The following is a 58,143-nucleotide window of genomic DNA, read 5'->3' as shown; positions in this document are numbered from 1 at the left end:
GACCCAGAGCTGACACAGATGTTAGAATCACCAGAGAAGGACAATTAAAACATTTATTCCAACTGTATTCCGTAACTTCCAACAGTTAAATGTACACACGGGAACCATTTAAAAAAGACCCACTCTAACGTAAAGAGGTGAAAACTACACTGGCTGAAAGGGAATGTACTGCAAGGGATTAACAGCGAGCAATTCGAAAACGCAGAAGAAAGAATTTTGAATAGGAATTGCATTGACTCTGCAGATCACTTTGAGTAGAAAGCGGCAGTCCCAAATGCAAGGGCTGAGGCGTCCTGAGATGGGGCGGTGGATACTCCGCGCGGGTGGTGCCATGGAGCTTGATTGCCGACGTCGCAGCTTGAGTAAGGGATTGCCGCCACCCGTGTGCGTGTGCCTTCATCCTCTGGCAGTTGTCCTGGAACGTACAAGGCAGATGACTTAGTGAGGGCAGCCCTCCACGTGGTGCAGAGAGACCAGGGGCACCAGGTAAAAACCGGGAGCAGGCCGAGATCAGCTGGGTGGAGATTCCGGGAGAGGGGCGCTGGGGAGGAACTGAAAGGGCAGACGCATAAAAGCGACAGCTGAGATCTCGCTCCTCAGATCCCAAGAACCAAGTTCGTCCCTGGGTGGGCTCGAACCACCAACCTTTCGGTTAACAGCCGAACGCGCTAACCGATTGCGCCACAGAGACGAGCCGCTGCGAAGCTTTCTTGTAACATCCTGGAATCAGAATGTATTCCCCGTCCCCTCCAACCCCAGCGGAAAGGAGATTCAAATGTCTCTATCTTGTCCAACCTCGCCGGCGCCGGAGACACTGAGTCTCGTGGACCGTGGACACCGAGCCCGAGTGAGCTGGGGGCTCCGACGAAACAAGGCCGGGCCCACGACCATCCTCGCCTGCTCCTGGCCGCCTCGAAAGCGGCCCCTCTACACGAGACGACTGCCGCCTCTCTCGGGCTCAAGTCCTCCATTTCCCACTCGTGATCGGCCTCACCCGTCGCGCTCACCGCAAGTCCCCCTCCAGGCCCGGCGGGTCGTACGGGGGAAGGACAGCAACCGGCTGTGTCCCCACCGTTCTGCCCCCTCTGGGCGCCTCCGGAGAAGGGCTCCACGAGGCACGACCCGGAGTTTGCTCACCAGGCAGCCCCTCGCCCGGAGTAGGGCCTGGCATCCAGCAGGCGCCCAATAAATGCCTCGCGGAGGATGCATTCCGCCGCCGGGGCCAGGGGTGGGGGGTAGACCAAGAATTCTTATGCCACCTGTAAGGCTTTAGTCCTCGAGGAACCTAGGCTTTTTCAGGTCAGGTGTTCTTCAAAACCTTTCTCTTCCAGCAGCTGATTTAGAACCAGATAAAAGTCCTAGAAGGGCCAGGAGGGCACCACCACGACCGGCTCTGAACTCCCCACCCGAGACGGTGCGGCGGCCTCAGCCTGCGGGCGCAGGTGTCGGGTCTGAGAGGCGTGAAGGAGGAAAGCTGCAAAGGAGAAAGACGGCTGGGCTAACGTGGATCCAACCACAGCTCCGTAGGTCCCCGGTGGAGCACAGTGGTCGTGGTGTGATTGGTGCGGTGATGGGAGCCTGCCTGCTTGGGTCTGAATTCGAATCCTAACAGAAAATGGGCTTCCCGTGCCTGATCACCCCCGGCAACACCGTATGGTTCTACCTTTTGGACTTGGTGCCTTGCCCCCTACTGGCCACAGAGCAGGCGGGCGAGGTGGCGAGGCGCACACCTCACCGGAGGACTCCGCGTTCTGAGGACGCCCAGACTCCGCCCGAGACCCCCAAGGCCTGGAGTCAGCATTCCCTCCAGCTGCGCCCTCGCTGACGCTCCCGGTGCCGCCCACCCTGAGGAGAGTGCCTGCGGTTCCAAGAACAACCTTCTCCTCTGTCTGGGAGCATTTGTCTGGGATGATTGGAATCTGCCCTTTTCGGGCCTCACACGTCCCGGAAAGTCCTAGGGCCTAGCGCCGGCCCTGCATGGGCCTGGAGGGGTCACTGTGCTCCTGCCGGTTGGAGCTTGTCTTGCAAAGAAAGGCTCCCGCCGATTTCGATTTCCCTGGCCTAGGCTGTGCATGCTGATCCAAGACTCAGGGGCTGCAGCGACCCAAAACAGGGAACCTCTCCTGTCGTTGTTTTTGCGAATGGCGTGCTCCTATACATAGAAAAATTCTCAATAACCCACACAAAACTACCAGAGTCAACAAACGAATTCTGTATAATGGCAGGGTACAAGATAGACAAAAATCAGTTGTGTTTCTATACACTAGCAGTGAACAATCGTAAAAGAAATTAAGAGAACAATTCAATTTACGATAGCACCCAAAACGAATAAAATATCTACGAATTAACTTATCCAAGGAGGTGAAAGACTTGTAGACTGAAAACTACAAAACAGCTGCAGGTGATTAAAGAATACCGAAGGCAATGGAAAGACAGCCTCTACCTATCTCTTTCTCTCTTTCTCCCTCATACTCCCAGGTTACCTAGCGCAGCCGTCTTTCTCCTTTGCAGCTTTCCTCCTTCACGCCTCTCAGACCCGACACCTGCGCCCGCAGGCTGAGGCCGCCGCACCGTCTCGGGTGGGGAGTTCAGAGCCGGTCGTGGTGGTGCCCTCCTGGCCCTTCTAGGACTTTTATCTGGTTCTAAATCAGCTGCTGGAAGAGAAAGGTTTTGAAGAACACCTGACCTGAAAAAGCCTAGGTTCCTCGAGGACTAAAGCCTTACAGGTGGCATAAGAATTCTTGGTCTACCCCCCACCCCTGGCCCCGGCGGCGGAATGCATCCTCCGCGAGGCATTTATTGGGCGCCTGCTGGATGCCAGGCCCTACTCCGGGCGAGGGGCTGCCTGGTGAGCAAACTCCGGGTCGTGCCTCGTGGAGCCCTTCTCCGGAGGCGCCCAGAGGGGGCAGAACGGTGGGGACACAGCCGGTTGCTGTCCTTCCCCCGTACGACCCGCCGGGCCTGGAGGGGGACTTGCGGTGAGCGCGACGGGTGAGGCCGATCACGAGTGGGAAATGGAGGACTTGAGCCCGAGAGAGGCGGCAGTCGTCTCGTGTAGAGGGGCCGCTTTCGAGGCGGCCAGGAGCAGGCGAGGATGGTCGTGGGCCCGGCCTTGTTTCGTCGGAGCCCCCAGCTCACTCGGGCTCGGTGTCCACGGTCCACGAGACTCAGTGTCTCCGGCGCCGGCGAGGTTGGACAAGATAGAGACATTTGAATCTCCTTTCCGCTGGGGTTGGAGGGGACGGGGAATACATTCTGATTCCAGGATGTTACAAGAAAGCTTCGCAGCGGCTCGTCTCTGTGGCGCAATCGGTTAGCGCGTTCGGCTGTTAACCGAAAGGTTGGTGGTTCGAGCCCACCCAGGGACGAACTTGGTTCTTGGGATCTGAGGAGCGAGATCTCAGCTGTCGCTTTTATGCGTCTGCCCTTTCAGTTCCTCCCCAGCGCCCCTCTCCCGGAATCTCCACCCAGCTGATCTCGGCCTGCTCCCGGTTTTTACCTGGTGCCCCTGGTCTCTCTGCACCACGTGGAGGGCTGCCCTCACTAAGTCATCTGCCTTGTACGTTCCAGGACAACTGCCAGAGGATGAAGGCACACGCACACGGGTGGCGGCAATCCCTTACTCAAGCTGCGACGTCGGCAATCAAGCTCCATGGCACCACCCGCGCGGAGTATCCACCGCCCCATCTCAGGACGCCTCAGCCCTTGCATTTGGGACTGCCGCTTTCTACTCAAAGTGATCTGCAGAGTCAATGCAATTCCTATTCAAAATTCTTTCTTCTGCGTTTTCGAATTGCTCGCTGTTAATTCCTTGCAGTACATTCCCTTTCAGACAGTGTAGTTTTCACCTCTTTACGTTAGAGTGGGTCTTTTTTAAATGGTTCCCGTGTGTACATTTAACTGTTGGAAGTTACGGAATACAGTTGGAATAAATGTTTTAATTGTCCTTCTCTGGTGATTCTAACATCTGTGTCAGCTCTGGGTCATTGGCAAATGACCGATGTGTCTCTGCATGATGGAGGGGGGGGGGGGCATTGGATGCCCCAAAATCTCTGATGGAAGGCCAGGCATGGTGAATGGTGCCTTGCTGGAAAGGTGTGTGTTCCTGTAACTGCTCAACTTTGTTCATGGATGCATTTAAGTTACTTGCAAACAGTTCGGTCGTTTCCGCTCTTGCTTCTATGATTTGCGAAGTGGTTCCGAGCAGCGATGAGTCTGGGGCTAACTAGCTTCCGCTACTGAGGCAAGACATTCCTGAGTACTCCACCCTATGCCCTCCTGAATTACGATGTTTTCTGGTTGCGGTTGTTTTTTTTGTTTGTTTTTGTTTTTTTCCTTCTAGCCTATCTGCTGGGGAGGAGCATTATCTGTGCGAGTCTCCGAGGCTGTCAAAAATTTCCCCCGACCTCGGGGAGTTTCCTCCCAGAGCTGCACGGGTCAGGCCGGTGCTGCATTCCTCGCTGCTTTACTTTTAGCATTTCTCTCTTCTCCCTGGGAGTCTGTCCTGTGGACGCGAAGTCGTTCGGCCTTCCTGGACTCTTAGCTCAACAAGGTCCACTCCGTTGACCCCCGTGTGCCTTGGTTGGAAAACTCTCCCGGCCTTAGATTGGAGCCATTGCTTCCCCGCCCTCGGGGACCACTCGCTGCCCTCGTTCACCGGAGGCCCCCTCTCTCTTCCTTTTTTTTTTTTTTTTCTTTTAACAAATTGATTCTATTCATTTTTGGGTGCATTGCGGCGAGGTTGCTGCTCCCGGGTTATCCCCTGATTGCCGAAAGCGGGAGGGGTGGCCTTCCTCGTTGCGGGGCGCGGGCTCCCGGCGCGCAGGCTTGAGGCGTCGTCAGAGGAGGGCCTCACTTGCGCTGTAGCGTATGGGATCTTCGCGGATCAGGGCTTGAAGCCGTGAACCCGTGTTCCTTGCCTTGGCAGGCTAATTGCTATCCACTGCATTACGAGGGAGACCGAGACGGCCAGTCCCCGGGAAAACGTTTTTGCACGTTGCCCGCATGGTACTGTGATTGTTGTTTGAAGCAGGGGAACAAATGCAGTTGCCGTGCCTGCGTGTGGCGTGACCCCCGCCCCGGCTTCAAGGTTCAAAGCTGGGCCGCAACCTGTGGAGCCTCTCGAAAGAGTCCTGCAAGGAACCGACTAAGGAAGGCCGATTTCTTAAGTAGTAAGACAAACTCTCGGCGCTTGCGCAGAACGCTAATACTCAACTCACACGAAAAGGAAAAAAAAAAAAAAAAGGAACTAACACGCACCCTCACACGTACCGGGGTCCGGGGGGGTGCTGGGGTATTTCCTACGCCTGGGAACACACAAAAAAACGAACACACACAACAACCCAAGACAGCACGCAAGGAAACCGGATATTATCTTTAATTAAGCGATCTTTAGTAGGCACGGGGCCCAGCCGGGGATTTTAATTCTGTCGTTAGCACACTCATTGCCAGGGGAGAGCGCGCACGCAGTCCCCCACTACCACAAATTACGCAGTCGAGTTTCCCCCATTTGAGGAAATCGCAGGGGTCAGCACACTCGCAGTGCAATGAGTGAGCCTCACCCTGGGAAAACCACCTTCATGATCATGGTATCTCCCCTGCCAGGTAAGTATGAACCGCTCTGCCCCCGCCCCCCGTACAGCCTTAGTCTCCTACACTGTACACACACGCTCCCTACCCACCCTCCGCGCCCCCTCCTCTTCCACGCCTCTCAGCCCTTCCAAACGACTCTGCTAATAAAATCCAAGCAACTTCTCTGGAAAACTTCCACAGCCCGGGAAGTGGCTCGCGGGGAATTGTACCCCTGCGCTGCAAGATTTACATAAGCCAAGCCCCATTCCTGACCTCTAAGGCGGCGCCTCTTCTCTAGCCCCCGCCCTGTCCCCGCCCTGCCGAGATGACCAATGGGCGGGCCGGCTGCTGAGGGGGGAAGTGATGTCATCACGCCCGCCCACTTCGGGAGCCCACCAAGCCGAGGTAACACGCCTCTTACCCTTTATCTGAGATACCGGCGGATTTTGCCCGCCTCCTCGAATTCTTCTTACCTTTTGTCCTGCGTTACACGCCGGGGAAAGGAATTCTGGGATCGTGTGTTATGCTGATGCAAAGTGTTTTTAAGAAGTAAAGAAGTTGTAAAACAATGGATACAAGTGTATATTTATGTATGTGTCTTGTGTGTAGACATGTAGATTCAGGGTTACATCTCAGAGTGCTACTCGGTGTATTTTCTGTGCACGTCCTTCCTACCTCAATCTCGTGGTATCCCAGGGACCGTGTTTTTCCTTTCCTCACCATACAGAATACAAGAAATGACGATTCTGAAAAAGAAGCTGATGACCAGAATAAGGGATAGGAAGATGACCTGTTTGCTTGAAGAGCGAGGTTGGTTTGTTCGTTTGTCTTCTCTTCCTGGGTGAGACTGGGTTAGACCTGAGGGCGGGGCGAGGGGAGGCTGAAGAAGGCAGCCAACTTGTGTTTTCAGACCAGAGAGCAAGGAGCGGAGTAACTTGATCCTTGAGGGTGCCTTTGGCTTAAGGGGGAAGCTGACTCTTCCGGAGAATCCTGGAGCCGACAACAAAGGAACTCAGCACCCAGCTAACTTCCAGGAAGAAGCTTCCTTTCCTCCCCCTGCTTTTCCCCTTTCCCCTCCTTTCTCTCTCTGCAGCCATCAGAAATAAACTCTGGCTCATTTCATCTGAAATATGCTTTATTCCAGGGAGAGTAATAGCTCAGAGAATCTCTGAAAAAGATCTCTAGAAAAATCTCTAGAAAAGACAAGGAAACAGATTATCCCCTAGAGCCTCCAGAAGGTAAGGCAGCCCTATTGACCCCTTGATTTTAGTCCACTGAGACCTTTGTTGGACTCCTAACCTACAGAACTGTAATATAATAAATGTGTGTTCTTTTAAGCCACTAAACTCATGGTCACTTATTACGGCAGACATAGAACACCAATTCACTAAGTGTCTAGCACATTCACCTTAGCAGTAATAAGATGGGGGACCTAATGAACCCTATATAAATCTGCAGGTTGTCTGTCTGTCCTAGGTTGACAGGTCAAGAGATATTGGTACATGTTTAAAGCATTACATTAGGTATCTTTTTTCCTTTCCGTTTTTTCCCTAAAGGACTCTCGCCCTATTTCCAGCACGGGTGTACCCAACATGGTTCTCACTGGAATTACAGCAAATTGGAAGACAGTGGTGGTGACACAGGTTGATTTCATTTGCTTTTAAGAATGGGTTCTAACACGTAGAGGGAAAGAATATAATTTATGGAAAGTTAAATAGCGTAGAATCCTCCATTCCAAAGATACATTTTTTGCAACTTTTTTTTTTTTTTCTTCTTTTTTTTAGGGTGAAGAACTACTTTTCAGAGGGTGAAACACAAGACTGGCTTTTAGGAATTTTCCCCCAAAGTAATTTGTGACTGGATCCTGTTGCCGAAACTTGGCCTCTGTTCACCGGTGCCGAAGAGGAACGCGGAGACAGAGTTTTGGGTGAAGTAGAAAAGAGTAGCTTTTATTGCTTTGCCAGGCAGAGGGGGCCACGGCGGGCTAATGCCCTCAAGACTGTGTGACCCACCCTGGAGGGCGTAGTGAGGAGTCTTACAGCGTCCGAGGAGCAGGGCGTGATCAGCTCGCGGACAGTTCTCAGACTGGCTGGCATCAAGGGGAAGTTTCAAGCGTCATCAACTTTCTGGTTTCTGGTTTCAGCCAGTCCAGGGTCTATGTGCTTGTGGGCAGCACTTTCCATCTGGAGGGGGTCTGCTCCCTGTAAAACCACTTAGGAGTGTGTGTCAGGCCTTTATCTGTAGCTTCAGTGAACTGGGAGTTCGGTGATTCTGCCATGTGGCGGATTTAGAGTCTAAATTGTTGCCCGTTCCCCAGCCCAACAGCTGTTCTTTGTTTCTACACCTTCACATTCCCTAATCATTAACTCTTGAGGCAGCACTTTACTTCAAAAGACAAGGACACGGGGGCTCGTACACGGTTTCAACCCTGACCAGGTCTGAGACTTACACGATGCATATGCTGTTGTTTTCATAAACGTTAACGTCCGTAAAATGAAGTTCTTAAAAGCATTATTTGAGTTCTCCATTGATTACTGGTTATATCATCAATACCTTCCAGCCCTGGCAGCACAGGGAGGAAGGAAGAATTGCTGGGATGCTTGCATCACCACAGGGCAAGAGGTCCTCAAATTTTACTGCTTTATCTTTAAGTAATACTTCATAGTTCGGCTGACTTTTCATCCATTCTGCTGATTCTGCCAGTGAGTTCCTCTGTAGTGACAGCCAAAGGCACTTACGGAAAATACTTAAACAACCAAGTGTAAAAGCAGAAGTCGAGGTCACTTCATCTACTACGGAAGTGGGGCATGTGTCTACCTCAGGCCTGAGTCTTTTGATGGGTCTTTTGGTAACTGGTGGCGGCGGTGGTGACAATGTTTGAGTTGTTTTATTTTTTATTTTATTTTTTATCTTTATTTTATTTATTTATTTTTTTGGCCACGCCGGCGGGGCCTGCGGGATCTTAGTTCCCCGACCACGGATCGAACCCGTGCGCCCTGCAGTGGAAGCTCACAGTCTAAACCCTGGACCGCCAGGGAAGTCCGTGAGTTTTTTTTGTTCATGTTGTTGTTTGTTTTAATTTTTCAACTGTTACTAGGAAATAATTGTGGAGCAAGTGCTTGGTTTTAATGCTGGAAAGCAAAAGAACGTAACTAAGGACTTTTCCCAAGGAATGCTTTGAGATCTTTATGTCAATTTGTGGTGTGACTTATCCACTTTTTCAATTAAGGATTCTTAATTAAAGGAAAACAAACTTATTTATAGGTTCGAATCAGTCTTACAGAGCAACAGGTTTTCAACTGGGATCCGCAGCCCACCCGCATCTGAAACATGTGGTTTGTGTGTACGTGAAAAATGCAGACTCTAGGGCCCCACACCAACGAAACCTCTGGGGGTTGGAGCCCAGGAAGGAGCTTCTGTAATCTCCACAGCTGATTCTGAGGCACTCTAATTGTAAGAACTGCCCTTTAATATTTTTAGATAAGGGGATTGTTACAAAATGACAAGAGGGTAAATAATCATTCTTTTAAAGTTAGACTTCAAGCGTTGGACAGCGAGGTGAGCTCTTCCTGACAGTTTGTCTTTCCTGTTCTCCCCCACTCAGCCTAGGGACGCGTGCAGAAATTAGAAACAAAGTAGGGGAAGAAAACCTTATTTCTTTACACACATTTTGCTTTAATAGCCTCCGAAAAGATTGTTTCATTTCCTCTCACTGACCCTGTCCACCAGTTATGTTGGCCTTTAACGTATCGCTATAGCAGCATGTATAAATATATATCATACATTTATTCACACATACACACATTCGAAAGCACTGTGAAGACACAGACTAGGCTTTGGCACAACTGGGGGCCGCTCACATGTCACTTAAAAATGGTCACTGGTTCATTTACACAAGACTTTCAACAGGCTTGGTGTGGCCAGTGGCCCCCAAGTCCCAGAGAGAAGTTAGGATGACAAAATCGGACAGTGTATTTAGAGTGAGGTCAGTACACTTCTTGGAGATCATAAAAGCATAGAAATAGGAGGTCTAGGCTAAGCACGAGACGGCATCTGGGGATCACTGCTCTCACCACGTGGGTTCAAAGAACTCAGGTGCTGCAGTGTAGACCGACGCCCAGCCTGACTGTGACCCAGCCGCGCTGGCCCCGGGTCAGGTCGTCGGGCCCCTGCCGACACTGTCCTGCGGGGCACCGCTGCTCAGTCCTGAGCTTTTCGATCTGCCGTGGAGCTCCAGCGTGGGGACCACATGCTCCATTGCTAGGAAGCAGGTCCCGTTTCCCCCGAGTTGACCCTCGGAGGATGAGGCGAGAAATGTGCTGTTGCTGGTTCCCAAGCCCCTGGGGCGTTCAGAAGCAGTGCCACAAGGTCCTCTACCAACGGTGCCTGTTTTGCTTAGTGCTGGGCCCGGTGGACCTTGGCTGGTTGTTCCTCAACAACTGCAGGAGAGGCCCTCTGCCTTTCGCCCTGCCCCACCAGGCCACATCTCTGACTCCTTCCAGACCCTCCAGCAGGGTCGAAGAACTTCATGACAGTCTATAAGTTTGAGGTCTCTCACTTGTGGAAAAGCCTTAAGATCTGTTTAAAGAGAAGGTGGGGTGACTTCATGATAGCCCTACAGAAATTAAGACCTGTTGAGAAACTATTTCTCCTGTGAATTTTTTTATACACAAAAGAATGAACAATGAGAACTCCGCTTAGATATTTTTTGGAAGGAGATAGGTAAGTGGTATCAGGACATGTGTAGACAACTTAAGAGTGACTGCTGAGGGGTTGGTTGCTATCAGTGGTGACCTTCACAAGCCCCCAGGCAGCCTTGTGTATTAGCATGGCCTAGGCAACTGGAAGGCAGGTGCCCCCAAGGTTCCATGACCGCCCCCACACCTACCAGTTCTGTTATTGCAACTCCAAACGGTAACCTAGCATGCTGGGTCCCCCTCTGTCATTCCTGTCTGAGTGTGAGCTACAGACGGTGCCTTTGGCTCTGAGCGCTGGCATAATGAACCTTGTTTTTGCAGTTGCAAACCCTCAAGTTTCTCCCAACAGTAAGTTAAGAATTCCAGTTTCTGTCATCCCTCAGTCCTGATTAAACTTATGTGATTTCACATGTTTTTAATCCATCATATGTTTGGGTTTCTTCTCCCCAGTCCCTGGCTCTACCTTTTCTCCCACATGTCACCATGGCAGTATCTCTTGGCCCTTTATCTGATCCAAGGGTAGAATTTACACTCACGGAAATCAACCAGGAGCTTCAGTTGTAGCTGGCAAAGAACAAGCAGAACTTCCAAGACCTCCCAGAGAAATTCCTTGTATCCCAAGCTACTGCCTACTCCCTGGCCAACCAGCTGCAGAAATACAGTTAAGTCCTAGGGGTCGTGGTCACCAAAGTGATGAATGGTCACTGTCTTCCCTCTGAGAAACAAAAACTCTCCAGACTTTGTCTCCTAATCCCTTTGTCATTTTGAATTTCATTCTGACCACAATCCAGGAAAGGTGGAAGTGGCTATTTTACCCTCAGTTCCCTGAGGATGGGAAAACCCAGGCACAAAGAGTTGAGCCACTTTTCCAGGTTTGCGGTGAGTTGTAGGGTGAGATTAGAGTTAAAATCCCAGATATTGATTCTTGGTTCAGGCACTGAACTGCCTGTTTCTCTCAGGAACAAAGCTAAACTGTGTCAATTGGAATCTGTTCTGTTCTGTATCTGATCCTGCATCAGATGTTGGCTAAACGACTGGAAATTGGATGGAGTTCATCAGTCCAAGTTTCCCTGAGGTCCCATTGGCAAAGCCCTGTGCTAGCTACACTGGGCTGACGTGGTGGTTACACATGGGATAGCAGGGGATAGTACCTGCTCAAAAGGAGCTTAAGGGTGAGACTGCCCCTCACTGAAACCATGGCTACCTGTTTGAGTCGTAATGAATAATGAGTCACTTCTGACAAAGCTCTGACAGTAGTCCCTGGCACAGTGTAACACAGTAAGTTCAAGTTCTACTATGTCTAATAACACAAACTTTCATAGTATTTGGGCACATTGTTTTCCAGGTCCTTATGGTTTCATGTATTCTCTTTCACACAAGTGTATCCAGGTGAGTTTTTTACCTTTGAGATACTTGTTCATTACTGAAATCCCAGCACAAGGGAACCATCCGTCCTATGGTCCTAGGGGGTCTTCCCAACCACACAGGAATCACCAGGAATGCCCCTGCTCAGCGTTTCACCTAAGAGGCTGCAAATATTGGTAAGTGGCCCAGGATTCAGTGTCAGTTTGCCAAACACCAGTTCTTCTTGTCTAGTTACTTTCTGTGCCTTGGAGCTTCTGTTTCCTCAGCTCTAAAACAGGGAGTAACCGAATGCCATGCAGGTGGGAGGCTGAGGAATCAGATGTGGAAATCCCTGCGTGGAGCCTGGCACCGAGGTTACATCTGTCCCCGGGATGGACCCTGCCTCCTCCCTTGAAGGCGGTGACCGCAGCAGCCTGTCCAGCTTTCCCCTGAGGCAGCGTCTCTGTTTCCCCAGAGTGTGAAGCATTTAAGGACATCACTGAATCTGTGCTGGGGGAGAAGCTGCTGTTTGAGGCGCTGAGGCTAGCAGAGAAGCTGGCAGAGAAGCCCACGCAAGCTGAGAGGTGAGGTAAGGAGGGCAGAGATGTTCATGGCAGGCACATGGCACAATATTTATAAACCAGCAGGAGAACACCAATTGGTGAATTACAGACTCCAGTTGTTATTCAGAGCCTCATTTACTCCGCTTTTAGAAACACTATTGACTTAAAATCACATATCATGAAATTCACCAAATTCAAGTGAACAACTCAGTGGCATTTGGTACCATCACAATGTTGTGCAATCAATACCTCATTTACCTTTACATCACAACCCCCTCCTGACTGACTACACCTTATCATCTATTCTTGACCGTGTCATTCTCATGCTTTTTTTCCAATTCACACCAGCTGTATCTGTCCACACTCCTTGGGGATGTTCTCACAGAAATCCCTAATAGTCTGTCATCTTTGCATTTTAAAATTGTATCTTCTGTCCCACCTTGGGACATGTGATATCCTAACTCGAAGTCAGGCACGAGAGCTGACCCAGTTATGGCGGACATTATGGGAAGTGAAAGATGACTGTCCTACTCCAGCAGCACCTCAAGGACTTCCTCATCCACGACGACCTTGACAACCACCAGGGGCAGGGCTTCCAAGAGCGGCTGATGGAGGGACACAGGCTGGCAGAGCACCTTGCCCACAAGCTCAGCCCAGGTAAGGGGGCCACAGTACTTGATAGCACTGAGCTGCTCCAAGGTCCCCTGCTCACAAGAGACTCCACACCTGCACTAGGAATATTTTTTATCAGCCTTCCTGTTTCATGTCCCGTTTGGGGCTATGATAGGAGCAGGACTGCCTGAGTGGGAGAACAGAGGAGAAATGCGCAGGGTGGAGGGCATAGTATTCCAACTGTCTGATTCCTCCCTGATAGACCATGGCCTTTGGGGCAGAGGGCAGCATCCACCCAGTGTTAAAGCACATGAGGGACGATGTGACAGGAGGCAGCTTGTTAGAGTGAAAAGAGCCCTGCACTAAGCATGAAAGTTCCCAGGGTCCAGCCTGAGGGCTGTCTTTAGTAACAGTGAGTGAGTGAGTGAGTGATTTTTTTCCTATCCCAGTATCTGTTTCCTCTTCTGTAAAATGGATCAAATAATCTGTTGATGGTAGCTATAGTGATGAAATGGGGAAATATTTACGAATGCACTGCAGAAAAAAGAAAGCCCTTCACTGTGTGGTGCCAGATAAGGTACTTGATGTAGTCAGACTCGGTGTTGGGAAAGTTGTTTAGAATGGACCACTTTCCATAGAGAGACTTTCCCTTGATAACCAAGAGAAGCCACCTTGAAGAGCCCAGGGATGTGGGACATGGTTCTTCTCCTTAGAGAAAGGAGGGGATCTTGTGAGAGCTGTGAAGATGTATAGAGCCTGTGTCTTTGGCAGAATTTGTGGCAGGATGGATGATCCAGTTGTAGAAGTCAAGATGGAAGGTGGACAAGTATGCAGTGATATAAGGAAGAAAGGACACTTTAAATGTTTGTCCAGCTTCAGGCAGAAGGTGTCATGATGGTGATCCTCTGGTTTAGAGTCAGACTGCCTGATGGATCAGAAATCCATGCTCGGGCAATTGTTTAAAGACAATGCATTAGAACTTCCATACGGTACTAATTCATGCACAGGTATTTATGACGCTATGACCATGTGAGTTGCTGTGTTTGTAGTGAGTGAAGTGGCAAGAAGCTGACTGGATATTTCTGAATTTGTCTGCAGGAATTCATGAAGATGAGGAGGATGAACAAGCACAAGAGACACTCACACCCAGGTAACAGTGAACTATCAGGAGCTGGTAATGGGTAATGCGTAGGTAAATTATGGACAGGGTCAGAGAGAGTCAAGATACCAGATGCAAGGATAAGCAAAACTGCAGATTGTATTGATTTACTTTACTCAACCCACATGGAAATGGCCCTGTTAACTTGGTTGTCTGTTGTCTCCGTGCTACTTGTATGTATGACCCAAGGTGAATGCACCACCCTTAGGATTTTCTGCACACACAGAGAATATCTATTCTCTCCTAAAGGAACTCCAAAGTGAGATAAATATCTACTCCTACACAGTTGTTTTAGGTCCTTGGGAGGAAATACCTAGCAAAGGAATTAGTAGAGAAGTAACCAGAAAAATTAAGCATCAGGACAACTATCTAGAAAAGAGATTGGTTGTCATGTGACAGTAGTAAGTTCTATTCCTAAAAAGAAGGCATAATATCTCTGGGAGTCTATAATGCCTTAATAGCCATATTCACTTGACTACTTTATCTTAAATTGAACATGACTTAGGACCCCGGGGGTAGCATCTGGTATGGAAGTTCATGTGTGTTTCATGTTCCTGAAGGTACCATACTGGGATGGTTGAGTCTCACGCCTCATCAGACGTTGTGTGGCCAGTGCACGGAGCACCTGCTGGCCTCCCTCTCCTGCCCCGTGGCAGCCACACTCCACTTCACATACGGGAGGATAGTTCCTTCCCTCTTTAGGGGACTGCCCTTTTGGTTTCTCTGACACTCCCGATGCCTCCCATCAAAACCAGCCAGGGCAGCTTGGGGTCGGATCCCCTTCGTTTAATTTTCTGTCATCCCTCTCCCACCTGGCACAGTGTGGAGCTGCAGGAGGTTGAAAAGAAGGAAGTGCCTCAGGAATCCCAGGATGAATGTGTTTTGACTCCTTCAATTCTCCAAGGAAGTTCTGACTGCAACCAGCCTTACAGTGATGGCAAATTTGCATTTGATGAATCAGAAGTGGGCCCTGCTCCGGATGGAGCCTGTGGTTGCTCCCATGCTAAAGAGGATGAAATTCCAACCGATCTCCCAGGTAGCCTCCATATTCTTTGTTCCCCACACCTGTGTAGACTGAGGAAGGTCATCTCTGAAGATAGTCCCTATAGACACATCTTGGTTAAATCAGGGAAAAGGATCTATTATGAAACACAGACATCAGGTGGCTCAGGGAGCCTTTATCCCTTTCTAGGCCCCAGTCATGCCTTTGTCACCCTGGCACCAGTGTCAGGCATTTGGACCCAAATCAGGTGTGACAAACTCTCATCCACCTTGGGTGGAAATCCACAGGAGGTGTTTGTCAGACCTAGTTTGGATCAAATGTGTCTTGTCACCTGCAATGATCTAATTTTTGTTTTTTTGTACAATGTCCCTGGCCTTTCTCTCCCTATCCAGACACAGTGGCAGACTTGCATATACATTAGGAGAGGTTGTTTCCCTGCTCTCAGTCCCAGTCTCCATCTTCTCTATGTTGGCTTCTGTTAACTAAGCAGTCATCCGAAAACCAGGACAGACACAGCTGTACCACTGCCTTGTTTGGATGTTTCCATGAAGCAAGGCTGGGCTCTGGCAGTCCCTTCAGCCTTGAATGGCCATGGTTTCTGTGTCGCACCAAAGATTCTTTTTGGTTTGAGGGTTTATACAATTCATCCATCACTCTAGTCTCAAGTATAAATTCCTCTAAACCATCAGCAACCACATAATCTGATGGGACTAACCAATATTGTAGAAACAATTCTAGAAAATAACTCAGCTCATTTTCTAGGATCACTGGGGAAAATATATTATGAACTATTTATACAGGATCAGAACAAAGGATATTGGGAGAGCGCTCTACCAGATCAATAAGAGAATTTCCCTGATGGGTCTGGGGTCCAGTCTAATTCTAAGACTTAAGTGTCCTGGAATGTCTCTGCTAATGTATTATGTTCTTGCACTGAGAATATTAATGTCCTTGTGGTGTGTTCACTGAGTAGGTATGTGTGAGGCGTGATTTGCTTATTGTGACCCACTGTCTCTGAATTTCTTACTAGACAATCAAAATGATCATAAGCAAGTGGATGGACAAGAGCCAATGTCCATACTTTCTTTTTGGTGGTAGAATCTACAGCAGTGCTGTAATGTAATAAAAATGCAAGCCACATATGTAATTAAAATTTTTCTAGTAGCCACAATGAAAAGTAAAAAGTATAAGCAGACAATAATACAAATATAATCTTCTACATAGCTAATTAATGCTACACATTAAAGGAAATATAATTCCAGCAAAGTTTTAAAGTTGTGTTTAATAGAAAAATATTGTGCATGTCTTCAGCTTTTAAGTTTACATTCACATGAATTATAAATTAAATATAATTAAAATCCACTTCCTCAGTCCTACTAGCCACATTCTAAGTGTTCAACAGCCATATGTGTCTAGTGGCCCCTATTTTGGACCTGGCAGATACAGAGACTGATGAGATTCACATTTGCTGTCTTGGCAAGACTACCTCAGAAGTGGTGTGTGCTCTCTGATCAGGAGGCACATCAAGTCCTGTGTGTCTCTTCTAATAATACTAGCAGCCCTCGGAGTTCAAGGCCTAGATCCATTAACTGATTATGTGGAGTAAAATGGTGATATTCCATGGTCATGTATTAGTTAACTGGAACACTTGTATAAAAAGAAACTTCCCTTAAATACTAAATACTGTTTAGTTACTTAGTGGTACCCTCTGTAAAGTAAACTGCAGCTTAATGAGCAATTCCCCAAGCATCCTCTGTGGTCACCAGTTAGTTTCTTTTATTTCTTTTTTTTTTTTTTTTCCCCTGTGCTAATATGAATTCAGAGTTTCAAACACATTGAAGTATTTCAATTCATTGCAATATAGTCTTTACTGATACTCCAATTATCCTCTCCTTCAGCAGTGAAAGTGACTTTAAGCTGGCTCCTTCATCCTTTTGATAAGATTCTAATAGTCTTTGAGACCTTTCTTGATATCAATATGACAAGGTGGTTCTGTCTCATCCTGAATATTTTCTGCCCCTGACCTGGACTCAGTCATTTCTCTAAGAATCTCTGGTTTCTTTTTATGCAAAACGTTATTCCCAAATCAAATTGTGTAACCTAAAGATACTCATTGGAATTGGTTTCTTTCTAGGCCTTTCCAGTGGACAGAGCTAGGAAATACATACTCATATTTGTATGTATGTATTCACATATATTCACATTCATAATTCAAATTCAGAACTACAGGCTTTTTATTGAACGTCTTTCATCTGAAACTCTTTTCTCTAATACCAGTTATTTTTGTCTTTAAGGACACTGGGAGTAATAGAAATACAATATCTTTTACAGTCTCCTTTGCTTCTTCCCGCATTATATAGACAAAAGAATAAAGAAATACCAACAATGCCAATAATAACACAATTGAGGAAAGCAGTTTTTAAAATTTTGTCACGGTCCTGGGGTATATATATTGTGTTTTATGGTCTCTTCGGAGAGTTCTTATCCAATATGGTTGTTCCACAAAAGACATACACAGGTTCATTTGTTACGTTGTGTTTTTCAATGTCTAGAGGTGACATTTATAAATTTACTTATTTATTATGTTTGGCTGTGTTGGGTCTTCGTTTCTGTGCGAGGGCTTTCTCCAGTTCCGGCGAGCGGCGGCCACTCTTCATCGCGGTGCGCTGGCCTCTCCCATTGCGGAGCACAGGCTCCAGACGCGCAGGCTCAGTAGTCGTGGCTCACGGGCCTAGCCGCTGCACGGCATGTGGGATCCTCCCAGACCAGGGCTCGAACCCGTGTCCCCTAGCATTGGCAGGCAGACTCCCAACCACTGCGCCACCAGGGAAGCCCCTAGAGTTGACATTTAAAAGATTAATTTTATAATGATAAAAAAAAATGAATGTGGTTCCCAACTCAAATCAAACCAAACAAGGCATATTCACTACAGTCTAGCCTTGACTATAAGATCTGCACGTGTCTCAAAGGCCTGGGTGGAGGTGGGTCAGGGATCCCTGCTCTCCCCAGACGCCGGAATCCTTGGCCTTCCTCCTCCTTCTGGCTGAGCTTGGGACGAAAGGACGAGGTTTCCTGGAGTCAAGGTTCAAATGTTAGCCCAACAGAGGCTTTTCTTGTCCAATTTAGATTTAGGAGTGAGAAATTCTGAATAAAATCGGAACAAAGTGGAATACGATCAATTAAAATTCGGAATAAAGTAGGGCACCTGAACACAATTCAGTACTTCCCATCCAGGTCTGGAACCATAAGACGCTGTCACCCTGGCTGCTCAGCGACGTCACAGCCCCGCCCCGCGACCTTTTACTCACCGTGACAACCGCGCAGTTAGTTACAAGACGTGCGGTGCGAAGCCCCTCGCGGGGCAGGACTCAGTGGGCGCAGCCTCTGCCTTCCGCCCCCGAGACCCAGGGTGACCCGACGAGGGGGTGGCACTGGCTCGGTCGCTGCGCCCCTGGGCGGCGGGGCCGGAGCCTCCGATAACCAGCGACGGGCAGGATCACTAGGGTCCTGCGGGGACGTCGCGGGCTCGTCCCCCCACCTGCCCGCCACATCCGCGTGGAGCGCGCGAACCGCACCTCTCCGGGACCCGGGAGACGGAAAGCACATCCCATCTGAGGAGTAAAAAATCCCCTTCTTCTAACTAAACAGAAAGGTCCCACCGAGATTTGAACTCGGATCGCTGGATTCAGAGTCCAGAGTGCTCACCATTACACCATGGAACCTTGCGCCTCCGGCTCCGCTGCTCCTTCTACTGAGCCAGGACGGGCACAGCTCCGCGGGCCCAGGAGCGGGCTCCCGCCGGGCTCTCTCGTCACCCCTCCCTGAGCCCGCTTCCTCCGCGACGCCAGGAGAAACCTGACGCGGCTGCCCTCCGCCGTCTCCTCAGGTTTCTACCTGGTGGAGAAAGACGAAATCTATTCTCGCTGAGCGATAAGAAATGTTTTCAGGGCTTCTCCCCAATCCACCTGCTTGGTGAGCAACCCTAGTGTTTCCCCTTTAAGTAAAATCCCTGCCAGGAAAAACAAAACTTTTTTCCGTTTTTTTCGCAGTTGTCCTCTTCCCGCTCTCTTGGGAGCTTAGAACATCGTCAAAACAGCCTTTGGGATTTGGGGGGACGATCTTCCCTTGCGATCGCAAGTTGCTGCCGGCTTCGTTGGGGCACAAAATGTTTTTTTTTTTCTTTATTCTTGGCAATATGGATCAGAACCGAAAAAAATTTGATTACATGGTAGCACCACCGCTACGTGTGCGTTGAAAATGCACTGAAAAATTTCATGCAGAAAAAACCGTTTATCACACGGCTGAGTACGAAAATGCTCTTACTCAAACCGCCAGAGTTCAAGAAATCACAAAAGGGGGCGGATATAGGAAACTACGCACAAAAAGACCTTGCAAAAACTCCTACTACAACGCAAGTACGTAAATAAAACACAATCATAGAAGACAAATTCTTACGCGTTTTATTCCCCCCAACTGCTTAGCTCTACTATTAAACACCAACTGCGGGGGGAAAGCGCGCACGCAGTCCCCCACTACCACAAATTATGCAGTCGAGTTTCTCCCATTTGGAGAAATCGCAGGCGTCAGCACACTCGCAGTGCAATGAGTTGAGCCTCGTCCTGGGAAAACCACCTTCATGATCATGGTATCTCCCCTGCCAGGTAAGTATGAGCTATTTCTTCCCCGCCCCCCGTACAGCCTTAGACTCCTACACTGTACACACACGCTCCCTACCCACCCTCCGCCCCCCCCTCCCCTTCCACGCCTCTCAGCCCCTCCAAACGACTCTGCTAATAAAATCCAAGCAACTTCTTTGGAAAACTTCCACAGCCTGGGAAGTGGCTCGCGGGGAATTGTACCCCCGCGCTGCAAGATTTACATAAGCCAAGCCCCATTCCTGACCTCTAAGGCGGCGCCTCTTCTCTAACCCCCGCCCTGTCCCCGCCCTGCCGAGATGACCAATGGGCGGGCCGGCTGCTGAAGGGGGAAGTGACGTCATAACGTCCGCCCACTTCAGGAGCCCACCAAGCCGAGGTAACTCGCCTCTTAACCCTTTATCTGAGATACCGGCGGATTTTGCCAGCCTCCTCGAGTTCTTATCTTTTGTCCTGGGTTACACGCCGGGAAAAGGAATTCTGGGATCGTGTGTTACGCTGATCCAAAAATTTTTAAGTAGTAAAGAAGTTGTAAAACAATGGATACAAGTATATATTTCTGTATGTGTCTTGTGTATAAACATACAGATTCAGGGTTACATCTCAGAGTGCTACTCGGTGTATTTTCTGTGCACGTCCTTCCTACTTCATTCTCATGGTATCCCAGGGACCATGTTTTTCCTTTCCCCACCATACAGAATACAAGAAATGAAGATTCTGAAAAAGAAGCTGATGACCAAGATAAGGGATAGAAAGATGACGTGTTTGCTTGAAGAGTGAGGTTTGTTTGTTTGTCTGTTTGTTTTCTCTTACTGGGTAAGACTGGGTTAGACCTGAGGGCGGGGAGCGGGGAGACCGCCGAAAGCAGCCAACTTGTGTTTTCAGACCAGAGAGCAATGAGTGGAGTAACTTGATTCTTGAGGGTGCCTTTGGCTTAAGGGGGAAGCTGACTCTTCCGGAGAATCCTGGAGCTGACAGCAAAGGAACTCAGCACCCAGCCAACTTCCAGGAAGAGGCTTCCTTTCTTCCTCCCTGCTTTCCCTCTTTCCCCTGCTTTTCCTCTCTGCAGCCATCAGAAATAAACTCTGGCTCGTTTCATCTGAAACATACTTTATTCAAGGGATAGTAATAGCTCAGAGAATCTCCAGCAAACTGGAGAACCAGGCTATACAAACAGGGAGGAATAAAGAAGGCCAATGGAAGGGAGCACATAGACCAAATGGAAAGGACACTAGTGCCTCCTGCTGAGTGACAGACCCTGTAGCTTTGCACAGGTGACACTACTGGCCCTGGACACTAGACACTGCCAATGGACCTATGACTTCTGCTGCACCTGGTCGGTGTTAAACTAAGGATCTTGAGGTGGGGAGATTCTTCTGTTGCAGAAAAAATTTCCCCAGGGCCTGCTCCTTGTGTCTCTCAACTCCTGTCGAATGCTGGAGTAGTTGTTGCTGATGGGGATTTGCCAGCTCTTGGTAATAGACCCACATCTTAGCCCCTAGAAAAACTAAGACAGCAAGTGCATGATCCTTAAAAGTTTCAGAATGTGGGAAGTTTCTCATACAAACAAAGGGGGCTCAGATACTAGATTGCCTAGATATGACAAAAGACTCTCCTGTGCCCAACACCCTGCAGCCAGCCCTGTGGGGAGCATTATAAATCCAGTTCTGAAGCCCCTGCTACCCTGTCCCAAACATACACCTGTGCACACCCAATTTTGGATGATGTTAGACGTTTACCCTGAGCACAGGGTGAGGGTTTTGACTCCTTATATGGTGATGGTTGGTATATCACTCAGTATTATTTACATTACCTACACTGAGAATTGAAAAGTTTGAAAGTTCACATTTCTGGGGATAGAGTAATTGTTCTAAAACCATGGTAACAAATAGCCACCAGAACTGGTTTTTTTTTTTTAATTAATTAATTAATTAATTAATTAATTAATTATTTTGGCTGTGTTGGGTCTTCGTTTCTGTGCGAGGGCTTTCTCTAGTTGCGGCGAGCGGGGGCCACTCTTCATCGCGGTGCGCGGGCCTCTCACTATCGCGGCAGAACTGGTTTTTAAATCCTCCCTATCTACCAATGTCCACTGTAGGAGTTTCCTGTTGCTATTGTAACACATTACCACACACTTAGTGGCTTAAAACAACACACATTTATTATCTTATGGTTCTGGAGATCAGAAGTCCAAGATGCATCTCACTGGGCTAAAATCAATCTGACAGTGGAGGTGAGGTTCTTTCTGGAGGCTCTAGGGGAGAATCTCTTTCTTTGCATTTTCCAGCCTCTTGAAGATGCCCACATTCTACTCTCATAGCCCCCTTCCATCTTCATAGCCAGTCACAGCTGATCAGGTTATTCTCACAACGCATTATTCTGACACCAAATCTTCTTCCTCCCTCTTTCACTTTATGGACCCTTGTGATTCCATTGGACCCTCCAGGATAATCTCCCCATCTCAAGGTCCTTAATTTAATCACACCTGCAAAGTGTTCTTTGCCATGTCAAGTAACATGTTCACAAATTCCAGGGACCAGGACGTGGACATCTTTGGGGAAACATTATTCTGCCACCACAGCCAGTCTCCTCAGTGAACACATTTCTGCAAACGTATCAGTCAGTGGTGGCCCCTCTCTTCTGAAAGTCAGCCAGGTGAAAGCAACTCAGTCCACTGTCTTTGTCAGCCAGTCAACAGCTGTGCCCTGTGTTGAGGCATTTGAGTCAGAGAGAGAGAAGGAGAAAGTCTGTGGGGAGAGGAATCTGAGGACCCAGTGCCTGGGAAGTTCCCAGGGACCAGAGCTGAGAGCTGCAAATGCCTTCATGGGAGGAGGAGGCTGGGGAGGGTGTTAGGAATTGAATGTATGTGTCCCACCACCCGACCCCCAATTCATATCTTGAACCCTAATCCCTGTGGGGCTGTATTTGGAGAAGGGGCCTTTAAGAAAGTAATTAAGATTAAATGAGGTCATAGCCTTGGGACCCTGATCTGATAGGATTAGTGTCCTTAAATGAAGAGAACTTGGGCTCCTGCCCTACCCTAGCTCAAGCAAGGAGAAAAGGCCATGTGAGGACCCAGTGAGGCATCTGCTATCTACAAGCCAGGAAGAGAGCTCGCGTTGGAAACTGAGTTGGCAGGAACTTCCAATCTTGATCTTGGACTTCCAGTCTCCAGAATGTGTGAAAACAGATTTCTGGTTAAGGCACCCGGTCTATAGTATTTTTTTCTGGAAACCCAAGCTGACTAATACAGATGGTTACTTAGCCATTGGCCTAAGCACCTTCTCCTACATGGTCCTTTCTGGGATCTGCCCCTGTTTTGTTCATTTCCTGTAATTAGCACTCACCACCTGCTTTGCCCTTCTTAAGGCTGATTCATGACTTTGGAATGAAGATTGATCACCTGGTTTAGGATTTCAATAGCATCATTTGCTACATGTAACAATGACCTGCACCAAGGATCTTCTTAGAGTTTCTTTTGAACGAGTTTGACATCTTCCCAAATGTCAACCTAGTGTGACTTGGACAGCTGGACTGAGATTCTGCAGAGTGACCCCATGACCCCATGTGGCCTGCATTTCCTTTTCTCATGAGAGATTTCCGTGCTTTGGACTCTCCAGACCCACAGACCAGGGTTTGGCTGCTGGTGAGGAATCTGTGCCTAGCTCTGGGGAAACCTAGGGAAAAAGGAAAGAATCCCCAGAATCAGGGCACGGGAGGGGGCAGGGGCTGAGAGGCTGTTCTTCTGTGACTAAAGGAGTTTGGAGAATGAGAGAGGAGGCTGGGGTGTGTGTGTGTCCAGCATGAGGTCAGGGGAAGTTCAAGAGAGGGCAGCTGCCATTCTGGGACCAGAGACTAGAACCTCCATGGCATTCACGCTCTGGTCATCGTCCTCCTTATTCATCCTCAGCTTCCGCCTTCTCCTTCCTCGCCGTCCTCCCCTATCCTCTCCCCAGACTTTTTTTGTTCCCACCCCTCCTCCTTGTCCCCGCTCCTCTTGTTCCCATCCTCCCCATCCCTTCCCCCCACAAAGCAGGCCAACATGGGAAGGGGCTGCCCCAGTCCGAGAGGACGATGAGGGAGTATTTTCCACCAGCCTGAGAAACACGAATACATTTCTCTCTGGTCAGAACCTGGTTTGGAGGAGACAGAGCAAGATGCTGCCTCAGGAGCTCATCCTCCACAGCCAACCCAGGCAGCACGGGCCTTAGGCCGACCCCGGGGATGTGTGACCAAAAGTCAGGAACCTCTGGACATGGATTGCTGACATCTGGTCCACAAGATTCCAGACAAGTTAATATCTTGGTGCCTGCCTTCTTTACAAGGCAAGTTCCAAGGGAAGGACTGTGGCTCCCCTTCCTAGCCGCCTGGCGAAGGCGCACAAGGATCCCTCTGATCAAGCAAGGGTAGGTCTGAGAAAACCCTCCCATCTGTTCCATGGAGATCAGCTGAAGGTTCATAGTCAGAAGTTAGTGGGGTCCCAGGTGCACCGACTCCACCACCACCTTCACCTCCTCCACCACGCACTCTTTGTCTCGGATGAGATTTCTACCATCAGAGTCAGGCTTGGAGGGGGGAAAAAGCTACATTTTGGAAAAAAAAAAATCTAAAGAGACTAGTACTTGTGCAATTTTATGGACAGCAGTGAAGCACTTCTAGGGTTCTAAGCTGACTTTATCTTGATTCACTGGTCTAGATTGTGCCTTCAGGTAGTGTCTTATTTTAACTAAACTTTGTTGAAATTAGAGAAGTTCTTTTTTTCATAGTTCCAATATTAGTTGGCATCTGAGTTAATAGTTTCGTGACCAGCAGAATAATACTGTCTCCCCCAGGATGTCCCTGCTGTAATTCCCCCAACCTGTTCATATATTACACCACATAGGAAAGGAAACTTTGCAGATGTGATTAGGGTAAAGACCTTGTGATGAGATTATCTTGGACCATTCAGGTGGGCCCCGTGAAATTACATGGGGCCTTAGAATTGAGAGACAGAAAAGGTCAAAATGGTGTGAAATTAGAAGGACTTTACCTGCTGTTCTGGTTTTGAAGTTGTAGGAAGGAGTCAAAAGCCAGGGAATGTGGGAGGCCTCTAAAAACTTTTTAGGAAAGCAAGGAAAGAGATTATCTCTTAGAGCCTCCAGAAGGTAAGGCAGTTGTGTTGACTCCTTGATTTTAGTCCAGTGAGATCTTTGTTGGACTCCTAACCTACAGAAGTGTAATATAATAAAAGTGTGTTCTTTTAAGACAGTAAAGTTATGGTCACTTGTTACAGCAGAAATAGAAAACCAATTCAGTAAGTGCCTAGCATATTCACTTTAGCAGTAATAAGATCTGGAGGATATAATAAACCCTGTATAAATTCTGCAGGTTGTTTGCCTGTCTTAGGTTGACAGATCAAGAGATAATTTATACGTTTGGGTTTCCCTGGTGGCACAGTGGTTAAGAATCTGCCTGCCAATGCAGGGAACACCTGTTCGAGCCCTGGTCCGGGAAGATCCCACATGCCGCGGAGCAACTAAGTTCGTGTGCCACAACTAATGAGCCTGTGCTATAGAGCCCACAAGCCACAACTACTGAAGCCCGTGCGCCTAGAGCCCATGCTCTGCAACAAGAGAAGCCACCGCATTGAGAAGTCCTGGCACCGCAATGAAGAGTAGCCCCTGCTCGCCGCAACTAGAGAAAGCCTGCGTGTAGCGACGAAGACCCAATGCAGCCAAAAATAAATAAGTAAAATAAATAAATAAAATAAATTTATTAAAAGAAGAGATGTTTGTACATGTTTGAAGCATTACATTAGGTACCTGCCGTCTTTCTTCCTTTCCATTTTTTTCCTAAAGTGCTCTCACCCTATTTCCTGCACAGAACCCGACATGGTTCTCATTTGAATTATGGCAAATTGGAAGACATTGGTGGTCATGCAGGTTGATTTATTTTTAAGAATGAGTTCTGTTTCTGACATATAGAGGAAAAGAATGTAATTTATGGAAAGTTGAATATTGGAGAATCTTCCATTCCAAAGATACATTTTTTGCAACTTTTTTAATAGGGTAAAGAACTACATTTCAAAGGGTGAAACACAAGAATGGCTATTGGGAATTTTCCCCCATAAGTAATTTGTGACTTGCTCCTGACCAGCTCTGAGATCTGTATGATTCATGTTGTTGCTTTCATAAATGTTATGTCCATAAAATGAAGTTCTTAGAAGCAATGTTTGAGTTCTCCAGTGGATTTAGGAAGAATTGCTGGGATGCTTGAATAACCGTGGAGCAAGAGGCCCTCAAATTTTCCTACTTTGTCTTTAAGTAATACTCCATAGTTTGGCCAACTTTTCATCCATTCTGCTGATTCTGTCAGTGAGTTCCTCTTTATCGACAGCCAAAGGCACTCATGGAAAATGCTTAAACAACCAAGTGTAAAAGCAGAAGTTGAGGTCACTCCATCTACTGTGAAAGTGGGGCATGTCTCTATCTCAGACCTGAGTCTGTTGATGAATACGTTTGTTATTGTTGTTGGTGGTTGTGATCATGGTTGAATTTGTTGTGTTGTTGTTTGTTTTAATTTGCTACTGCCTCTAGGGTATAATTGTGGAATGATAGCTTTATTTTAATTCTGGAATGCAAAAGAACATAACTAAGGTCTTTTCCCAAAGGAAGATCTTAAGATCATTATGTCAACATTTACGGTGTGACTTAAACACTTTTCAATTAAAGCTTCTTAATTAAAGGAAAAGAAATGAATTTATAATTTTGAATGAATTTATAATTCAGTGTTATAGAGCAATGTGTTTTAAACTGTGATCTGTCGCCCACCTGCATCAGAAACATCTGCTTGTGTTTATATGAAATATGTAGACTCTAGAGCCCCACACCAATGAAATCTCTTGGGGTTGGAGCCCAGGAAGTAGCTTCTATAATCTCCACAGCTGATTCTAAGGCACTCTAAATGTAAGAACTACCCTTTTATATTTTTAGACTGGAGATTTTTACAAAATGACAGAGTAAATCATTCTTTTAAACTTAGACTTCAAGCATTAGACAGTGAGGTGAGCTCTTAGTGCCAGTTTGTCTTTCCTATTCTCACCCACTAAGGACTGGTGCAGAAATGGGAAACAAAACAGGCAGTGAAAACTTTTTATTTCTTTATGTACATTTCCCTTTAATAGCCACCAGAAAGACTTTCATTTCCTCACACTGATCCTGTCTGTCAGTTATGTTGGCCTTTAACATATCACTATAGCAACACATATAAATATATATTATACATTTATACACACATAAGCTCATTCTAAGCACTGTGAAGACACAGATTAGGCTTTAGCACAACTGGGGACCTCACACATGTCACTTAAAAATGATCACTGGGGGAGGAGAGAAGATGGCGGAAGAGTAAGACGCGGAGATCACCTTCCTTCCCACAGATACAGTAGAAATACATCTACACGTGGAACTGCTCCTACAGAACACCCACTGAACGCTGGCAGAAGACGTCAGACCTCCCAAAAGGCAAGAAACTCCCCCGGTACTTGGGTAGGGCAAAAGAAAAAAGAAATAACAGAGACAAAAGAATAGGGACGGCACCTGCACCAGTGGGAGGGAGCTGTGAAGGAGGAAAGATTTCCACGCACTAGGAGCCCCTTCGCGGGCAGAGACTGCGGGTGGCAGAGGGGGGAAGCTTCGGAGCCACGGAGGAGAGCGCAGCCACAGGGGTGCGGAGGGCAAAGCGGAGAGATTCCCGCACTTCCCGCACGGAGGCTCGGCGCTGACCAGCACTCACCAGCCCGAGAGGCTTGTCTGCTCAGCCGCCGGGGCGGGCGGGGCTGGGAGCTGAGGCTCGGGCTTCGGTCGCAGGGAGAGGACTGGGGTTGGCGGCGTGAACACAGCCTGAAGGGGTTAGTGCACCACAGCTAGCCGGGAGGGAGTCTGGGGAAAAAATCTGCAGCTGCCGAAGAGGCAAGAGACTTTTTCTTCCCTGTTTCCTGGTGCGCGAGGAGAGGGGATTCAGAGCGCCGCCTAAACGAACTTCAGAGACGGGCGTGAGCCGCGGCTAACAGCGCGGATCCCATAGCAACAGGGGCGCAGAGGGAAAAACGGAGAGACTCCCGCACAGAGGCTCGGCGCCGAGCAGCGCTCACCAACCCGAGAGGCTTGTCTGCTCCCCCGCCGGGGCGGGCGGGGCTGGGAGCGGAGGCTCGGGCTTCGGTTGGATCGCAGGGAGAGGACTGGGGTTGGCGGCGTGAACACAGCCTGAAGGGGTTGGCGCACCACAGCTGGCTGGGAGGGAGACCGGGAAAAAGTCTGCAGCTGCCGAAGAGGCAAGAGACTTTTTCTTGCCTCTTTGTTTCGCGGCGGGCAGGGAGAGGGGATTCAGAGCGCCGCCGAAACGAACTCCAGAGACTGGCGCGAGCCGCGGCGGTCAGCGCGGACCCCAGAGACGGGCGTGAGACGCTGGGGCTGCTGCTGCCGCCTCCAGAAAGCCTGTGTGCAAGCACAGGTCACTCTCCGCGCCGCCCCTCCCGGGAGCCCGTGCAGCCCGCCACTGCCAGCGTCCCGTGATCCCGGGACAACATCCCCGGGAGAACGCACTGCGCACCTCAGGCTGCTGCAACGTCACGCCGGCCTCTGACGCCGCAGGCTCGCCCCGCCTCCTCTGTACCCCTCCCTCCCCGCGGCCTGGGTGAGCCAGAGTCCCCGAAGCAGCTGCTCCTTTAACCCCGTCCTGTCTGGGCGGGGAACAGATGCCCTCAGGCGACCTACACGCAGAGGCGGGTCCAAATCCAAAGCTGATCCCCAGGAGCTGTGCGAACAGAGAAGAGGAGGGGAAATCTCTCCCAGCAGCCTCAGAAGAAGCGGATTAAAACTCCACAAACAACTTGATGTGCCTGCATCTGTTGAATACCTGAATAGACAACGAATCATCCCAAATTCAGGAGGTGGACTTTGGGAGCAGGATATATTAATTTTTCCCCTTTTCCTTTTTTTTTTGTGAGTGTATATGCATATGCTTCTGGGGGAGATTTTGTCTGTATAGCTTTGCTTTATAATAGCTTTATTTTACTTCACTATATTATAGCTTCTTTCTTTCTTTCTTTCCTTTCTTTCTTTCTTTCTTCCTTCCTTCCTTCCTTCCTTCCTTCCTTCCTTCCTTCCTTCCTTCCTTCCTTCCTTCCTTTCCTTCCTTCCTTCCTTCCTTCCTTCCTTCCTTCCTTCCTTCCTTCCTTCCTTCCTTCCTTTCTTTCTTTCTTTCTATTTTTTCTCCCTTTTACTCTGAGCCGTGTGGACGAAAGGCTCTTGGTGCTTCAGCCAGGCATCAGGGCCGTACCTCGGAGGTGGGAGAGCCAACTTCAGGACACTGGTCCACAAGAGACCTCCCAGCTCCACGTAATACCAAACGGCAAAAATCTCTCAGAGATCTCCATCTCAACATCAAGACCCAGCATCACTCAATGACCAGCAAGCTACAGTGCTGAACACCCTATGCCAAACAACTAGCAAGACAGGAACACAGCCCCATCCATTAGCAGAGAGGCTGCCTAAAATCATAATAAGGCCACAGACACCCCAAAATACACCACCAGACGTGGACGTGCCCACCAGAAAGACAAGATCCAGCCTCATCCACCAGAGCTCAGGCACTAGTTCCCTCCACCAGGAAGCCTACACAACCCACTGAACCAACCTTAGCCACTGGGGACAGATACCAAAAACAACGGGAACTACAAACCTGCAACCTGTGATAAGGAGACCCCAAACACAGTAAGATAAGCAAAATGAGACGACAGAAAAACACACAGCAGATGAAGGAGCAGGGTCAAAACACACTAGACTTAACAAATGAAGAGGAAATAGGTAGTCTACCTGAAAAAGAATTCAGAATAATGATAGTAAGGATGATCCAAAATCTTGGAAATAGAATAGGCAAAATGCAAGAAACATTTAACAAGGACGTAGAAGAACTAAAGAGGAATCAAGCAATGATGAAAAACACAATAAATGAAATTAAAAATACTCTAGATGGGATCAATAGCAGAATAACTGAGGCAGAAGAAAGGATAAGTGACCTGGAAGATAAAATGGTGGAAATAACTACTGCAGAGCAGGATAAAGAAAAAAGAATGAAAAGAACTGAGGACAGTCTCAGAGACCTCTGGGACAACATTAAACGCACCAACATTCGAATTATAGGGGTCCCAGAAGAAGAAGAGAAAAAGAAAGGGACTGAGAAAATATTTGAAGAGATTATAGTTGAAAACTTACCTAATATGGGAAAGGAAATAGTTAATCAAGTCCTGGAAGCACAGAGAGTCCCATACAGGATAAACCCAAGGAGAAACACGCCAAGACACATATTAATCAAACTGTCAAAAATTAAATATAAGGAAAACATATTAAAGGCAGCAAGGGAAAAAAACAAATAACACACAAGGGAATCCCCATAAGGTTAACATCTGATCTTTCAGCAGAAACTCTGCAAGCCAGAAGGGAGTGGCAGGATATACTTAAAGTGATGAAGGAGAAGAACCTACAACCAAGATTACTCTACCCAGCAAGGATCTCATTTAGATTCGATGGAGAAATTAAAACCTTTACAGACAAGCAAAAGCTGAGAGAGTTCAGCACTACCAAACCAGCTTTACAACAAATGCTAAAGGAACTTCTCTAGGCAAGAAACACAAGAGAAGGAAAACACCTACAATAACAAACCCAAAACATTTAAGAAAATGGGAATAGGAACATACATATCGATAATTACCTTGAATGTAAATGGATTAAATGCTCCCACCAAAAGACACAGGCTGGCTGAATGGATACAAAAACAAGACCCATATATATGCTGTCTACAAGAGACCCACTTCAGACCTAGAGACACATACAGACTGAAAGTGAGGGGATGGAAAAAGATATTCCATGCAAATGGAAATCAAAAGAAAGCTGGAGTAGCAATTCTCATATCAGACAAAATAGACTTTAAAATAAAGACTATTACAAGAGACAAAGAAGGACACTATATAATGATCAAGGGATCGATCCAAGAGGAAGGTATAACAATTGTAAATATTTATGCACCCAACATAGGAGCACCTCAATACATAAGGCAAGTACTAACAGCCATAAAAGGGGAAATCGACAGCAACACAATCATAGTAGGGGACTTTAACACCCCACTTTCACCAATGGACAGATCATCCAAAATGAAAATAAATAAGGAAACACAAGCTTTAAATGATACATTAAACAAGATGGACTTAATTGATATTTATAGGACATTCCACCCAAAAACAACAGAATACACATTTTTCTCAAGTGCTCATGGAACATTCTCCAAGATAGATCATATCTTGGGTCACAAATCAAGCCTTGGTAAATTTAAGAAAATTGAAATCGTATCAAGTATCTTTTCCGACCACAACGCTATGAGACTAGATATCAATTACAGGAAAAGATCTGTAAAAAATACAAACACATGGAGGCTACACAATACATTACTTAATAATGAAGTGATTACTGAAGAAATCAAAGGGGAAATCAAAAAATACCTAGAAATAAATGACAATGGAGATACGACGACCCAAAACCTATGGGACGCAGCAAAAGCAGTGCTAAGAGGGAAGTTTATAGCAATATAAGCCTACCTCAAGAAACAGGAAACATCTCGAATAAACAACCTAACCTTGCACCTAAAGCAATTAGAGAAAGAAGAACAAAAAAACCCCAAAGCCAGCAGAAGGAAAGAAATTATAAAGATCAGGTCAGAAATAAATGAAAAAGAAATGAAGGAAACAATAGCAAAAATCAATGAAACTAAAAGCTGGTTCTTTGAGAAGATAAACAAAATTGATAAACCATTAGCCAGACTCATCAAGAGAAAAAGGGAGAAGACTCAGATCAATAGAATTAGAAATGAAAAAGGAGAAATAACCACTGACACTGCAGAAATACAAAAGATCATGAGAGATTACTACAAGCAACTCTATGCCAATAAAATGGACAACCTGGAAGAAATGGACAGATTCTTAGAAATGCACAAACTGCCGAGACTGAACCAGGAAGAAATAGAAAATATGCACAGACCAATCACAAGCACTGAAATTGAAACTGTGATTAAAAACCTTCCAACAAACAAAAGCCCAGGACCAGATGGCTTCACAGGTGAATTCTATCAAACATTTAGAGAAGAGCTAACACCTATCCTTCTCAAACTCTTCCAAAATATTGCAGAGGGAGGAACACTCCCAAACTCATTCTACGAGGCCACCATCACCCTGATACCAAAACCAGACAAAGATGTCACAAAGAAAGAAAACTACAGGCCAATATCACTGATGAACATAGATGCAAAAATCCTCAACAAAATACTCGCAAACAGAATCCAACAGCACATTAAAAGGATCATACACCATGATCAAGTGGGGTTTATCCCAGGAATGCAAGGATTCTTCAATATACGCAAATCAATCAATGTGATACACCATATTAACAAATTGAAGGAGAAAAACCATATGATCATCTCAATAGATGCAGAGAAAGCTTTCGACAAAATTCAACACCCATTTATGATAAAAGCCCTGCAGAAAGTAGGCATAGAGGGAACTTTCCTCAACATAACAAAGGCCATATATGACAAACCCACAGCCAACATTGTCCTCAGTGGTGAAAAACTGAAACCATTTCCACTAAGATCAGGAACAAGACAAGGTTGCCCACTCTCACCACTATTATTCAACATAGTTTTGGAAGTGTTAGCCACAGCAATCAGAGAAGACAAAGAAATAAAAGGAATCCAAATCGGAAAAGAAGAAGTAAAGCTGTCACTATTTGCAGATGACATGATACTATACATAGAGAATCCTAATGATGCTACCAGAAAACTCCTAGAGCTAATCAATGAATTTGGTAAAGTAGCAGGATACAAAATTAATGCACAGAAATCGCTTGCATTTCTATACACTAATGACGAAAAATCTGAAAGTGAAATTAAGAAAACACTCCCGTTTACCATTGCAACAAAAAGAATAAGATATCTAGGAATAAACCTACCTAAGGAGACAAAAGACCTGTATGCAGAAAATTATAAGACACTGATGAAAGAAATTAAAGATGATACAAATAGATGGAGAGATATACCATGTTCCTGGATTGGAAGAATCAACATTGTGAAAATGACTCTACTACGCAAAGCAATCTACAGATTCAATGCAATCCCTATCAAACTACCACTGGCATTTTTCACAGAACTAGAACAAAAAATTTCACAATTTGTATGGAAACACAAAAGACCCCGAATAGCCAAAGCAATCTTGAGAACGAAAAATGGAGCTGGGGGAATCAGGCTCCCTGACTTCAGACTATACTACAAAGCTTCAGTAATCAAGACAGTTTGGTACTGGCACAAAAACAGAAATATAGATCAATGGAACAGGATAGAAAGCCCAGAGATAAACCCACACACATATGGTCACCTTATCTTTGATAAAGGAGGCAAGCATATACAGTGGAGAAAAGACAGCCTCTTCAATAAGTGGTGCTGGGAAAATTGGACAGCTACATGTAAAAGTATGAAATTAGAACACTCCCTGACACCATGCACAAAAATAAACTCCAAATGGATTAAAGACCTAAGTGTAAGGCCAGACACTATCAAACTCTTAGAGGAAAACATAGGCAGAACACTCTATGACATACATCACAGCAAGATTCTTTTTGACCCAGCTCCCAGAGAAATGGAAATAAGAACACAAATAAACAAATGGGACCTAATGAAACTTAAAAGCTTTTGCACAGCAAAGGAAACCATAAACAAGACCAAAAGACAACCATCAGAATGGGAGAAAATATTTGCAAATGAAGCAACTGACAAAGGATTAATCTCCAAGATTTACAAGCAGCTCATGCAGCTCTATAACAAAAAAACGAACAACCCAATCCAAAAATGGGCAGAAGACCTAAATAGACATTTCTCCAAAGAAGATATACAGATGGCCTACAGACACATGAAAGAATGCTCAACATCATTAATCATTAGAGAAATGCAAATCAAAACTACAATGAGGGACTTCCCTGATGGCGCAGTGGTTAAGAATCCGCCTGCCAATGCAGGGGACACGGGTTCGAGCCCTGGTCCGGGAAGATCCCACATGCCGCGGAGCAGCTAAGCCCGTGCATCACAACTACTGAGCCGGCGCTGTAGAGCCCGTGAGCCACAACTAGAGAAAGCCCGTGTGCAGCAACGAAGACCCAACACAGCCAAAAATACATAAATAAAATAAATTAAAAAAAAAAAAAAAAAAAAAAAAACTACAATGAGATATCATCTCACACCGGTCAGAATGGCCATCATCAAAAAATCTAGAAACAATAAATGCTGGAGAGGGTGTGGAGGAAAGGGAACACTCTTGCACTGTTGGTGGGAATGTAAATTGATACAGCCACTATGGAGAACAGTATGGAGGTTCCTTAAAAAACTAAAAATAGAACTACCATACGACCCGGCAATCCCACTACTGGGCATATACCCTGAGAAAACCATAGGTCAAAAAGAGTCATGTACCACAATGTTCATTGCAGCTCTATTTACAATAGCCAGGACCTGGAAGCAACCTAAATGTCCATCGACAGATGAATGGATAAAGAAGATGTGGCACATATATACAATGGAATATTACTCAGCCATAAAAAGAAATGAAATGGAGGTATTTGTAATGAGGTGGATGGAGTTAGAGTCTGTCATACAGAGTGAAGTAAGTCAGAAAGAGAAAAACAAATACAGTATGCTAACACATATATACGGAATCTAAGGAAAAAAAAAAAAAAGGCCATGAAGAACCTAGTGGCAAGACGGGAATAAAGACACAGACCTACTAGAGAATGGACTTGAGGATATGGGGAGGGGGTGGGGTGAGATGTGACAGGGTGAGAGAGTGTCATGGACATATGTACACTACCAAATGTAAAATAGATAGCTAGTGGGAAGCAGCCGCATAGCACAGGGAGATCAGCTCGGTGCTTTGTGACCACCTAGAGGGGTGGGATGGGGAGGGTGGGAGGGAGGGAGAGGCAAGAGGGAAGAGAAATGGGAACATATTGTATATGTATAACTGATTCACTTTGTTATAAAGCAGAAGCTAACACACTATTGTAAGGCAATTATACTTCAATAAAGATGTTTAAAAAAAAAAAAAAAAAAAAAGATCACTGGTTTGCTTTACACAAGACTTCCAATGAGCTTGTTGTGGCCATTAGTCCCAAATCCCAGAGAGAAGTTAGGATGACAAAATTGGACAGTATATTTAGAGTGAGGTCAGTACACTTCTTGGAGATCATAAAAGAATAGAAATAGGAGGTCTAGGCTAAGCACGAGACGGCATCTGGGGATCACTGCTCTCACCACGTGGGTTCAAAGAACTCAGGTGCTGCAGTGTAGACCGACGCCCAGCCTGACTGTGACCCAGCCGCGCTGGCCCCGGGTCAGGTCGTCGGGCCCCTGCCGACACTGTCCTGCGGGGCACCGCTGCTCAGTCCTGAGCTTTTCGATCTGCCGTGGAGCTCCAGCGTGGGGACCACATGCTCCATTGCTAGGAAGCAGGTCCCGTTTCCCCCGAGCTGACCCTCGGAGGATGAGGCGAGAAATGTGCTGTTGCTGGTTCCCAAGCCCCTGGGGTGTTCAGAAGCAGTGCCACAAGGTCCTCTATCAACGATGCCTGTTTTGCTTAGTGCTGGGCCCGGTGGACCTTGGCTGGTTGTTCCTCAACAACTGCAGGAGAGGCCCTCTGCCTTTCGCCCTGCCCCACCAGGCCACATCTCTGACTCCTTCCAGACCCTCCAGCAGGTGTGGAGGAGTGGGGCCCAGATCCTCCTCAGCAGACAGGGAGCTGTGAAGAAGGGGGGCAGGCCCATCCTTCTTGCAGTTTTAAGGACCTTTGGTGGCTTTGCATCTTGCATGGCTCCTGGAAGGCAAGGGTCACAGGACTGGAGTGCATGGCAGAGCCCTTAGGGATTTCACCTGGAGGCCAAAATACCACTATCAAAGTAGGACTCCATTATTAGGCCCTGCTGGTGGCTAACTGAGGCTGGAGAGAGTGCTGAGTGGTGACAGAAGCCGGGAGCACGCTGGGAGCCTGTCACGAGGATGAGCTGAGGGGACGCGCTGAGGTCTGGAGGAGCAACTGGGGCCACCAGTTTAGAGGAAAAGCTTCCCACCACCTCCCGTGGTCATATCTCTGCTCAAAGCCACTGCACACCCAGTGGCCGGATCCTACCACTCCCTCGTCAGGGGTCAGTTCACTCTCCAGTTCACTTTGGAGCGAAAGGATGGCTTTTGTGATTTCCCAGGAAAAGAAGTGCTTAGTATGAAACAGGCATATATAGAAGCAGCCTGTTGTAGGAAGGAGAGAGCATTTTGCAGGGACGTCCCCCTGTTAAATTTATGTTCCGTTTACTTGATGAGGAGAGGGAGGGGCCAGGTCAGCAGGGACCTCAGAGATCATCTAAGTCTAGTGCCGCCTCTTACAGATGAGGGTCAGCAGGCTCACAGAGACTGGGGCCAGCCAAAGCCACGCAGCCAGTTAATCACAAGCCGGGGATTAGATCCCAGGCTTGGGGCCTTTCCAGTGGTCTAGGGAAAGTAGAGAGGAAACTTCCAAACTGGTGAAGCCAGCGAGTATGAGAGGTTGTTGGGTTACCTTTGCTGGGAGAGGAATAAGGCTTTATAGAGGCAATGTTGAGTGTTCTTCTAAAAAGGCTCAGGAAAGAAAGGAATCATCAGAGGAAAACATAAGGAATTACCAAAAATAAAAAAATAAATAAATCATGGCCCAGCCCCTATTCACACTGTGGGCTCCACATTCTCTGAGGAACATTTAGGAACAATCTTACGAATATGCTCAATAGCTTATGGCAAAGCTTTAAAGTCCAAGGTAAAAGTTTTATTTTCTGATTTTTTAAATTTTTTCTTTTCTTTTTTATTGAAGTATAGTTGATATACAATGTTATGTTAGTTTCTGGTGTACAGCACAGTGATTCAGTGATATATATTCTTTTTCATGTTCTTTTCAATTATGGTTTATAACAGGAGATTGAATAATGTTCCCTGTACTATACAGTAGGACCTTATTTTTTATCTATTTTTCTACTTTATTTATAGTTTGTATCTGCTAATCCCAAATTTCTAATTTATCCATCCCCCACCCCTTTTCCCCTTTGGTAACCATAAGTTTGTTTTCTATGTCCGTGAGCCTATTTCTCTTTTGTAAATAAGTTAATTTGTGTCATATCTTAGATTCCATATATAAGTGATATCATGATATTTGTCTTTCCCTTTCTGACTTACTTCATTTAGTAAGATAATCTCTAGGTCCATCCATGTTGCTGCAAATGACATTATTTCATTCTTTTTTATGGCTGAGTAATATTCCATTGTGTATATCTACCACATCTTCTTTATCCATTCATCTGTCGATGCACCTTTAGGTTGCTTCCATGTCTTGGCTATTGTAAATAGTACTGCTGTGAACATTAGGGTGCATGTATCTTTTCAAATTATAGTTTTCTCTGAATATATTCCTGGGAGTGGGATCACTGGATCATATGGCAACACTGTTTTTAGTTTTTTAAGGATCCTCCTTACTGTTTTCCATAGTGGCCGCACCAATTTACATTTCCACCAACAGTGTAAGAGGGTTCCCTTTTCTCCACATCCTCTTCAGCATTTGTTATTTGTAGACTTTTTAATGATGGCCATCCCGACTGGTGTGAGATGGTACTTCATTGTAATTTTGATTTGCATTTCTCTAATAATTAGTGATGTTGAGCATCTTTTCATGTGCCTATTAGCAATCTGTTTGTCTTCTTCGGAGAAATGTCTATTTTGGTCTTCTGCCCATTTTGTTTGGTTTTTTTTGTTACTGAGTTTTATGAGCTGTTTGTATATTTTGGAAATTAAGCCCTTGTCAGTTGCATCATTTGGAAATATTTTCTCCCAGTCCATAGGTTGATTTTTTGGTTTGCTTATGGTTTCCTTTGCTGTGCAAAAGCTTATAAATTGGATTAGGTCCCATTTGTTTATTTTTGCTTTTATTTCTATTGCCTTGGGAGATTGATCTATGAAAACATTGGTATGATTTATGTCAGAGAATGTTTTGCCTATCTTCTCTTCTTGGAGTTTTATGGTGCGATGTCTTATATTTAAGTCTTTAAGCCATTTTGAGTTTATTTTTGTATATGGTGTGAGGGTATGTTTTAAATTCATTGATTTACATATGGCTATCCAGCTTTCCCAATACCATTTGCTGAAGAGAGTGTCTTTTCTCCATTGTATATTGTAGCCTCCTTTGTCTAAGATTAATTGATTGTAAGTGTTTGGGTTTATTTCTGGGCTCTCTATTCTGTTCCACTGCTCCATATGTCTGTTTTTGTGCCAGTTGCATGCTGTTTTGATTTCTGTTGGATTGTAGTATTGTCTGAAGTCTGGGAGGGTTATGCCTCCAGCTTTGTTCTTTTCCCTCATGACTGCTTTGGCAATTCTGGGTCTTTTGTGGCTCCATATAAATTTTAGGATTATTTGTCCTCGTTATAATGAAAAATGTCATGGGTAATTTGATATGGATCACATTAAATCTGTAGTTTGCTTTGGGTAGTATGGCCATTTTAACAATATTAATTCTTCCAATCCCAGGGAATGGGATATCTTTCCATTTCTTTGAATTACCTTCAGTTTCCTATATCAATGTTCTATAGTTCTCAGCATATGAGTCTTTCACTTCCTTGGTCAGGTTTATTCCTAAGGTTTTTTTTAATGTGATTTTAAAAGGGATTGTTTTCCTTTTCCGATATTTCATTGTTAGTGTAAAGAAATGCAACAGATCTGTATGTTAATCTTGTATCTTGCTACCTTGCTGAATTCATTTATCAGTTCTAGTAGTTTTTCTGTGGAGTCTTCAGGGTTTTCTATATACAGTATTATGTCATCTGCATATAATGATAATTTCACCTTTCTCTTCCAATTTGGATATCTTTTCTTTTCCTTGTCTGATTGCTGTGGTTAGGATTCCAATACTATATTGAATAGAAGTGGTGACAGTGACCATCCTTGTCTTATTCTGGAATTTAGTGGGAAGGCTTTCAGGTTTTTACCATTGAATATTATGTTGGCTGTGGGTTTCTCATAAATGGCTTTTATTATGTTGAGATATGTTCTCTCTGTACCCACTTTGGTGAGTTTTTATCATGAATGAAAGTTGAATTTTGTCAAATGCTTTTTCTGAATCTTTTGAGATGATCAAGTGGTTTTTGTCTTTTCTTTTGTTGATGTGGTGTATCACATTGATTGAATTGCACATGTTGAACGATCCTTGTGACCCTGAGATAAATCCAACTTGATCATGGTGTATGATCTTTTTTATGTGTTGTTGGATTTGCTTTGCTAATATTTTACTGAGAATTTTTTCATCTATATTCATCAAAGATATTGACCTGTAATTTTCTTTTTTGGTATTGTCTTTGTCTGGTTTTGGGGTCAGGATAATGGTGGCTTCATAGAATGATTTTGGGAGTGTTCCCTCCTTTTCAGTCTTTTGGAAGAGTTTGAGAAGGATCAGTATAAGTTCTTCTTTGTATGTTTGGAAGAATTCCTTAGTGAAGCCATCTGGTCCTGGACTTTTCTTGGCAGAGAGTTTTTAAAAATTATTATTATTACAGATTCTATTTCACTTCTAGTAATCAGTCTGTTCAGATCATCTGTTCTTCCTGATTTGGTTTTGGTGGGCTGTCTGTTTTTTGGAGACTTGTCCATTTCTTCTAGGTTGTCCAATTTACAACAAAAGGTTGTACTCTTTTACAATATTTCACAGTATCAGTTGTTTTTCTTCTCTTATTTTCTTATTTGTTTATTTTGATCTTCTCTCTTTTCTTCTTGGTAAGCCTGGCCAGAAGTTTGATTTGGTTTATGGTTTCAAAGAAGTAGGTTTAGGTTTTATTGATTTTTTTCTACTTTTTAATCTCTATTTTATTTATTTCCTCTCTGATCTTTATTATTTCCTTCCTTCTGCTGACTTTAGGTTTTATTTGTTCTTCTTTTTCTAATTCTTCTAGGTGGTAGGTTAAGTTGTTTATGTCAGATTTTTCTTGTTTTTGAGGAAGGCCTGTATTGCTATGAACTTTCCTCTAAGAACTGCTTTTGCTGCATCCCATAGATTTTGTATGGTTGTGTTTTCATTGTCATTTATCTCAAGGTATTTTTTAAATTTCCTCTTTGCTTTCATCGTTCACCCATTGGTTTTTTTAGCACCATGTTGTTTAGTCTCCATGTAATCGTTTTCTCATTTCTCTTTCTGTGGTTGATTTGTAGTTTCATCCCATTGTGGTCAGAAAACATGCTTGAAATAATTTCTATCATAATAAATTTGTTGAGGATTGTTTTGTGTCCTAGTATGTGGTCAATCATAGAGAATGTTCCATATGCACTTGAAAAGAATGTGTATTCTGGGCTTTTTTTTTTGATGTAATATTCTGAAAATATCAATTAAGCCTAAGTGTTCTATTGTGTCATGTAGGATCTCTGTTGCCTTATTGATTTTTCTGTGTAGAAGATCTGTCCATTGATGTCAGCAGAGTGTTAATGTCCCTTATTGTATTCCCATCATTATCTTTTCTTTTCTTTTCCTTTTATTTATTTATTTGTATACAGCAGGTTCTTATTAGTAATCTATTTTATATATATTAGTGTATATATGTCAGTCCCAATCTCCCAATTCATCCCACCACCGTCAACACACCCCGCCACTTTCCCACCTTGGTGTCCATACGTTTGTTCTCTACATCTGTGTCTCTATTTCTGCCTTGCAAACCTGTTCATCTGTACCATTTTTCTGGATTCCATATATATGCGTTAATATACGATATTTGTTTTTCTCTTTCTGACTTACTTCACTCTGTATGACAGTCTCTAGGTCCATCCACGTCTCTACAAATGACCTAATTTCGTTCCTTTTTATGGCTGAGTAATACTTCATTGTATATATGTACCACATCTTCTTTATCCATTCATCTGTCGATGGGCATTTATGTTGCTTCCCTGACCTTGCTATTGTAAATAGCGCTGCAGTGAACATTGGGGTGCATGTGTCTTTTTGAATTATGGTTTTCTCTGGGTATATGCCCAGTAGTGGGATTGCTGGGTCACACGGTAATTCTATTTTTAGTTTTTTAAGGAACCTCCATACCGTTCTCCAAAGTGGCTGTATCAATTTACATTCCCACCAACAGTGCAAGAGGGTTCCCTTTTCTCCACCCCTCTCCAGCATTTATTGTTTGTAGATTTTCTGATGATGCCCATTCTAATGGGTATGAGGTGATACCTCATTGTAGTTTTGATTTGCATTTCTCTAATAATTAGTGATGTTGAGCAGCCTTTCATGTGTTTTTTAGCCATCTGTATGTCTTTTTTTTAATATATAAATTTGTTTATTTATTTATTTATTTATTTTTGGCTGTGTTGGGTCTTCGTTTCTGTGCGAGGGCTTTCTCCAGTTGCGGCGAGCGGGGGCCACTCTTCATCTCGGTGTGCAGGCCTCTCACTATCGTGGCCTCTCTTGTTGCGGAGCACAGGCTCCAGACGCACAGGCTCAGTAGTTGTGGCTCACGGGCCCAGTTGCTCTGTGGCATGTGGGATCCTCCCAGACAAGGGCTCAAACCCGTGTCCCCTGCATTAGCAGGCAGATTCCCAACCACTGTGCCACCAGGGAAGCCCCATCGGTATGTCTTCTTTGGAGAAATCTCTATTTAGGTCTTCTGTCCATTTTTTGATTGATTGGGTTGTTTGTTTTTTTGATATTGAGCTGCACGAGCTGTTTGTAAATTTTTAGATTAATCCCTTGTCCGTTTCTTCATTTGCAAATAATTTCTCCCATTCTGAAGGTTGTCCTTTCGTTTTGTTTATGGTTTCCTTTGCTGTGCAAAACTTTTAAGTTTCATTAGGTCACATTTGTTTATTTTTGTTTTTATTTTCATTACTCTAGGAGGTGGGTCAAAAAAGATCTTGCTGTGATTTATGTCAAAGAGTGTTCTTCCTATGTTTTCCTCTCAGAGTTTTATAGTGTCTGGTATTACATTTAGGTCTTTAATCCATCTTGAGTTTATTTTTGTGTGTGGTGTGAGGGAGTGTTCTAATTTCATTCTTTTACATGTAGCTGTCCAGTTTTCCTAGCACCACTTATTGAAGTAACTACCTTTTATCCATTGTATAGGCTTGCCTCCTTTGTTGTTGATTAATTGACCATAGGTGCATAGGTTTATATGTAGGATTTCTACCCTGTTCCATTGATCTATAAGTCTGTTTTTGTGCCAGTACCATACTGCTTTGATTACTGTAGCTTTGTATTATAGTCTCAAGATGGGGAGCCTGATTCCTCCAGCTTCGTTTTTCTTTCTCGAGATTGCTTTGGCTATTTGGGGTCTTTTGTGTTTCCATACAAATTACAAAAATTTTTGTTCTAATTCTGTGAAAAATGGCATTGGTAATTTGATAGCAATTGCATTAAATCTGCAGATTGCTTTGGGTAGTATAGTAATTTTGACAATATTGATTCTTCCAGTCCAAGAACATGGAATATCTTTTTATCTGTTTGTGTCATCTTTGATTTCTTTCATCAGAGTCATAGATTTCAGAGTACAGGTCTTTTGCCTCCTTAGGTAGGTTTATACCTAGGTATTTTATTCTTTTTGATGTGATGGTAGATGGGATTGTTTCCTTAATTTCTCTTTCTGATCTTTTGTTGTGAGTGTATAGAAGTGCAAGAGATTTCTCTGTGTTAATTTTGTATCCTGAAGCTTTACCAAATTCATTGAAGAGCTCTAGGAGTTTTCTGGAAGCATCTTTAGGATTTTCTATGTGTAGAATCATGTCATCTGCAAACCGTGACAGTTTTACTTCTTTTCCAATTTGTATTCCTTTTATTACTTCTTCTTCTCTGATTGCCATGCCTAGGACCTCCAAAACTATGTTGAATAACAGTAGCGAGAGTGGACATCCTTGTCTTGTTCCTGATCTTAGAGGAAATGCTTTCAGGTTTTCACCATTGAGAATGATGTTTGCTGTGGGTTTGTCATATATGGCCCTTATGATGTTGAGGTAGGTTCCCTCTATGCCCACTTTCTGGAGAGTTTTCGTCATAAATGGGTGTTGAATTTTGTCAAAAGCTTTTTCTGCATCTATTGAGATGATCATATGGTTTTTATTCTTCAATTTGTTAATATGGTGTATCACATTGTTTGATTTGCGTATACTGAGGAATCCTTGCATCCCTGGGAAAAATCCCACTTGATCGTGGTGTATGATCCTTTTAATGTGTTGTTGGATTCTGTTTGCTAGTATTTTGTTGAAGATTTTTGCATCTATGTTCATCAGTGATATTGGTCTGTAATTTTCTTTTGTTGTAGTCTCTCTGTCTGGTTTCGGTGTCAGGGTGATGGTGACCTCCTAGAATGAGTTTGGGAGTGTTCCTTCCTCTGCAATTTTTTGGAAGAGTTTGAGAAGGATGGGTGTTAGCTCTTCTCTAAATGTTTGATAGAATTCCCCTGTGAAGCCATCTGGTCCTGGACTTTTCTTTGTTGGAAGATTTTTAATCACAGTTTCAATTTCATTACTTGTGATTGGTCTGTTCATATTTTCTGTTTCTTCCTGGTTCAGTCTTGGAAGGTTATACCTTTCTAAGAATTTGTCCATTTCTTCCAGGTTGTCTATTTTATTGGCATAGAGTTGCTTGTAGTAGTCTCTTAGGATGCTTTGTATTTCTGTGGTGTCTGTTGTAACTTCTCCTTTTTCATTTCTAATTTTATTGATTTGAGTCCTCTCCCTCTTTTTCTTGATGAGTCTAGCTAATGGTTTATCAATTTTATTTATCTTCTCAAAGAACCAGCTTTTAGTTTTATTGATCTTTGCTATTGTTTTCTTTGTTTCTATTTCATTTATTTCTGCTCTGATCTTTATGATTTCTTTCCTTCTACTACCTTTGGGTTTTCATTGTTCTTCTTTCTCTACTTCCTTTAGGTGTAAGGTTAGATTTCTTATTTGCTTAGTTGCTCCATGACATGTGGTATCTCCCTGGACCGGGGCTCGAACCCATGTCCCCGGCATTGGCAGGCAGATTCTTAACCACTCTGCCACCAGGGAAGCCCCTTCTTTGATTTCTTCAATGCTCTCTTGGTCATTTAGTAACTTATTGTTTAGCCTCCTTGTGTTTGTGTTTTTTATGTTTTTTTCCCCCTGTAATTGACTTCTAATCTCATCACGTTGTGGTCAGAAAAGATTCTTGATATGAATTTCAATTTTCTTAAATTAACTGAGGCTTGATTTGTGACCCATGATGTGATCTATTCTGGAGAATGTTCCATGTGCACTTGAGAAGAAAGTGTAATCTGCTGTTTTTGGATGGAATGTCCTATAAATATCAATTAAATCTATCTGATCTATTGTGTCATTTTAAGCTTGTATTTCCTTATTAATTTTCTGTCTGGATGATCTGTCCATTGGTGTAAGTTAGGTGTTAAAGTCCCCCACTATTATTGTGTTACTGTCGATTTCCTCTTTTATAGCTGTTAGCATTTACCTTATGTATTGAGGTGCTCCTATATTGCATGCATATATATTTATAATTGTTATATCTTCTTCTTGGATTGATTCCTTGATCATTCTGTGGTGTCCTTCCTTGTCTCTTGTAACATTCTTTATTTCAAAGTCTATTTTGTCTGATATGAGAATTGCTACTCCAGCTTTCTTTTGATTTCCATTTGCATGGAATATCTTTTTCCATCCCCTCACTTTCAGTCTGTATGTGTCCCTAGGTCTGAAGTGGGTCTCTTGTAGATAGCATATACATGGGTCTGGTTTTAATATCCATTCAGTGAGCCTGTGTCTTTTAGTTGGAGCATTTAATCCATTCACATTTAAGGTAATTATCAATATGTGCGTTTGTATTACCATTTTCTTAATTGTTTTGGGTTTGTTTTTGTAGGTCCTTTCTTCTCTTGTGTTTCCCACTTAGAGAAGTTCCTTTAGCATTTGTTGTACAGCTGGTTTGGTGGTGCTGAATTCTCTTAGCTTTGGCTTGTCTGTAAAGCTTTTGATTTCTCTGTTGAATCTGAATGAGATCCTTGCTGGGTAGAGTAATCTTCATTGTAGGATCTTTCCTTCCATCACTTTAAATATATCGTGCCACTTCCTTCTGGCTTGCAGAGTTTCTGCTGAGAAATCAGCTGTTAACCTTATGGGAGTTCCCTTGTATGTTATTTGTCATTTTTCCCTTGTTGCTTTTGATAATTTTTCTTCATCTATAATTTTTGTCAATTTGATTACTATGTGTCTTGGCGTGTTTCTCCTTGGCTGTATCCTGCCTGGAACTCTCTGTGCTTCCTGGACTTGGATGGCTATTTCCTTTCCCATGTTAGGGAAGTTTTCAACTATAACGTCTTCAAATATTTTCTCTGGTCCTTTCTCTCTCTCTTCTCCTTCTCGGACCCCTATAAAGCAAATGTTGTGTTTAATGTTGTCCCAGAAGTCTCTTAAGCTGTCTTCATTTCTTTTCATTCTTTTTTCTTTATTCTGTTCCATGGCAGTGAATTCTACCATTCTGTCTTCCAGGTCACTTATTCGTTCTTCTGCCTTCATTATTCTGCTATTGATTCCTTCTAGTGTATTTTTCATTTCAGTTACTGTATTGTTCATCTCTGTTTGTTTGTTCTGTAATTCTTCTAGGTGTTTGTTCTTTAATTCTTCTATGTCTTTGTTAAGCATCTTCTAGATCTTTGCCTCCATTCTTTTTCCGAGGTCCTGGATCATCTTCACTATCATTATTCCCAATTCTTTTTCTGGAAGAATTATTTTTCTGCCTATCTCCACTTCATTTAGTTGTTTTTCTGGGGTTTTATCTTGTCCCTTCATCTGGTACATAGTCTTCTGCCTTTTTATTTTGTCTATCTTTCTGCAAATGTGGTTTTTGTTCCACAGCCTGCAGAGTTGTGGTTCTTCTTGCTTCTGCTGTCTGCCCTCTGGTGGATGAGACTATCTAAGAGGCTTGTGCAAGCCTCCTGATGAGAGGGATGGGTGGTGGGTAGAGCTGGGTGTTGCTCTGGTGGGCAGAGCTCAGTAAAACTTTAATCTGCTTGTCTGCTGATGGGTGGGGCTGGGTTCCCTCCATGTTGGTTTTTTGGCCTGAGGCAACCCAGCCCTGGAGGCTACAGGCTCTTTGGTGGGGCTAATGGCAGACTCCGGGAGGGCTCACACCAAGGAGTACTTCCCAGAAGTTATGCTGCCAGTGTCCTTGTCCCTGTGGTGAGCCACTGCCAACCCCCGCCTCTGCAGAAGACCCTCCAACAGTAGCAGGTAGGTCCAGTTCAGTCTCCCATGGGGTTACTGCTCCCTCCCTGGGTCCTGATGCACACACTACTTTGTACATGTCCTCCAAGAGTGGAGTCTCTTCTTCCCCCAGTCCTGTCGAAATCCTGCAATCAAATCCCAGCAGCCTTCAAAGTCTGATTCTCTAGGAATTCCTCCTCCCGTTGCTGGACCCCCTGGTTGGGAAACCTGATGTGGGGCTCAGAACCTTCTCTCCAGTGGGTGGACCTCTGTGGTGTAAGTCCTCCAGTTTGAGAGTCAACCACCCAGCAGCCATGGGATTTGATTTTATTGTGATTGCACCCCGCTACCGTTTTACTGTGGCTTCTCCCCTGTCCTTGGATGTGGGGCTTCTTTTTTGGTGAGTTCCAGTGTCCTCCTGTTGATGATTGTTCAGCAGTTAGTTGTGATTCTGGTGCTCTTGCAAGAGGGAGTGAGCACACGTCCTTCTACTCCGCCATCTTCTCATCATTTTCTCCCTTTATATTTGTTAGTATTTTTTAGTGTATTTAGGTGTTCCTATATTGGGTACATATATGTTAACGAGTGTAATATCCTCTTTTTGTATTGATCCTTTTATCATTATACAGTGTCCTTCTTTATCTTTCTTTATGGCTTTTGTTTTAAAGTCTATTTTGTCTGATATAGTATTCTTATCCTCACTTTCTTGTCATTTCCATTTGCATGAAATATTTTTTTCCATCCCCTTACTTTCAATCTATGTGTGTTCTTCATCCTAAAGTGGGTCTCTTGTATGCAGCATATTGTTTTTTTTATCAAATGTGCCATTCTATGTCTTTTGATCGGAGCATTTAGTCCTTTGACATTTAAGGTGATTATTGATAGATGGGTATTTATTGCTATTTTAAACCTTGTTTTCCATTTGATTTTGTATTTCTTCTTTGTTGTTTTTCCGTTTGCTGTTTGATGATTGTCTTATGTATTATGCTTGTCTTCTCTTCTTTTTGATTGTTGTGAATCTATTGTATGTTTTTGATTTGTGGTGACCCTGTTTTTCAAGTATATTAACCCATTACTATATCTACTTGCTTTAGACCTGTAGTCATATAGGCTCAAACACATTCTAAAAAAAGATCTACATTTTCTTACTCTCCTCCCCCACATTTTACGATTTTGATGTCCTCTTTTACATCTTCGTGTTTATCCCTTTTGCTGTTCCTTGTAGTTATCATCACTTTCACAAAATTTTTTTTTGCTGTTTTAAAAATCTGTGTACTAGCTTATTTAAGTGATTTACTTTCCAGTTGTGATTTTCTTTCCTATAGATTTCTGCTTTTTTTCTATTTAGAGAAGGTCTTTCAATAGTTTTTGAGGAGGTAAGCTTAGTATTGCTGAATTCTTTTAGTTTTTGCTTGTCTGAGAAATTCGTTATCTCTTCTTCTATTCTAAATGATAATCTTGCTGTGTAGAGTATCCTAGGTTGCAGGTTTCCCTTTCAGGACTTTGAGTATATCTTGCACTCCCTTCTGTCCTGCTACGTTTCTGTAGAGAAATCAGCTGATAGCTCTATATGAGGGTTCCCTTTTAATTAACTCTTTGTTTTTCTTTGATATGTTTAGAATCCTCTCTTTAACTTTCGCCATTTTAATTATACTATGTCTTGGCATAGGTCTGTTTGGGTTCATCTCTTTGGGACCCTCTGTTCTTCCTGTAACTGGATATCTGTTTCCTTCTTTAGGTTTGGGAAATTTTCAGCCATAATTTCTTACATTTTTGATCCCCTTTTCTCTTTCTTTTCCTTCTGGGATGCCAATTATGCATAGCTTGGCACACTTTATATTATCCCACCAATCTAGCATATTGCTTTCATTTTTTAAAATTTGTCTTTCTGTCTGCTGTTCTGATTGGGTGATTTTCATTATTCTGTCTTCCAGATCACTTATTTGTTCTTCTTATCCAGTTTGCTATTTATTGCCTTTAGCTCAGCTTTTGTCTCAGCAAATGAGTTTTCTAATTTTGATTGGCTCCTCTTTATAGTTTCTAGTTCCTTCTTACAGTAATCTGCATTTCTGTCAATAGTTTTTCTTAATTCCTTCAGCATTTTCATTACCTCCTTTTTGAACTCAGGGTCTAGTAGACTGGAGAGGTAACTTTCATTGTTCTTTCAGGGGAATTCTCTTGATCTTTTAATTGGGAGTGGATCCTCTGCTTCTTCATTTCATTTATATTTCTCTGACTCTATGAGTTTAGGAGAAACAGCTATATACTGTGGTCTTTTTTTTTTTAACATCTTTATTGGAGTATAATTACTTTACATTGTTTTGTCAGTTGCTTCTGTATAAGAAAGTGAATCAGCTATACATATACATATATCCCCATATCCCCTCCCTCTTGCATCTCCCTCCCACCCTTCCTATCCCACCTCTCTAGCTGGTCACAAAGCACGAGCTTATCTCCCTGTGCTATGCGGCTGCTTCCCACTAGCTATCTATTTTACATTTGGTAGTGTATATATGTCAATGCCACTCTCTCACTTCGTCTCAGCTTACCCTTCCCCCTCCATGTGTCCTCAAGTCCATTCTCTACATCTGTCTTTATTCCTGTCCTGCCCCTAGGTTCGTCAGAACCTTTTTTTTAAAAAATTAGATCCCATATATATGTGTTAGCATATGGTATTTGTTTTTCTCTTTCTGACTTACTTCACTCTGTATGACAGACTCTAGGACCATCCACCTCACTACAAATAACTCAATTTCGTTTCTTTTTATGGCTGAGTAATATTCCATTATACATATGTGCCACATCTTCTTTATCCATTCATCTGTCAATGGACACTTAGGTTGCTTCCATGTCCTGGCTATTGTAAATAGAGCTGCAATGAACATTGTGGTACATGACTCTTTTTGAATTATGGTTTTCTCAGGATATATGCCCAGTACCGGGATTGCTGAGTCATATGGTAGTTCTATCTCCTGTGGTCTTGAAGGGCTGTTTTTATGTGGGAGCATCCCTGTGTAGCCTCTGTGAGTCTAATATTTTTGGTGCAAGGGCTATTTTTAGTATGGATTCCTGCCTTGTCTTTCCTCAGTGTGTGCTGGCCATTATCCCCTTGATAGGGAATGTAATTGTTGTGGTGACCAGAGCTTGCACTGGATGTTTAGTGTGGCCTCCTCTTTGCTCTGTGGTTGTCACAGCCCTGTTCGATGCAGGGTCTCCTCCCCAGTTGTTGAAGTGGACACCCCCAGATCCATTTCTGAACTGTGGTGTGAGGTACGTGGGACTGGAGCACTCCTGCTGAGAGAGGAGCCACTGAGTATTCATCCTTAGAGGCTTTCCACTGGAAAGTGCACTCTGTGGTGTTGCCTGTCACCTCTTGTGTGGGCTCACACAGTACACTGTTTTTGACACTGCCCTCGGCCTTGCCTCAACCATGGGGATTCAGGCAATTGGCCCAGGTGTCTGTCAGTCACTGTGCTCACAAAGCCACTAGCACAGATCCATTGGCACAGAACCGCTGAAGTCAGGCACCAGGACTACTATAGTTGTGTGCCTGGGTCCGCTGTGGTATCTACTGAGTCAGCCCAGATCCTGGCTTCATCTCCACATATATGTGCCAGAAGAGCCTGCAGCCAGCCCATATCACAACACCCACCCTAGCCATGGGATAACCAGTAAACTTCTCAGATGTCCTGCAGGCACTGAGTTTATAAAGCCACCTGCAGCAGGTCAATCTGTGAATTGCACAGCCACAGGGAGAAGACTCAGATTTCAGCCCTACTTCTGAATTCCCACTTGGATTGGCTTGGATTTCAGCACTGACTCCATGTGTGGGCCAACCTACCAGTGTTTGTATGCTCTCAGAACTCTTAGAGGTGGAGCTGCGCCCACTGTGAGCACACCAGAATGAGGCTGCCATGGCAGGCCCCGCCCCTCCCTTAGTGAGCGTGTTAACAGTGGGGCTGCAATGCTGGACCCTGGGCATCCTCCTGCCCATACTGCTGGTTGTGGCTTGGACCACACGCCAGCCCCTTCAGACTGTCTTTACACAGCCAACCCCAGTCCTCTCTCTGGGTCTGTCCCCTGAAGCCCGAGTTTCAGTCCTCTGCCTCTGCGTATACCAGCCAGTGCGTGTCTTGGGCTGGGGAGTGCAGGGAGGTGGCACGGCCCCTCTGTGCTGGTCTGTCTCTGTTTTGCCTGCTGCAAACTGGCTGCTGCACTCTTCTCTGAGCCTCTGAAGCTTCCTTCTGTCCTGGCTGATCTCCCTGCCAATGAACGGGTTTCCTAGGGTGACGGAATATTTCCTCTTTCACAGCTCCCTCCCAGGGACGCAGGTCCTGTCCCGATTCCTTTTTTTTTTTCCCTTTTGTCCTACCCAGTAATGTGGTGATCTTTCTTGCAATTTTGGTTTTATGAGATCTTCTGTCAGCATTCAGCAAGCATTCTGTGAGAACTGTTCCACATGTAGATGTATTTTTGATGTATCTGTGCGACGTGAGCTCCACATCCTTTTATTCTGCCATCTTGACCCGGCCCCACTAGCTTCTGATTTTTAAGCCATTTTTAACACCTCACGTTTTCTTCAAAGAGCTTGCTAGAGAATATGTTACTGTTTTAAATAAACATTGAGAATGTCTGCCATATATATAAAATCTTTCCCTTTAAGTTTTAGTTTTTATTATTACCATATTCTCTTTTAGATCAATAAGACCCAACAATTTTCTTTTGTGTTATTTCTAACAGAAAAAGATATGTCCAAATCAAGTTGCTTTCTTCACCATGATAGTATACAGTGAAATCAATTTAAAAAGTTATATCTTGCTGTTATTTTTTCATAAGGTGGTATAGGAAACCCCAGAACACATGACAGGACTCAGGATCCCTTTACTGAAAGCTCCTTCAGAGGCAGACCCCATATGTCCTCTGACCTCAAGAATCAACTGAACTGCATTTCTCCCCACTCCTGACCTGGTATAAAGGAGACAGAATTGGAGTAAGGAGAGAAGATGATGACAAAGTAAGAGTCAATCAAGAGGTCAAGGGAGGTTGCTGATTGGGGTGGAGGGCTGATGGGGATGGAATCTAGAGGGATGCTCATTGAGGACCTGAGCTCCCACAGATGGACCGAAATCTCCTCCTGGAAGGTCAGAGCAGGTCAAGGATCACCTGCACACTCTGATGACAGATGGTGATAAGTTTGGGGCGGGCTCTATGGCTCCGACTGGTGCAGTAGTTTCCTTACCTCCAAATTTGTCCTTGCCTTCTTCAAAACATCGTGTGTCCTGGTCACTGAAACAAGAAAACAGCCCCAAAGGCAGAAATTACCAGTGGGCCCACGCTTGCATTGGGTTTGTGTTCTAAAGCTTGTCTTTCTGCACACTCAGCTCGGGGTCTCCTGCTGCCCCCCCACCCCGTGTCCCCTCCTCTGCCTCCACGATTACTGATGGCACAGGAGGTTTAGAGACGTCACATCAGTCTCCCCCGTCCCCTAACCTCTCTGGTCTCTGTCCATTCACAGCACAGGTGGAGAACCTGGAAGGACCCCCGTTTCCTGTCCCATTCCCTGGCTGGGGGCACCCACACTGGCTGAAGATGAACTGTTCCATGCTCTCCTTCTGCTGGTTGGCGGTCTTCAGATGCTCAGCTGTGCTCTGAAGGAGACTCTCCTGTTTGGATAGTTTGGTTCTCAGTTCCAGAAGCTCCCTTTTCATGGACTCTCTCTGGGAAGAAAAACAGGCTCTCTGTCAGTGGTCAGAAGGCCTAAAGCACCCTGTGTTTTGTGGCTCTTTACAACTCCAAATAGGACTCTACAGTCTTCTCAAGTATTTTTGGAGCAGATTTCCCTCGTTAAAGCCTCTCAATCCCTCCAGCAGGTAATGGCTCAGGATGGGCCATGAGGTGGGAACACTGAGGACCTGGAAGCCCCCGTGCAGATTAGCACAGGCTACACTCCTGTTGCTGCAGAGAACCTGACTCCAGGCCACACTGAAACTCCCAGCTGTAAACAAGAGCTCAGATTTTGTGCTGACATAGTTATATCACTTGGGCATCACAAGTAAGACTTGGTCGTTAGGAATATTATACCTGGATATCATGCCTGGGGAGACGGGGCTGGCCTGAGACAGTAAGTTTGTAAATATATCTGCCAACCACAAGATGGCAAAATCCTCCCTCCTTGGAATTAACATAATTGGGGCCCCTAAAGTGTCAGTGATCTTAGTCTGGAGTTGGAACCCCTGGGAGGGATCCTGAAACCTGCCTATCCAAGGTCACCAACCAGAAAGCAGTCTGAGATCTGAGAGCACCTGGGGGAGGCTGACTCTCCCCAGGCCTGACCCTGAGACGCAGATGTAAGTGATTTTCTGGGATTCCAGTGGGGGGCTACAAGAGGCTGGGTGACTCCTGGTGACATTCTGTGATCCTGCCTGACTATGTGGACCTGGAGGTGGGGGTGGGCTAGGAAGGGAAAGGAGGTGTTGATGTTTTAACATGGCCCTGAACTTCAGCGCAGCCAAACTTCAGAAAGTTAAAGAAACGGAACATTTATGGGTTACCAGGGCTCTCGTGTCTCTGCCTCCTCCATGTCCTTTCCTTCTGCTCTTTGATTACTTATCCTGGGGGTCAGGGCCGGGTGGAGAGGGGATGGAGTCAGAGCTGCACTGAAAGCAGCCACCACGGAGGAGAGGTCTGCCTCCATCCTGACAAAAGAACCAAGGCAAAAGGAACCAAGGCCAGCTTATGCTACCAGGGGAGGAAAAGCGAGTATCTGCTCACCACATGCACACGCTCTGGGGAATGGGAACCTCTATCTGTGCAATGCCCTTGATCCTCTGATTTAATACGGCCCACCTTGGTTTTAGGGAAAACACTCTTCTTCCTGACGCTCACTGTTTTCTAAGTCCTCACATACTTTCTGTGCAGTAATCCATTCTTAAATTTTGCCAAGGATCCACATCAAAATTTCTTGTCTACAGTTTTTAGTATATATATTGTTTTCATCATATTGCAAATAGAGCCATCTGTTCTTTCCTGGTCTTGCAGCATCTCTCTGATCTTCATGGTTTCTCAAAGACTATTGACAGGGATTCTGAGAATAAGGCTCCGGTGCTGTCAGTCGTCTGGGGTGGAATCACCTGGACCTGGCAGATTGAGCTCATTAAGGTCTGTCTGGTCTTTCCAGGCATGCAATGGTAGTTTAGAAGTTCTGCCTTCTCCCTTATCTATGACTTTTGTTATCTTCCCAAGCAGTGACCTTTCCTCTCACATCTCTTTCTCTGAGGAGGCTAATTTAGAAATAACTCTTGATGTCTCTTTCCTTTTCCACAAGCATTCTTTCATTCTGGGCTTAATCCTTTGGACAATACTCTTAGTCTTTTATGATATTCAATAAATATTTATAAGTAAAAATAATTTGTGAATTATGATATATTAATTTGATTAAATCAATCAACACTTAGGTCGGACTTAGGTCAGCTCCCCAATCCCCCCTCAGCCCACAGAGGAAACGATGCCCACCTGTGGATGCCCCCTGAATAGTGTTGGGAAAGCTCTCGAGGATGTTTTGCTGGCACCTCCAGACACAACTGTATGGTCAGACCATTCAAGATGGCTGTTCTCTTGCTCTCTGTCCATTCTCTGCTGACCAGCCCCTCCTTCACCTACATGACTATCCAATCTGCTTAATTATAGGGCTTAATCAGTAACCACCTACATGCTTGCCCCCAGCCCCAGGCTTTGGTTTCCCTGGTGATTGGTGAGCCAACTTGACGTCAATTCTCCCTATAAATGGTTGCCTCCCTCACCCTTGAGTAGTGAAGATTGCTGCCTTGTTCTGCCTGCTGTTTGCCGAACACTGTGGAGTGTCGCTCCAGGACCCTTTGTTTAGGACTTGTAAGATTCTGTATCCTTTGAACGTTGTTGTTTCTGTCACTGTCTATGGAGTGTTTCTTTGGTGTTGCAGCTGGGGAATTACAAGGCTTGCAGACCTGCACGGTGCAGCCCAACAATAATCGTGAGAATTAGTAACCAAAGAGGAGCCCTGAGTGTATGAGTAGGGAGGTGGTGAGGAGATATGGAGACAGCAGATCGGCATGGGAGGGATACACAGAGCTGCAGCAAAGTCTGGAGAAACCTGAGAGAGTGTATAGGCCTCATGTTCCTTCCTTTCCTAGGTCCAAACTAGCTGTGAGCTGTGGGCAGGTAGAACAGGCACTAACTGGAATCTAGTTTGATAACTAATGACAGTATCTGCAGGGGGGTTGCACAGAAGTGGTGTATTTCCTAGAGCCCTTGTCCTTGGAGCCTAGGAGTCTGAGGGCCCGTGGTTGGGAATTGTCAGAAAGTAGCCCTTTCTTTTTTTTTAAATTTTATTTATTTATTTATCTATTTTTGACTGTGTTGGGTCTTCGTTTCCGTGCTAGGGCTTTCTCTAGTTGCGGCAAGTGGGGGCCACTCTTCCTCACGGTGCGCGGACCTTTCACTTTCGCGGCCTCTCTTGTTGCGGAGCACAGACTCCAGACGCGCAGGCTCAGTAGTTGTGGCTCACGGGCCTAGTTGCTCCGCGGCATGTGGGATCTTCCCAAACCAGGGCTTGAACCCGTGTCCCCTGCATTGGCAGGCAGATTCTCAACCGCTGCGCCACCAGGGAAGCCCCAGAAAGTAGCCTTTTTTAGACTGAGAATAGCTATGGGAGTTTAGGGTTGCTGGGTCTGGGTAGCTCTGTTGTCTCCACCTTCTCTCTTGGCTTCTCTAATTGGTGACTGGTGTGGCCAGGGAGGAAAGGGATCTGGGAGTGACCACTCACCTCTGGAAGCATGACTGAGCTGAGCCTGAAGCCTCTGGTTTTCTTCCCTAAGGACTCTGTTCTCATTGTAGAGCTGAGGTGTGGACTCCAGGCCCGGACTGTAGAAGTTAGAGGTGGGTCCTGTCCCAGGAAGTGCAAGCAGGCAAGTTACACATTTGGGTAACAGACGCTCTCTGTGTTGCTCATTCTGTATCTCCAAAGATACTATCCCAACCCAGCAGAAAACCCAGAGAACTCGCATCCTGGGCCTAAAGCCTGATGGGCCGAATGCCTGGCTTTCGTGCGGCTCCTCTGAGTGGGTTCTTTGCGTGCGTTATCACGTGCCCTGGCTGTAGCTGTTCAGGAGGCCCTTTCCACTAAATAGCTGCTGCTGCAGTGTGGGCAGGACAAGGGCGTGTGGAAGGGACGGCCTCCAAGTGTCAGCAGCCTGGGGGAGAGTGTGGGGAGGAAGGCCACCTCGGTAAGTGTCTGGAGGAGGCCCTGCAGACCTGGCTCTACCACTTGCCAATCACAGGACCAGGGCACAGAAGTCAGCAGGCAGATATGAGCAGATTAGCATGGATGAGAAGTCAGAGGATTCTGGGGACCAGACCTGGTTAGATCTGCCGTGAGGAAAGCTACTCTCTGAGCTCAGGTACAGCTGCAACGGGAGAATAGTACTTGCCCCCCTGCCTTGCTGACTGTAAGGAGCAAATACAGAAAAGCAGACGTCGGTGCTTTGAAGTCTGCGAAGCTCTGCCTAGGGCTTGCCCTTCTGCAGCTCCCTAATGACACAGAAGCAGGAAGCCCTGGACCTCTCCTACCGCTTCCGCGGGCGGTGGAGCTGAGCCTGTGTTCCAGCTGCTCGCGCAGGCGGTCGTTAATGCAGATGGACTCCTCCAGGCGCTGGCGCAGGCTCCGGATCTCACCAAGGTGCTCCTCTAGCAGCTCAGCCCCTGCAGTCACCCCGCAGGGCGGGAGGAGGTGGGAGGTGGGGAATCCCGGTCACTAGGGGGGGCCATGTGGGGGGTGGGGCTGGGCCAGTAAGATCCCTAAACGTGGCCGTCCTCTCACATGGGCATGCAGGAGCTCAGCTGACTTCGTTTAAATTGGCATCAGGACAGCTGATGCTAAGCAAGCCCCATGGGCCTCCTCATACAGGGGTACGTGTAAGGGAGTTGCAAGTGTACATGTACAGCTACCAGGGTAACTGGTAAGTGTAAGGGGTTTCACATGGCTTAGAAAAATCACTGAAGACTGTGGATTTCAGTCTAGGACCTAGACAGGTGTGGCCATTTCCTGAGTTGACTTCGAGTATAATAGGGAAGGCCTCACTCTACCCTAATACCTTTCCTCTTACTGACCCTTGACTGAACATTCGTTAGCAAGAGACAGAGCCCTTCCTCCACCCTTAGAGAGAAGGCCTAAGTTAAAAGTTAGTACCTCATGTCAACTCATCCTATGTGATTAATGACTAGTACCCGACGCTTCCCTCAAATTACTTTTAATCTGGAAAAAAGAAACAGTCTGCGCTGATCCAGGGATCTGAAGGCTGATGAGAGAGTTGGAGAAAACACCCTCAAGAAAACAAAAAAGATGTGGAAAAGAGCAGTGGGTGGGGTGCTAATGACCAACTACATCAACTGCCTCATTTTGCTTTGGATGCAGCCTTTTTCTGAAAATCACAATTCTCTTGCTGTTGGAACTGGGCTGCATCCCAGCATTCACCTGTACAGCTATACCTCTCCAGCTGGTAAGATGTCTCTCAGGCCTGACCAGGAGAGTTTGGAGGGAGAGGGAGAGTTTGAATTGGGTTTTGTACACAGGATTTATGTAAGGGGTAGGGATCTGTGTAGAAATAGCACCACCACCACCCCCCTTTCTGTAACAACTCCTGATTGATGGAAGAATGTTCTGTGACTGTTCATCCCTGGCATTCTGGAAGGGTCTGAGAGTGGGCTGCGAGGGGACCAGGATGCAGGGACAGAGAAGAATGAATGTGACAGCACAGAGGTAGCCGCTGACTTTCTCATACCCTTGCTCAGCACCGAGGCCCTGGGCACAGAGGATAACGGATGCACTTAGGAAGGACTGAGCACTGCTAGGGCCCTTTCCTTTTATCCCCACTCTGTGAGCCAGAGACTAGAGAAGAAATGGAAAACACTACCCAGATAGGAAAGGCATGGATCCTAACCGAGATTTCATTTCACTGGCTGACATGCTCGGCTTTGTGCTTTACCTGTGGGTTTGGAGTTAAGCTGGTACATGGAGGAACCTGAAGACGGTTCCCCAGATATGCTCCCCTTCTGAGGCCTCATCATGTCCCACTGGCCTCTGCTGCCCAAGTACCCAGGCTCGAGGATGCTGCCCAGTTCTATGGTGCCCCTCAGAGGAGAGAGGGGCTGGGCAGGGTTGAGGTAGTGGGAAGAGCTGGCTTCTAATGGTTGGTCGGCAATGTGGCTGGGGAAGCAGGATGAACATTGCTGACACCTGGGCAGAAAGAAACATGAATGAGAAGCAGTATCAGAACAGAAGGATTGGCAAGGAAGCATGCGATTGCTAAGAACAGACACTAAAGGGGACACGTGGGCTATCAGAGGTCCCAGTCTGCTGTGAAATACCAATTAGATGAGGATTCCCATCCTAGAGGCTATAACCTTTCACCCTTGTATTTGCTAGCATGAGACACCAAGAGGTAGGGGATGAATAATGTACCAGAAAGTCACCAGTGTACACAAAAGGGAAGTCCAGTGGCCCTAATCCTGGCTCCTGTGATAATTCCTCATGATAGAATCCAGGGAAGTTCCAGAAGTAGAACTCACTGGGAAAATCAGAGGTTAAGAGTGTGATGGACCATAGCATTGAGCACACCTGTGAATGGGAATATTTGTGTCCCTATGAGTACTTGCTGTACCCAGAGCTAAACTGCCAGTTTTTTGGTTTTCCTTTGGGGTTGTCAGAAGAGAAAGGGGGTATAAATCCAGGTAGACATGGTGGCCCCAGTTACTCCAGAGTGAGGAACTTCTTTGCTGAGGCTGGGGGAGGTTCTAGGTAAGGCAAGAGGTGATTTCATTCTTACCCAACATGATTCCATGAACTGAAATATGTCATCACTCATGTCTAAAGAATCATGAACACTCTTCCATGGGGGAGAGAGGACCTTTCATTTCATAGACTGAGGCTTTCATAGATCCTATGAAATCATGGCCCTTTCCATTATCTCTGCTTCTATGTAAAAAGAAGCCCAACTTGGTGGAGAGAGGGAAAGGGGTGAACAGGGCCATAGTTTAGGATATTCACATCCAGAAAACTACTTTCTTCCAGGGATTATCAATATGGGCAGCAGAGTAAACAGGTAGCTCCACCTAAGAAATAGGAGTGAGGAGTGAAGTCATGGATTAAGTGTTCAGTGGCTTTTAT

The 58,143-nt window shown here is 45.4% G+C and overlaps 1 protein-coding gene, 3 long non-coding RNA genes and 5 other non-coding genes across 16 annotated transcripts; 4 read left to right on the top strand and 5 right to left on the bottom strand.

Moving 5' to 3' along the window:
- Positions 1-617: 617 nt before the first annotated feature.
- TRNAN-GUU lies at positions 618-691 on the bottom strand. The gene has a single exon. It is a non-coding gene; the product is annotated as a tRNA-Asn (tRNA).
- Positions 692-3,294: 2,603 nt separating this feature from the next.
- Positions 3,295-3,368, top strand: TRNAN-GUU. Its single transcript has one exon. It is a non-coding gene; the product is annotated as a tRNA-Asn (tRNA).
- Positions 3,369-5,448: 2,080 nt separating this feature from the next.
- LOC118887708 lies at positions 5,449-5,612 on the bottom strand. Its single transcript, XR_005018128.1, has one exon. It is a non-coding gene; the product is annotated as a U1 spliceosomal RNA (small nuclear RNA).
- Positions 5,613-5,930: 318 nt separating this feature from the next.
- On the top strand, positions 5,931-9,178 carry LOC118879955. Of its 3 annotated transcripts, XR_005016197.1 has the most exons (6): positions 5,988-6,161; positions 6,299-6,381; positions 6,482-6,809; positions 7,128-7,214; positions 7,356-7,498; positions 8,538-9,178. It is a non-coding gene; the product is annotated as an uncharacterized LOC118879955 (long non-coding RNA). The 3 variants fall into 3 exon arrangements; XR_005016196.1 differs by lacking the exons at positions 5,988-6,161; positions 8,538-9,178 and adding an exon at positions 5,931-5,976 and having other exon boundaries at positions 7,356-8,082; XR_005016195.1 differs by lacking the exon at positions 8,538-9,178 and having other exon boundaries at positions 7,356-8,082.
- Positions 9,179-10,608: 1,430 nt separating this feature from the next.
- On the top strand, positions 10,609-17,532 carry NBPF7 (NBPF member 7). 5 transcript variants are annotated; one of them, XR_005016184.1, is made up of 5 exons: positions 10,609-10,929; positions 12,088-12,196; positions 12,712-12,832; positions 13,886-13,937; positions 14,507-17,532. XR_005016184.1 is itself a non-coding variant. In XM_036823208.1 (3 exons), exons 1-3 carry the CDS (start codon positions 12,694-12,696, stop codon positions 14,646-14,648), a joined length of 333 nt encoding a protein of 110 aa, XP_036679103.1. In that variant the 5' UTR covers positions 12,625-12,693; the 3' UTR covers positions 14,649-17,532. The 5 variants fall into 5 exon arrangements, 1 of the variants encoding a protein (XP_036679103.1); XR_005016183.1 differs by having other exon boundaries at positions 10,609-11,809; positions 11,933-12,196; XR_005016180.1 differs by having other exon boundaries at positions 10,609-12,196.
- Positions 17,533-18,599: 1,067 nt separating this feature from the next.
- TRNAQ-CUG lies at positions 18,600-18,671 on the bottom strand. Its single transcript has one exon. It is a non-coding gene; the product is annotated as a tRNA-Gln (tRNA).
- A 782-nt stretch (positions 18,672-19,453) lies between these two features.
- LOC118887101 lies at positions 19,454-19,618 on the bottom strand. Its single transcript, XR_005017889.1, has one exon. It is a non-coding gene; the product is annotated as a U1 spliceosomal RNA (small nuclear RNA).
- A 686-nt stretch (positions 19,619-20,304) lies between these two features.
- Positions 20,305-23,997, top strand: LOC118884353. Its single transcript, XR_005017267.1, has 3 exons — positions 20,305-20,385; positions 23,120-23,250; positions 23,735-23,997. It is a non-coding gene; the product is annotated as an uncharacterized LOC118884353 (long non-coding RNA).
- An 11,517-nt stretch (positions 23,998-35,514) lies between these two features.
- On the bottom strand, positions 35,515-51,650 carry LOC118905571. 2 transcript variants are annotated; one of them, XR_005022279.1, is made up of 3 exons: positions 51,523-51,650; positions 51,184-51,230; positions 35,515-35,600 (listed from the first exon to the last, which is right to left on the bottom strand). It is a non-coding gene; the product is annotated as an uncharacterized LOC118905571 (long non-coding RNA). The 2 variants fall into 2 exon arrangements; XR_005022285.1 differs by lacking the exon at positions 35,515-35,600 and adding an exon at positions 36,321-36,338.
- Positions 51,651-58,143: the final 6,493 nt, after the last annotated feature.

The sequence above is a fragment of the Balaenoptera musculus genome, chromosome 1, assembly GCF_009873245.2.
Source record: "Balaenoptera musculus isolate JJ_BM4_2016_0621 chromosome 1, mBalMus1.pri.v3, whole genome shotgun sequence".
Classification (NCBI taxonomy): domain Eukaryota; kingdom Metazoa; phylum Chordata; class Mammalia; order Artiodactyla; family Balaenopteridae; genus Balaenoptera; species Balaenoptera musculus.
Note: the sequence above shows the minus strand (reverse complement) of the source record. Positions and strands in the feature narration are given on the sequence as shown.

What these genes read in the sequence shown, in the direction of transcription:
- NBPF7 (XM_036823208.1), top strand. Translation starts at nt 12,694, where the DNA reads ATGACTGTCCTACTCCAGCAGCACCTCAAGGACTTCCTCATCCACGAC. An exon ending in TGCCCACAAGCTCAGCCCAG is followed by an intron (nt 12,833 to 13,885) that starts GTAAGGGGGCCA and finishes ATTTGTCTGCAG; the next exon opens with GAATTCATGAAGATGAGGAG. An exon ending in CAAGAGACACTCACACCCAG is followed by an intron (nt 13,938 to 14,506) that starts GTAACAGTGAAC and finishes ATGTTCCTGAAG; the next exon opens with GTACCATACTGGGATGGTTG.